The sequence below is a fragment of the Choloepus didactylus genome, chromosome 4, assembly GCF_015220235.1.
Source record: "Choloepus didactylus isolate mChoDid1 chromosome 4, mChoDid1.pri, whole genome shotgun sequence".
NCBI lineage: Eukaryota > Metazoa > Chordata > Mammalia > Pilosa > Megalonychidae > Choloepus > Choloepus didactylus.
This window is the reverse complement of record NC_051310.1, coordinates 152,309,464-152,381,552: the sequence shown is the minus strand read 5'-3', so window position 1 is coordinate 152,381,552 and position 72,089 is coordinate 152,309,464. Positions and strand designations below refer to the sequence as shown.

Below are 72,089 nucleotides of genomic sequence, written 5' to 3'. Positions count from 1 at the left end.
TTTGGTTATGAAACTGTTACAATGAAGCCTATCTTAATCTTCAATATCACTCACTACATGATGGGTTACACTTATTTAAGAAATAAAATTGTCTTAAGCAAATTGAACTCTTCATACATAATCCAATTTCTAAAAGTCCCCACAACTCTCTCTTATATTTCAGAGCTGGAGCCTCCTATAAGAATGTAACATAGGTCATAGACTTCTCTGAGGAATAACACTGTAAGCAAATTCTCCTCCAGTGGAAGTTACTTATTAAAAGAGAGGATTTCCATTTGAAATAAGTTCAGCCTTGCAAGTAGGATCTTATACTTTATCTCAAAGGACAATACATGTTTTAATTCTAAGGATCATAAAGAAACAGAATAATAGCCTTAGCTGGACATTAAGTAATAGGTCAGATAGCAACGAAAATAGTAATTAGAAATGTAATGGCTACTGCTCAGCAAGAGTAAATTTAAGATAGAAACTAAATGTAAATGACTGGGCATTAGTCAGGACTTAACTCCCTTTGCTGCAAATCAGTCTCAAATGACAGGTTTTAGTACCGTAATTTGTTTCAGTATTTGGTCTCTGTGATATATTTAAGTATTCTCAAAAATCTCTTATAAAGATCCTTTTTTCTTTAAAATATGTAATCACAACTGTTACTTTAGTTATACAAGTTATTTGAATCTTTGGCCATTTATTTTTCCAAGGTTGATTCTAAAATGGAATGAAAAGCAATAAGATGCAATTTAGAGAACATCAATTAACAGCCTCTAGAAAGACATCTATACCACAAAGTCAAGTGTACCTGCAACTGGACTGCCTTTCAGAAAGAACCAAGGATGCAAGATTGTACTTTTCAAGGCAGGGCTTCTTGGAGTTCCAGAGCAAAAAAGAGTTTTATTTTGTTCTGCTTCACAGAAGGCAAGTGAATTAATTGGTTGAACAATTGTCTGGACAAATTATTTAAGTAAAAAAAAAAACACTTTAAAAATTAATAACTTCATTCAAAATCTCTTCACTGTAGGTTTAAAATGTTGGTGTTTTTCCAATTAATTTTTATTTCCCTCTGGGTGTTTAGATTTTTTCATTCTACAGGCAGTTATCTTTCTTAGCAGAATGGGAAAGGAGATGAAAATGAGTGGTGTTTAATAAAATGTGCTGTTAGTTGTTTGTGAAAGTGTGTGGTTTCTACAACTGGAATTTTTTTAAGCAATAATTAACTAGGATTTTCATATCTCAATCTTTCCACATCCCACGAAGACCTTTACCTCATATTTCAGATTGCTGACACTGAATTGAACAAATCCAAAATATTTGGTAACTTTGGCTTACTTTAGGACTTTATAAATTTGGAATATAGTGACAACAAAATTTGAATTTCCAATGTTTCAATTTAAAAGCTGAACTATTTAAAAGGATATCAACAAATTCTTAATAATTTCCTTCACATACTCCCCTCAACTACTATCAAAAAGTTACATTCTGCTGAAGAAACATAAATCTGTGAGCATTTATCAGCTACTAGTCACTGAGACAAACCACATACATAAACTATCTCCAAGTTTCCCAAGGTGTATTTCTAGGAGTACTCCATGTAAAATTAATAAGAAAGGAAAAAATGTTCCATATTTTAATAAAGCAAGTATTGTGCTACCCCAAATTAAGCCAATTCTTGTAAGCCTTCAATAGCATCATATGCATTATTAATGTCAAATATAAACATATTAGAAGTGGAGCTTTAATTTTTTATTTGACAGGATAACTTCCTTTTCCCCATACAACCTCATGGATCTACTATTTCACTGAAAACAATTTAAAGATATTAACTCATTTATTATATACAAAATGCTCTGGAGCAGATTATTAGCAATGCCATGTTACTAGATTGGAAAACTAATCTAGCAGTTTTAGTAAGCTTCAGAAATTTCCTTAATCTCATACAATTAGTAAATGATAATGGAACCAGAAGGTTATTGTAATAGATGTCTTTGGAGAACTTCTATTTTCAGCTGCAGCTGTACTGAACAGTTCCGTGTGAATTTTAACACCTGCTGACCGTGTCTCATGGAGAAAGTATGCACATCTTTCACATTTCTGCCTCAGTGTTTCTCAGAAGCCTCCAGAGCCCCCTCAACCTATACATAAATGCAGCCGTGAAGTGTGATAGGAGTCAGTATAGGTGGATAAGTGCTTCAGACATTTATCTTTCCAGAAGACATTCCCTGTGCTTTACAGAGGCCCTGGAATCTAGTCTCCTTTTCCTACAGTGGATATTCCTCCTTCCCGTCTCACTTTCCTTCCTCATTCTTGCTTTCTGCAATTATTTCTCATATATAACATCTACATACAAGTCCTTGTTTCAGACTCTGCTTTCAAGGGAGCCAATATGAACACAAATTATCAATGTAAGTGGCTCTAGAAAGCAAACCCTCTATTTGATCCTGGAAATAGATCAATTGATGATCAGAGGGCTAAAAAGATCCCAATGCAAGGTCTAGTACATAAGGGCATTACACTTTCTAAGACTCTCAGCTGTGATGAATTGAGAGGAAGCGCAAGCAGAAGGGAAAGCATTGGCTATGCAATAGTTCTAGCAGTTAAATGGAATGGAGACATTGTTAATTATAAAATCCAGGAAGTCAACTAGCTTTTTATATCCTTGACATCATGAAGAGAGAACGACAAAGTTAGGTCAACCAATTATCAAGTCAGGGTATATCCATCTCAGATAAATGACCAGTTATTGCATTGTACAATCCCTTCTACTAAGAAAGAGGCACTAGATTTGGTGGGACTCTTTGGATCTGAGAGGCAGATAAAATCACACTCCTTGAATATTGATCTAACCCATTTATTAAGTGGTTGACTTGGAAGACTGCTGATTTTGATTGGGACCCATAGCAAAAGAAACCACTACAGCAGGTTTATGTTGCCCTGCTGCTCAGGCTATATGACCTAGCAGATTGAATGATTATAGGAGTGTACCATGTGGCAAACATCATTGGGAGACTTCTAGAATACATAACTAAACTTCCAGAAAAAGGTCACATTTTTACTGCATAAGATTACTCATTGTTTGAAAAGGAGATTTGATATTCTTTGGTGGGGTGGGTAATAAAACTGAGCATCTGACCATGGGAAATCAAGTGTGACTATGCAAGCAGAGCTCCACATCATGAATTGAGTGTTGTCAATCCACCAAGTCATAAACCCAGTCAAGGACAGCAGCAAGTCATGATGCACTGGAAATGGGTACATTAGTAGACATGTCCAGGTAGGATTGGAGGACACATCACCTACAACTTCTGCACCAACACCTCTCCCTCAGTTTATACCTATGGCCTCCTTAAGGAGTACCAACAACAAGATGATAAAGGAGGAAAAAAACATAGCCTTGAGTCACAGATGAGTTGGATCACTATATTAATGTGAGCCAAACATGGATGGCTACTGCACTTAGTCCCACTAAGAGAATGGCCATAAAGCATAATGGTGAGGGTATGTTCCTCCAGACAGTAGAAATGAAAGCAGTAAATTTGGTTGTCCACTAATACAATCAGAAAATAAGTCTGAGATAAAGATACACATGGAATCTTGGGCTGTAACAAATGGATTTTTTAATTTGTCAGGAACCTGGAAGAAGCAAGATTAGAAAATCAGTCAAAAATATCTGGTGATACAAAGCTTTAAGATGGAATAAAGTCATGACACATGCAACAATGTGGATGAAACTTGAAGACATTATGCTGAGTGAAACAGGCTAGAACCAAAAGGACAAATACTATACAGTCTCACTAATATGAAGTAACTATAATGAGAAAACTCTGAGAGTTAAAGCTGAGAACACAAGAGAGAGAAAGAGGGTAGAGATTGGGCATTTGATGCAGGAGTATTGAATGTTCAAAATATTAATTGTAAAGATCCAATCACACTGCTTGAATATTGATCTAACCCATTTATTAAGTGGTTGACTTGGAAGACTGCTGATTTTGATCCAGAACTGGATAGGAAAATGCTATCTGATGGTAGCACAATATTGTAAGTACAATGAACAAAGCTGAGTGTGAGTATGGTTGAAAGAGTTAGGCTAGGGGTATGTATGACATCAGAAGGAAAGATAGAGGATAAACACTGGGACTGTACAACATAGAAAAACCTAGAGTGGACAAGAATGGCATTAAATACAGAAATATAAGAAAGTTTTTACATAAGGAAGGAAAAGTGAATGTCGACATTGCAAGGTGTTAAAAATGGGATGGTACATGAGAAAAATATGATCAATGCAAACTAAGGTCTATAGAATAGTAATATTCTTCCATTAATTGTAACAAAGGCATTATACCAAAGCAAAATGTCAATAGAGGGTGACACAATGGAGGGATACCAGATTCTTGTTGTTACTCCATTTTTTTAAATTTTTTATTATGTTATGTTTTTCCTCTTCTTTCTTTGTGGAGTAAATGCAAATGTTCTCATATAGATCGTGGTGGTGAATGCATCACCATGTGATTATAACAGAAGCTACTGATTATTCAATTAAGATGGATTGTATGGTGTGTGAATAAAACTGAGTAAAAAAATATAAAGAAAGATACAAGTGCTGGAGAAGATGTGGAGAGAGAGATATACCTGTACACTGTTGGAAGGGAATTAGAATAGTGCAGCCCCTCTGGAGGGCAAAGTGGTGTTTCCACAGAAGGTTAAGTATAGGGTTGCCCGGATCCTGCAACCCCACAATTTATTTACTTTGAAGAATGGAAAGCAGGGACATCAATATGAATTTGTGCAATGATGTTTATGGTGGCAGTATTCACAATTTGCAATGGATGGAGGTGGCCTAAGGGTACATTGATGAGTGAACAGAAGTGCAAACTGTGGTGTATACATACAATGGAATATTGAGTAGCTGCAAGGAGAAATTAAGTTGTGAGGTATACAACTAGGTGCATGAAACTTGAGGACATGATGTTGAGAGAAAGAAGCCAGAAAGGAAAGGACAAATATTGTAAGGCCTCATTAATATAAACTAACTCTAATGAGCATATGCTGAGGACTGAAGTTGAGGGCATAGTTTATTAGGGGATAGAATGTGGACAGAAATTGGGCAATTGATGATGCAGGAAAACAGAATGTACAATAAGGTTTATTGTAAACGTTGCTAGATTGTAAGCTCACACAGCAGTCACATCTATTCCTGAGTTCAAATTGTCATTTAAGAGATGTTTATTTGGTACAAAATTTATATTCTTTGTAGCACACTATCTAATTTACCCTGTATGGTCAGTTTATTTAAATGACATAATTACATGGAACCTAAAATAGGGAATGGACTCATTATTCTGTATAGCTTAATATAATACCCTAATAAATCCCTCAGTATTTGAGGCAGAAAATTTAAAAGTATTTGCAAAGTCCCCTTGAGGGACTTGGGAAAATTGTGGAAATATTAAACCTCCCCACCTGAGGAATTCCTGATATTCTTGCAAGCATTAGAGACTCACAATTTCATAAGTCAAGCACTCGATCTTGGGGCTTGCACTTATGAATTTTATTTCTGCAAAGGAGAAGCTAACCCTACTAACAATTATGCCTAGGGTCACCCCTAAGGAACCTCTTTTGTTGCTAAGATGTGGCCTCTCTCTCTCTCAGCCAACTCTGCAAATAAACTCACCCCTCCCCCTGCTTGAGACATGACTCCAAGGGGTGTAAGTCTCCCAGGCAATGTAGGACATGACTCCCAGGGATGACCCTGGCCCTTTCATCATGTGTTTAAGAATGCCTTCTTAACAAAAGGGGGAAAAGAAATGAACCAAAATTTAGCTTAAGTGGATAGAGATTTCAAATAGAGTCCAGGGGTCATTCTGGAGGTTATTCTTATGCATTATACAGATATTCCATTTTAGTTTCTAGTGTATTAGAATAGCCAGAAGGTAACACCTGAATCTGTGGAATTGTAATCCAGTAGCCTTGATTCTCGATGATCATTGTATGATTATTTAACATTTATCATGTGACTGTGTGATTATGAAAACCTTGTGACTGACACTCCCTTTATCCAGTGTATGGACAGATTAGTAATAAAATAAAGGCAAAAATATATAAAAATAATAGGATCATTAAATGGCATGGGGCATTTTGGTTGTTATTTTTTGTTTTTATTTCTATGTATTTATTTATTTTGGAGTGATGAAAATGTTCTAAAATTGCTTGTGGCAATGAATGCAAAACTATACGATGATAACTGTGAGCCATTAATTGTATATTTTGGATGGATTATATGGTGGGTGAATATATATCAATGAAATTGCACAAAGGTATCTGGGGATATGCAGCTGTAAGATGGAATAAAGTCATTACACAGGCAAAAAAGTGGATGAAACTTAAGGACATTATTTTAAGCAAAATAAACCAGAAACAAAAGGACAAATACTGTATGGTCTTACTAATAAGAACTAGCTATAATGAGCAAACTCTGAGAGTTGAAGCTGAGAACACAGGTTATCAGTAGATAGAAGGAGGGTAGAGACTGGGCACATATGACACCAGAAAGAAAGACAGAGGATAAAAACTGGGAATATATAACTTAGCAAAGCCTGGAGTGGATAAGGATGGTGATTAAATATAGAAATATAAGAAACTTTTTAAATGAGGAAGAACAAGTGAATGTCAACATTGCAAAGTGTTAAAAATGAGATGGTATATGGGTAAAATACAATAAATCCAAACTAGGATCTATACTCAAAAGTAACATTGTGACATTCTTCCATTAACTGTAATAAAAGCAATATACTAGAGCTAAATGTCAACAGAGGGAGACATAAGGGAGAGGTATGAGGTTCTCCTTGTTTTTGTTTCTCCTTTCTTTTCTTTCTCTTCTTTCTTTGCAGCATAAATGGAAATGTTCACATATAGATTGGGTGATGAATGCATAACTATGTGATTACACAAGGTGCCATTGATTAGAATGGACTGTATTGAGTGTGAATGAAACTGTTTAAAAAATAAATGGAAAGATACAACTGCTGGAGAAGATATGGAGAGAGAGATACACCATTCACTCTTGGTAGGGAAAGTAGAATATGCAGCCCATCTGGTGGGCTATGTGGTGGTTCTACAAGAGGCTAAGATAGGATTGCCATATTATACTGGAACCCCACTATTTGGTATACACTTGGAAGAACTGAAAGCAGGGACAAGAATAGACATTTGCACACTGGTGTTTATGGCAGGATTATTCATCATGGCCAAAGGATGGATGAGGCCTAAGGATATATCAACTAATTAATGGAGGTGAGCTGTTGCGTATACATACAACAGAATATTTTGCAGCTCTGGAAAGGAAGTCATGATGCAAGCAAGTAGGTGAATGAACCTTGAGGACATTATGTTGAGTGAAACAAGAGAGAAACAAAAGGACAAATATTGTATGGTATCACTTACATAAACTAACTATAATGAGCAAACGAATTGAAATTAAGAGAATAGGTTAACAGGAGATAGAAAGTGGGCAGGTATCGTTCAATTGATGATTAAGGAGTACAGAATGTTGTATAAGCTCATTGTAAAGGTTCCTAGATTGTAAGTTCTTACAGCAGCCACTTTTATTCCTGAGTTTTAACTGTTATTTCTAAATTCTGAGAAGCTGAGTTCTTTGTATATAACCTGATAGTTTCCTGGCATTAGTTATCTGTTTGACACCTAACACTCAGAGTTAAGAGTTCTGCAGCTCTGAAAGTCAGCATTACTCCACGCAGCAACTGTTAAAGAAGCTGAGAAAGGGATCAGACTTCAATTAAAGATATGAATGAAATGGATCTGGTTTAGACTAAGGTAAATGAGAATACAGGGTAAAGGATGATACTGACTGAATTTTAAAAGTCCAACTTCTCTGTGAGACCAAAAGGAGGAGACATTTATTGTGTCCAAAATTTAAATTTTCTGTAGCACACTATCAAATCTAACTTCTCAGGTAAGTGTACTGAAACAACCTGATTATATGGAACCTGGAATGAGGAATGAGATCTGGTTACTCTGTACAGCATAATCCAATACCCTGATATATTCCTATATTTTGGGCAGAAAATTTAAAAGTATTCACAAACTCTCCTTAAGGGACTGGAGAAAAAAAATGTGTGCCTGTTTAACTTCCCTACCTGAATTCTTGATATTTTCTCAAGCCCTAGGGACTCCCAATTTAATAAGCCAGGCCCTTGATCTTGAGGCTAGCCCTAATGATAATTATTTCTTCAATAACAAAGCTAAGCCTCCTTATAATTATGCCTGTCACCAACAAAGAACCTCTTTTGTTGCTCAGTTTTGGTCTCTCTCTCTCTAAGTCAAGTGTGCAAATAAACTCATTACCCTCCCCCTATGTGGGACATCACCCTCAGAAGTATAATTCTCCTTGATAATGCGGGATGTGATTTCCAGGGATGAGCCTGGCCCTGGCACCATGGGATTGAGAATGCCTTCTTGACCAAAATAGGGAAAAGAAAAGAAACAAAATAAAGTTTCATTTTCTAAGAGATTTCATACAGACTGGAGAGGTCATTATGGAGGTTACTTTTATGCAAGTTTCAATAAGACATTGCATATTGCTACAGTATGCCAAACCCCAACCAACAGTATTCCTGAAAATCCTAAAGAATACTCTGAGCAACATCTAAGATTCTATACTTAGCAAGTTTATTTTTTTCAGAAGTGTAAGGCCTCCAGATTTTTCCTATGCCAGATAAGCCTTGAAACCCACAAGCACCAGTCTCTCCAAGAATAGCAACCAGTTCCATTCCTCCATCCTATAAGATTGGCACACCTCTCCCGCACAAAGAACTTAAAATGGTCATTGCTCAGATATTCCTGAAGCTTGACAGAATGATCAAATGGGAGAGAATATGTATAAGAAATTAGGATTTGAGAAATGATTATGGCTACTGACTCATTATATAGATATTTCTTATTAGTTTCTTGTGTATTAGAATAGCCAGAAGGAAATACCTGAAACTGCTGAACTGTAATCCAGTAGAATTGATCTTTGTTAATGATTGTATAACTATATAGCTTTTATCATGTGACCAAGTGATTGTAAAAACCTTAGACTGACATTCCCTTTATCCAGTTCATGGGTAGATAAGTAATAAAATGAAGACATGAATGGAAAAAAGTAGCAATAATAGGTCAGGAATATGGGGGGGGGGGTACCTCTACATAAACTGGACAATAATAATAGTACTACTTTAATAATCTTTCATCAATTGTAACAAGTGTAACTACTGCTAAAAAAATAGGATTTCCTAAAAAGATGTTATTATCAATTGAAACAAATTTTCCACACCAATGCAAGTGTTTGTGGTGGGGTGGTGTATGGGATTCCTGTACTTTTTGCATTATTGTTCTGTAAACATGCATCTTCTCTAATAAAAAAAGAAAAAGTTTACCACACTAAATATATATGTGATATGTATACCTATGTATCTGGGAAGAGGCATATAGTTTGAACTATGGGAGTGAGAACAAAGCATGAAAATTTTGGTGTGCCATAACAAGGTCAACCACAGTGGACCTTGAAAACCAGATAAATACAATGATTTAATACAGCACTTATCAGGAAGCCTCTATCTTCTATCATCTCACTGCTTGCAGAACATACCCACAAATGGAGGAACCAAAGTAGCAAAACTGAGGCTATCTGTGAGACAAAAATCCATAGGCTTCCTGCTACAGCTGATATAGCTATTGCCAGTAATGAATGACCATTTTGAAACCTGCAGAGTCTGATGCTGACCACTCTATAAGATACCATTCATTGAGGAAACCAGCAAGCCACCTGTTGGCAAGTTGCTTACATCAAACCCTCTGCCACTATGGATAAAGAATGATTTATCCTTTCTGAAACTGCCACTTATTCTAGATTTAAGTTGTTGTGCTTCTGCATTGCCCCTAAGTAATTCAGTAAGCATCACTTCAGTAAACACTTAGTAAGCATCACTAAGTGCCTGAATTACTTATGTGAGACCCTGTGTATCATTTACTCAGACCAGTGACCCATTACAGTGGGGGATATAAAAATGGGCACATGATAATGGGAGTCACTGGTTCTACTATATACCATGTGCCAGTTTGAGTGTATTGTGTCCCCCAAATGCCATTATCTTTGTAGTCTTGTGTGGGGCAGAAGTTTTGTTGTTGGTTAGATTTGCTTGGAGTGTGCCCCACCCAGCTGTCGGTGATAATTTTGATGAGATGTTCCCATGGGTGCGTGGCCCCACCCATTCAGGGTGGGCCTTGATCGGTGGAGCTATATAAATGAGCTGACTCAAAGAGGAAAGAGAGTGCAGCTGGGAGTGATGTTTTGAAGAGAAGCAAGCTTGCTAGAAAGGAACGTCCTGGGAGAAAGCCGTTTTGAGGCCGGAGCTTTGGAGCAGACGCTAGCTGACTTCCTAGCTAACAGAGGTTTTCTGGACACCACTGGCTGTCCTCCGGTGAAGGTACCCGATTGCTGAGGTGTTACCTTGGATGCTTTGTGGCCTTAAGACTGTAACTGTGTAGTGAAATAAACCCCCGTTTTATAAAGGCCTGTCCATCTCTGGTGTTTTGCATTCTGCAGCATTAGCAAACTAAAACAACCACATCATTAGGAATGTGCCAGACCAATAAAACACTGGAATGAGTCTATTAAAAACTTACCTAGGAGAAACCAAGATGGCGCCTAGGTGAGACAGGGCTAAGGAACACCTCAGTGGAAAACACTAGATAAGGACCAGAGAGTGATCCAGAATACCGGTTACACCGATGTGCCAGCTGGACGAGATCTGCTAGTTCCCAGGGGCTGTATACTTGGTGAAACTGAGAGTCTGCATTCTGAAATGAATGAGTAAGCTGGCTGGAAGTCCCACAGCTGTGAGGCGATCCGGGGAAGCCAGGGTTTGGCGTCTGGAGACCAATGGGCTCTTTAAAAAAAAAAAAAAAAGAAAAAAGGGGAAAAGCCAGGAGCGGCTGCAGGTGCGATCGGCTGCAGGTGCGATCATGGGAAACACGCAGTAAAACACAGCAAGAGGGGGCGGGGCTGGCCTCTCGGTGTCTGGCCTGGAAGATAGCCTGCTGCAGATATCCCTGGGGTCAGGGGAATGGAGTGGAGAGGCAGAAGCCGAAAGAATCCCCACAGCTAGCAGCTCGCTCCTGGGAGGGCTGGATAAACTCCTGCCTGGGGCTGTGCCCACAGCCCAGAGCCCCACCAATTGTCCCAGAGCTGGGAAGGAGGAACTGTGTGAGGAGGGGGGTCTGGAGATGCCCCGTTTGGGCATTTTTGCATAAGGCTGAAAGCTAGCCGGCTCGGCCCCGCGGCCCAGGCCTTCCCTTGAGGGACGGTGCGTGCTGATGACGTAGCACAGCATTACCTCAGCAGAGGTCCTGGAGGATCACAGCTGGGTGGGGGAACCTGCTCGGAGATCCCAGAGACACTACGCCAAGTCCAGTGGTTTGTGGGACATCGAGAGAGAGGGGTGGAGGCTGAAATGAAATGAAGGCTTGGACTCTTGCGGCGGCCTTGAATCTCCGGGAACTGGGGTCATTTGAATATTGAGGCTGTCCTTCCTCCCTGACCACCCGTACAAGCGCCCCGCATTCAGGGCGGACAGCTCCAGCAACACACCCAGGCTGAGTTCTCCTGCTGGACCCCACAAGAATTGTTTCCCCATATAATGCGGGGACAAGGTGGAGAACTGACTTGAGAGGTATAGGTGACTCACAGATGCCATCTGCTGATTAGAGAAAGTGTATGTCACCAAACAGTGTTTCTGAAAAATTAGATAGGTTTTTTTTTTTTTTTGCAAATTAAAAGAACCTTGTCAAGCAGAGCAAATGCCAAGGGGCCAAAAACAACAGAAAATCTCAATGCATATGATAAAACCAGACGATATGGAGAATCCAACTCCAAACACACAAATCAAGTTATCAGAAGGAATGAAGTTCCTCGCAGAATTAATCAAAGAAACACAATCAAGGAACAAAAGCATGGCAAAGGATTTAAAGGACATCAAGAAGACCATGGCCCAGGATATAAGCTACATAAAGAAGACCCTAGAAGAGCATAAAGAAGACATTGCAAGGCTAAGTAAAAAAAATAGAAGATCTTATGGAAATAAAAGAAACTGTTGGCCAAATGAAAAAGACTCTGGATATTCACAATACAAGACTGGAGGAAGCTGAACAATATCTCAGTGTCCTAGAAGTCCACAGAACAGAAAATGAAAGAACAAAAGAAAGAATGGAGAAAAAAATCAAAAAAATTGAAATGGATATCAGGGGAATGATAGATGAAATAAAATGTCCAAACTTAAGACTCATTGGTGTCCCAGAAGGGAAAGAGAAGGGTAAAGGTCTAGAAAGAGTATTCAAAGAAATTGTTGGGGAAAACTTCCCCAACTCTACACAATATAAATACACAAAGCATAAATGCCCAGTGAACTCCAAATAGAATAAATCCAAATAAACCCACTCTGAGACATATTCTGATCAGACTCTCAAATACTGAAGAGAAGGAGCAAATTCTGAAAGCAGCAAGAGAAAAGCCATTCACCACATACAAAGGAAACAACATAAGACGAAGTTGTGACTACTCAGTGGCCACTATGGAGGCGAGGAGGCAGTGGCATGACATATTTAAAATACTGAGAGAGAAAAATTTCCAACCAAGAATACTTCATCCAGCAAAACTCTCCTTCAAATTTGAGGGAGAGCTTAAATTTTTCACAGACAGACAAATGCTGAGAGACTTTGCCAATAAAAGACCTGCCCTACTTTAGATTCTAAAGGGAAACCTACCAACAGAGAAACAACAGAAAGAAGAAAGAGATATAGAGAATTTTAACAGAAATATATAGTACCTTACATCTCAAAGTACCAGGACACTCATTTTTCTCTAGTGATCACGGATCTTTCTTCAGAAGGGACCATAAGCTGGGACATAAAACAAGCCTCAAGAAATTAAAAAAAAAAAAAATTGAACATACTCAAAGCATATTCTCCAACCACAATGGAATACAAATAGAAGTCAATAATTTTTGAACTGTAACTCCATTATTTACTTCCTACATGATATAAATTACACAAACCCTAATGACAAATCAGTGGTTTTGAACTCAATCTAAAATATGTAATTTTAGACAAATATATAAAGGTAGGGGAATGGAGGAGTATAGGAACATAGTTTATGTGTCCTATTGAAGTGGAGGTGGTATCAAAGAACAACAAGATTGTTATGGATATAAGAGGTTAATTTTAACCCCCACAGCAAACACAAAGAAACTATCAGAGAATGTAACCATAGACATGAATTGTAGAGTTTGGGTTAAGAGAAATGGGGGACGGTGCAATGGGGAGTTAAGAAACGAGGGTGGAGTTGCTGTGCGAGGTGAAGGGAAATTTCTAGTAATGGATGGTGGGAAAGGACATTACAACATTCTAAAGGTGATTAATCCCACTAATGGAAGGCTAGGGAGGGGGTGGAATGGGAAGATTTAGTCTGTATATATGTTCCCACAACTAAAAAAAAAAAAAAAAAAAAAGACATTCTAAATAGATGATTGAATGCCAAGGATGAACTTGGATGGAATTAGAGGATAGAGGACAGATGGCTCAAACGGACACAGTTGAGACATAAGGTAAAGGAAATATAGAATGTAAGCTTTGTATCATTGTTGAGCCTGTTGTACTTCTTAGCTGAGCTTAATGGGATTGCATAAGAGAATGTTCTTGTTCATGGGAAGTGTATACGTGAATTATAGCATATGTTCAAGGATGTGTGCAGCTAGCTCCTATATGTTCAGAAGACAGAGCAATAGATGATGGATGATAGATAGGGAGGGAGGGAAAGAAATAACAATGTGACAGCATGTTAAGGTTGGTGGATTGAGCTATCGGGGGAGGGGGGTCAGAGTATGATGGAATGCTTTGTATGGGGTTAGTATTGTTTTTGAAACTGTTCCTATAACTTTGAATTTATTTCAAAATAAAAAAAAAAACTTACCTAAGGCATCAGTGTAAGTATAGCACTTTGTAAAAATGGGAATCTGTCCTAAAGGAAGTGATATGTACATAGCAGCTATGTTTCCAAGGGCTAAAACACACCAGTCAGTAAGATTGGTCCTTATCATCATCACTTTCAGTGGCCCGCTTGCAGAATTTGTAGAATTTGTACCTACTTCCTCCACAACTTTATTTCTAATGGATTAGAAGCCATTGTTACCAATGACGGTGAGGTTTCTACAAAGGGATCCAATAGATTTCTATTGAACACAATGCTGTAACTGCCACCTACTGATTGGCCTTCTGTTGCTGATGAAGCAGCAAAGAAAGATTTAATTATGCTGGTATACCAGAGCAATCGATCCTGAAAATTATGAGGCACAAGAGTTTCTGCTATATGGAAGGATCATGTCTTGGACTTCAGGGATTTAATATTCTGTCTCCATAAAATTTTGTTCCATGCCAAATTTAATGATAAACAGGTGCTTACAGCAATTATACTATAAAAAAGTAAAGGCAACCAAGGACACAGCTTCAAGGATGAAGGTCCAGGAAACAACATCAGGCAAACAACCTAGACCATCTGAAGATCTGGCCAAATGTTAGAGAAATCTAGAATGGATTCTGGAGGCAAAATATGATGAATTTTTATTATATCTCCATGAGCATATTCAGCTATAGAAGCTGTAACTTGTTTCACTAACCCTCTGCTAAAAACTGCTATAAATCCCTGCAATTCACTTTCTTGAAAACATAGCAAAAAAAAAAAAAATGGGCATAATATGGACCATAGACAGATATAAGAAATGAAGAAGGTGGGCTGCAGAAAAAGATTTTGTTGTCCAACATCACATCAACTGAAGCATCTGTAACATCATGCTGTCTTGGACAATTATACAAGCTTGAATCACGATGTGAGTGCCCCACTTCAAATGTACCATATGTTTCATCACTTTTTGCCTATGGCTTTCTCCTTAGCATCAGGAACCTTCTCATATCTAGTTAAAATATAGCCAGAATAAAGGGTGGTTAATGCTCCAGGGGGGTTACTATCACAAAAATGGAAGACAGGATCCAGTGGATAAATAACAGCCTCCTGTGCTGTGGATAGATGGACAATTCCGGGACACATGTGCAGGATTCTCAGAAATCCTGAAAAATCAAGTCACCAATGCCTATGGCAGTGGCCATGAATAAAGCAAACTCATATTGACTTTCTCCCTGTATATACACCCCCCACTTTCTCTCTCTCTCTCTCTCTCTCTCTCTCTCTCTCTCTCTCTCTCCATCTCTCAGGATAGATTTCCAGCAACTTTATAGACTTTGTCAAAAGATCCAGTAGAAAAGAAATGGGCAGAAGTTGTGTGAATGGCTGGGGTCAGAGGAAAAGGTGGAGAGCTTAGCCATTAATAGGATGATGAAAACCTAAAATAAGAGTGCAAAAATGGGGAAAATATGTTGTGGAAGTAAGTTTACATGATCAGTAGACAGGAATAGATCTATTACAATTGATAATTATTTTAGTTTAGTTTCTTCCTAAATTACAGCATGAGGTACAACCTTGGGAACAAGTAGTTTGTGGTTATCCCAGACCTGAGGGAGAAAAGGAGAGACAAGGTGAAGTGAGAAGAGGTAAGGAAAGGAGAGCAATATGTATGGTATAATCTTTTTTTTTTTAACATGACTATATATAGGATAAGCTCCAAGTGTTAATGTTATGTAATTTTTTCTTTCTACTTAAGCTTTAAAGTGTTTCTAAAATGACATGTAGTCATAACAACATAATTAAAAACACATTTTATTGAAAGGATTGTGGGAAGATGGAGGAGTAGGAAGCTCCAGGGATTAATACCTTCATCAGAACAACCACTAAACAGGCAGGAACTGTCTGAACCAACTATTTCAAAACCCCAGAGTCCAGTAGAACACTGGGCAGCATCCAGAAAAGAGCAGGAGGAAGAAGCTGGTAAATTGTGGTAACTGAATTGCACTCTCTGAGGCAGCAACTCTTGCCCATCCTCCAATCTCACATCAGGCAACAGTGAGGTACTGGCACAGCTTGTTGTTAAAATAGCCTAAGAGACTTGTGGGGCACCATCAAGTGTATCAATATACACATTGTGGGAGTCCCAGAAACAGAAGATAGAGAGAAAGGGGCAGAAAAAATATTCAAAGAAATAAATACAGGAAACTTCCCAAACTTAGCAAAAGAAATGAATATGCACATCCAATAAACCCAAAGAACACCAAACAGGATAAACTTGAACAGAAACATACCCCACATGCTGGTCAAACTGTTGAATGCAAAGAACAAGGAGAACATAAGGACGAATATTGCATGGTCTCACTGATATGGACTAATTATAATATGTAAACACATAGATATGAAATATAAGTTAACAGGATATATTCTGAGGCTAAAGAATGGTGAGCAATTGCTTATTTTGAGCAGAATGTTCAACTAGGTCAAACCTAAGTGTTTGGAAGCGGACAGAGGAGACAATAGTAACTTATTGTGAGAATAACTAACAATGCTGAATGGTGTGTGAATGTGGTGGAAAGAGGAAGCTTAGAGTCACATGTCACCAGAAGGAAAGTTGCAGGTTAAAAGATGGGAATGAATAAAACAGTGAATCTTGTAGTGGACAATGTCTGTGATTAATTGTACAAATATTAGAAATCTCTTTCATGAATTAGAATGAATGTATGACACTATAACTAGAAGCTAATAATAGAGGGTTATTTAGGGAAAAATATATACCTATTGCAAACTAGGTACTAGAGTTAGTAGTATCTTAGCATTCTTTCATCAATAGTAACACATGTACTAAAGCAATACCATGATTCAATAATGGAGGGGGGGTGATTAGGTGTATGGGAGGAACTGAGTTTTCTTTTTGTCTTTATTTATTTTCTGGAGTAATGAAAATGTTCTAAAAATTGGGAAAAAATTAACTGTGGTGATGATGCAAAGCTGTATGATGGCACCATGGGCAATTGATTGTGCACTTTGGATATTTGGATAATTGTATGGTATGTGAACAATCTCATTAAAATAAAAAAAAAAAAAAAAACAAGGAGAGAGTTCTGAAAGCTGCAATAGAAAAGCAACATGTTATGTACAAAGGAATCCCAATTAGACTGAGTGTCAATTTCTCATCAGAAACCATGAATCAAAAAGACAGGGGGTTGAAATACTTCAAGTGCTGAAACAAAATAACTGCCAACCAAGAATTTTATATCCAGTGAGATTCTCTTTCAAAAATGAGGGAGAGATTAGCACATTCCTAGATAAACAAAAATTGAGGGAATTCATCACCACAAGACCTGCCTACAAGCAATCCTAAATGGGGTTCTTTAAATTGAAAGAAAAGTTACTAGGCAATGGATCAAAGCAGCATAAAGAAATAAAGACCAACTTGATTGGAAATCTGAAAGAAGACAGATACTGGACAAGGACTCTACTATTGCTGAATCAAGGGTAAAGGGAAAAATACCAAAAAGAAAGCATAGGAAACCTATGACTTGGACCTGCCAGTCTGGACCACATCCCCTCACTCAGTCCCATGCAGCTTAAGAGTCACACAGTGGCAGCATGGCCCAGGTACCTCCTGCCATGGGTGCAGACTACAGAGTCACTCACAGCAACATGAGAGCACCATGCATATTCAAGGCCTCAGAGACTTAGGGCAGAAACCAAGTGTCTAGCAAGCACATGTATCCAAAAGGGCACCCAGGATACAAAAGAGACCTGTGGTAGAACAGTTGTCAAGAGATGCACATACCCAACCCAATCTCTGGTTGTGGACCACCTAAATGAAAATACGGACCTTTCTGAACATTGAATCAATCTGGCTCCCTGGTGTGGGATATCCTAACAGGGAAGTTATCACAGGCAAAAAAAGCATCACACACAAAAAGGGAAAACTGAACTGCTGTAAGGACAGGACCAAGGAATGAGAAGTATAATGAAAAGGGGGTGCTGAATAAGGGAGAACAGTTGAGCAAATCACACACACTGAGGAGAAAATTCTGCAAAAAAAAAGAAAAAAGAGAAAAGAAGGAAGGAAGGAAGGAAGGAAGGAAGGAAGGAAGGAAAAGAAAGAAAGAAAGAAAGAGAGAGAGAAAGAAAGGAAGAAAGAAAGAAAGAAAGAAAGAGAAAGAAGGAAAGAAAGAACACATCAGGATACTGGGTGAAGGAACAGAGGAAAGGAAACTTTCTCCAGGAGTTGAAACAATGCCACATAAAAGTACAACTTAAAAAACATACCATAGGTCCAGGGCAAGAACCAGGTTCAGAAAACCTCAGAAAATCTAGACAGTTAATCATGGGCTACTCTAAAGGTCCAGTATAAGTTGAATCAAACATATAAAAAGAGCCTTACCACATAGCAAAAATAAAATTAAACCTTAGACAGGAGAGGGAAACTGACCTTCAGAATTAGCACATCAAAGTAAACAGATGCCCAGTTATCAGCAAAAAAAAAAAAAAAAAAAAAAAAATACAAGCCAAACTAAGAAATAGAAAAATATGGCTCAATCAAAGGAAGAAATTGAAATGTTAGAGGAGACACAGACTTTGGAAAAACTAATCAAGAAGCTCAAACAAATTTCCTAAATCAATTAAAGGAGATGAAGGAAAATATGGATAGAAATTAACTACGGATATAGACCTAAAGGATGTTAAGAAGACAGTGTGTGAGCAAAAAGAAGAAACAGAAAGTCTAAAAAGAAATATTACAAAAATTATGAGGATGAAAGGCACAATAATGGAGATCAAAAATAGAGACATAAGGCAGCATATTTGAATAGGCAGAAAAAGAATCACTGAAATAGAAGACAGTACAGAGGAAGCCATTCAGTCAGAAGAACAGAGAAAAAGAACAGAAAAAAATTGAGCAGTAACCAAGGGACATATGTGACAGTATGAAGAGTACCAATATACTCATCCTGAGAGTCCCAGAAGGAGAAGAGAAGAGAAGGGAAAGGCACAGAATGATAATTTGAGGAAATAAAGCCTGAACATTTCTTAACTCTTATGAAAGACATAAATATACATGTCCAAAAAAAAAAAAAATGCAGCATACACCAAACAGGATAAACCCTAATCAACCTATTCCAAGACACATAGTAATCAGGATATCAGATATCAAAGATGAAGAGCAGATTCTGAAAGTAGTAAGAGAAAAGTAATATGTCATGTATAATTGATCCTCAAGAAGAGTAAGTGCTAATCTCTGGTCAGAAACCATGGAAGCATGAAGTCTGTGGCATGATATATTTAAGGTTCTGAAAGAGAAAAATTGTGAGCTAAAATTTTTTTATTCCAGCCCACTGTCCTTCAAAAATGTAGGCGAGTTTGAAACATTCACAAATAAAGAGAAACTGAGAGAATCATCAACAAAAACCTGTCCTACAAAGATTCTTAAGTTTGAAAGGAAAAAAAAAAAAAAAAAAAAAAAAAAAGGAAAAAAACATGAGTTCTTCAGTTTGAAAGGAAAAGGCAAGAGATAGTGGCTTAGTGCAGTGTGAAGAAGTGAAGATCTTTAGTAAAAGTAACCAAATGGGCAAATGCAAAACCCAGTAGTGGGGTGAGGAGCTAAGATGGCAGAATAGAGAGGTGCAGAATTTAGTGGAACAATTAATAGACAACCAGGAACAACTATAAATAATTTGGAACAACTGCTGGGGGAAAACCATGTCTGTTCACACATCGTACACCAACCTGCATTGGGTGGAATGGCTGAGATCACAGCATAAAATCTGTAAGTAAAACTGTGGAACCACACCAGGAGCCCCCTGCCCCAAGGCAGCAAAGCTTCAGGACCTCACTGTGGGAGAAATCAGCATTCTTGGAATGAGCGAATATAGTTCAGTCCACCCCCAACTGGGGTTTAAATTAACAAATGTGGACTGCTGAATACAGGCTACAAACATAGACAAGCAAAAAAGTACCCAGTGGAGAGGAGGTGGAGCTGATGGAGAGGAAAAAATTAAGTAATAAAATAAAAAAATACAGAGATTCTAGAGACTGAACTTAGAGAGCTGGAAAACACCTGTGTCCCAGAAGACCTGGTGCTCTGTCTGACCGACAGGCAAAATTGGGAGGCCAAGAGCTGGCTCTGAAAGGGGTCTTTCTTTACCTTTTTCTCTCTCTCAACCTAAATGGTTCAGTGGAGCCTCAGCCATTTCCAGTTCACAGCATTCTGGCCCAGACAGGGGTGGCATTGACAAATCAGAGAGACAAAAAAACTATGGAAATGCAGAAGATAGCTGCCTAGGGGGTGTATCTTCCCTAAGAGGAAGGAGGTAGGGCCCAGCACAAGGGCTTGCCCTCCTCTCATAACTCCTGACCCCAGGGCCTGGGGGAAAACAGTCAAAACAGAAACAATCTAAGTTAAGAATTAAAGGGGCCATGCCTCTTCACACAAGACAGGAGCAACAGGCTGACAGGTGCCACATGCTGGGCAGATTAAGAAAAGCACAGTGTCTAGAGACTTCACAGGAAAGTCTGCCAATTTCTAAGACACACCCTCAGGGAGACTGGAAACTAAATATAACCCAATTCTGAGACCTGAACCCATTCTGGTCCAGGAAAATCTGATTGGGGTGACTGGGGAAGCCAGATGCCTAAACAACAGAGGACTACAATCTACACTGGGAAGGGCAGAGTTACGGCCCAGTCAAAGGAACAAACTTACCCCTCAGTCAAGATACAGTTGAGATATTGTCTCATTTTAATGTAACTGTAAATTAAGGATTTTCAAAGAAATACACTAAATCAAATCAAAAACCAAATCAATGAGTTCAGAGAAGATATGGCAAAAGAGATGAAGGATATAAAGAAAACACTGGGCAAACATAAAGTAGAGATCAAAAGTTTGAAAAAACTACTGGCAGAATCTATGGAAATGAAAGGTACAACAAAAGAGATGAAAACCACAATGGAGACATACAACAGCAGATCTCAAGCGGCAAAAGAAAACACTCAGGAACTGGAGAACAAGACATCTGAAATTCTACACACAAAAGAACAGATGGGGAAAAGAATGGAAAAATATGAGCCACATCTCAGGGAATTGAATAACGTGAAAATGCATGAATGTATGTGTCATGGGTGTCCCAGAAGGAGAAGAGAAGGGAAAAGGGGCAGAAGTAACAACAAAGGAAATAATCAATGAAAATTTCCCATCTCTTATGAAAGACATAAAATTACAGATCCAAGAAGTGCAGCATATCCCAAACAGAATAGATCTGAATAGACCTATGCCAAGAGACTTAATAATCAGATTATCAAACATTAAAAAGAGAGAATCCTGAAATCAGCAAAAGAAAAGCAATCAATCACATAAAAAGGAAGCTTGGAAAGACCATGTGCAGATTTCTTGGTAGAAGCCATGGAGGCAAGAAGGAAATGGTCTGATATATTTAAGATACTGAAAGAGAAAAATTGCCAACTGAGAATCCTGTATCCAGCAAGACTGTCCTTCAAATATGAGAGTTTAAAATATTCTCTGACAAATAGACAATGAGAGAATTTGTGAACAAGAAACCTGCTCTACAAGAAATACTAAAAGAAGCACTACAGACATACAGGAAAAGACAGGAGTGAGAGGTTTGGAACACAGTTTTGGGTGACAGTAGCACAGGAATGTAAGTACACTGAACAAAGTTGACTGTGACTATGGTTAAAAGAGGAAAGTTAGGAGCATGTGGGGCACCAGAAGGAAAGAGGAAAGATAAAGACTGAGACTATATAACTCAATGGAACCTAAAGTTCTCAACAATTGTAATAAAATGTACAAAATATTTTTACATGAAGGAGAACAAATGAATGTCAACCTTGCAAGGTGTTAAAAATGGGATGGTATTGGGGAAGAAATACAATCAATGCAAACTACAGACTATAGTCAACAGAAACATGGTATTAGCCTTTAATGTAATACAGGCAATATACCAAAGCTAACTGCCTATAAGAGGGGGACATAAGGGAGTGTTATGGGACTCTTGGCATTGGTGATGTTGTCTGACTCTTTTATAAGTTTAATTCTCTTTCCTTTTGTTGCTTTTTAGCTGTCATTCTTTCTTTTTTCTTGTTCTTTTGTCTCTCTACCTTCTTTGACTCTTCCTCCTTCTTTTTGGAAGAAATGGAGATGTCCTTATATAGATAATGGTGATAGTGGTAAATGCATAAATACATGATTAAACAGGGAACCATCAATTGTTTTCTTAGGACAGAATGTACGGTGAGTGAAAAAACCTGTACTAAAAAAATCAAAAAATGTGATGATGAAGAAACCTTAAGGGCAGTATATTGAGTGAAGTAAGTCAGACACAAAAGGGCAAATACTGTATGGACTTCCTGACATGAACTAATTATAATATGTAAATTAATAGACAGGAAATATAAGTTACCAAGACATAGAAGGAGGCTAAATAATGGAAAGCAATTGCATATTATGAACAGAATGCTTAACTAGATTGAACTTAAGTGTTTGGAAATGGACAGAGGTGATGGTAGCACGTTAATGTGATAATAACTAACAGTGATGTATGGTGCATGAATGTGGTGGAAAGGGGAAGCTTAGAGTCACATATGTCACCAGAAAGTTGGAGTTTAAAAAAATGGGAACATACAAAACAGTGAATTTTGTGATGGACAATGTCTGTGATTAACTGTAAAAATATTAGAAATGTCTTTCATGAACTAGAGCAAATGTATGACACTATAACTAGAAGCTAATAATAGCAGAGTATGTAGGGGGAAAATATACCTTTTGCAAACTAAGTACTACAGTTAGTTGTATTTTAACGTTCTTTCATCAAAGTAACAAATGTACTATGCCAACAACATGAGTCAATAATGGAGGGTGTAAGGTTATGGATTTGAATTTTCTTTGTTTTTATTTATTTATGGAATGGATGCACAGCTGTATGTTGATGTCAAGGGCAATTCATTGTGCACATTGAATGACTATGGTATGTGAAAAACCTCAATAAAATTGAATAAAAATTTTTGAAAATGCAATGTATCCTCAATACATAACTCTCCAGTTTAATTTCTATAGGAGTCAGAATACAACTGAATAAGAAATAATCATATTACCTGATAATGGCCATGGAGAATACATGGAGGTAATATGGGAGAAAAAATAAAGAGGGGAAACAGAGGGATATGGGAGCAGAGAATGTGTATTCTATTGAACTTTCCAAATTAGAAGATTACAGATTTAGGTAGCTTATAGACTATACAAAGAAAGTATATTACAAATATGCAGAAATGTAACTGAGAAAGGGATCATTCAGATATATCCCAAAACATCTATACAGAAAAGGAGACTGCAATAAAGGAAATAAGAGACCAAAAAAAAAAAAAAATGATACATCACATAACAACCAAAGGGCAAAATGGGTGAAATAAGTACTGCCTTTACACTAATAACACTGAATGTTAATGGATTAAACTTCCCAATCAAAAGACACAGATTTGTAGAATGGATAAAAAGCATGATCCAACTATTTGTTGTTTACAATAGACTTAGACTTGAAGACACAAATAGGTTGAAAGTAAAAACATGGAAAAAGATAACCCATGAAAATAGTAACCAAAACGGACCAAAATAGACTTTAAGGCAAAAGCTTTTACAAGAGACAAAGAAGGACACAGCATATTAATAAAAGGGTGAATGCACCAAGAAAAAATAACATTCATACACATTTTTTCACCTAACCACAGTGCCCTGAAATGCATGAGATAAACACTGCCAACCCTAAAGGAAGAAATAGATATGTCTATATTAATAGTTGAAGATTTCAATACACACAATTTCATGAATAGATGGACACCTAGAAAGAAGATCAATATGGAAATAGGGAACTTAATTGTATGATAAATAAACTAAACTTAATAGATATATACAAAACATTGCACCCTAAGCAGCAGGATATACATTCTTCTCAACTGCACATGAATGGTTCCCCAGGATAGACCACATGTCGGGTCACAAAACAAGTCTCAAAGGACTTGACAAAAGAATGAAGCCAGAAATCCAAAAATGTAGAGAATTAGAAAATCCAAAATTTGGAAGTTATGTAACACATTTTAAACAATCAGCAGGTTAAAGAAGAAATCACAGGAAAAATCAATAATTATCTTGGGACAAATGAAAATGAAAATATCACATGCCAAAAATTATGGGATGCAACAAAGGTAGTGCTCAGAGGAATATTTATAGTCTTAAATACTTACATTAAAAAAGAACAAACAGCTAAAATCAAAGACCTAACTGCACATCTGAAGAAACTAGAAAAAGAACAGCAAACTGAACCCAAAGTAAGCAGAAGAAAAGAAATAAAATGGGAAAAGAAATAAATGAAATAGAGAATAAAAAAGAGAGGATTAACAACCAAAAGTTTGTTCTTTGAAAAGATCAATAAAATTGACAAATCTTTAGTTAGACTGACAAAAAAAGAGATAGAACGCAAATTTGAAAAAATAAGAAATGAGGAGACATTACTATTAACCCCACAGAAATGTATAGAATCATAAGAAGATACTATGATCAACTATATGCCACCAAATTTGGCAACCTAGATGAAATGAGAAAATTCCTAGAAACACACAAACAACTTACACTGACTCTAGAAGAAATATAAGATCTCACCAGATAACTACAAGGAAAAAGATTGATTCAGCCATCAAAAGCCTCCCAGCAAAGAAAAGCCAAAGACCAGATGACTTAACAGATTAAGTCTACCAATCAGTCCAAGAATAATTAACACCAATCCAGCTCAAACTCTTCCAAAAAAATTGAAGAGGAGGAAACACTACCTATCTCATTCTATGAGGTCAACATCACTCTAATACCAAAGCCAGATAAAGACACTAAAAGAAAAAAAAATTACAAACCAATATCTCTTATAAATATAGATGCAAATACCCTAAACAATATACTTGCATAGCAAATCCAGTATCATATTAAAAGCGTTATAGACCAAGATCAAGTGGGATTTATCCCATGTATACAAGGATGATTCAATACAAGAAAATCAAGTAAAGTAATACATCACATTAACAAAGCAAAGGAGGAAAAAAAACACACATGAACATTTTAGTTGCTGCAGAAAAGGCATTTGAAATAATCCAGCATCCTTTCTTGATAAAAACACATATAATAATAGGAATAGAAGTAAACTTCCTCAACATGATAAAGGGTATATATGAAAAAAAAAAAAAAAAAAACCCTGCTAACACAATATTCAGTGGTGAAAGACTGAAAGCCTTCCTTCTAAGATCTGGAAGAAGACAAGGATGCCCATTGTCACCACTGTTATTCAACATTGTACTGGAAGTTCTAGCCAGAGCAATTAGGTAAGAAAAAGAAATAAAAGGCATCAAAATTGAAAAGGGAGAAATAAAACTTTCACTTTTTGCAGATCACATGATCCTATATATATAGAAAAAACTGAAAAATCTACAACAAAGCTACTAAAATTAATAAACAAATTCAGCAAAATGGTGGAGTAGAATAATACAAGCAAAATTCAGTAGTGTTTCTATACACATGTATGAACAATCTGAGAAGGAAAACAAAAAAAAATCAATTTACAATTGCAATGAAAATAATCAAATATCTAGGAATAAACATAACCAAGAATATAAAGGCTTATACACAGAAAACTACAAAACTTTATTAAAAGAAATCAACAAAGATCTAAGTAAATGGAAGGACATTCCATGCTTATGGATTGAAAGATAGCAACATGTCAATTCTACCCAAAATGATTTACAGTTTCAACACAATCCCAATCAAAATTTCAACAACCTTCTTTGCAGAAATTTAAAAGCTGATCATCAAACTTATTTGGTAGAGTAAGAGTCCCTGAATATCTAAGAGGAAGAATTACACTTCCTGAGTTTAAAGCATATTGCAAAACTACAGTGATCAAAGCACCAGGGTACTGGCTTAAGGCTAGATATATAGAAAAACAGAATTGAACTGAGAGTTCAGAAACAGACCCTCACATCTATGGCCAATTGATTTTGGACAAAGGTGTTAAGTCTACTCATTCAGGAAGAAATGCCTTCAACAAATGGTGGTGGGAGAACTGAATATCCATATGCAAAAGAATGAAGGAGGACCCTATCATGCAACATATACAAAAATTAACCTGGATCAAAAATCTAACTACAAGAATGAGGACTATAAAAATCCTAAACAAAAGCATAGGGAAGCATCTTCAGGACCTTATGGTAGGCTATTTTAGTTTGCTAAGCTGCTCAAAGCAGATACCATTAACTATGGGAATTTATGAGTTTACAAGCTTACAGTTTTGAAGCTGAGAAAAATGTCTAATTCGAGGCATCATCAGGTAATGCTTTCTTCCCAAAGACCAACTGTCAGCACTCATCAGATCCTCTGCCACATGGCAAGTGACATGGTGGCATCTGCTGGTTCCCCCTTCTCTTCTGGGATTCATTGATTTCAGCTTCTTGCTTCCATAGCTTTCTCTCTCTTTGTATGAATTACATTCTCTTATAAAGGACTCCAGTAAGAGGTTTAAGACCCACCCAGGGCCACACCTTAACTGAGGTAACCTCCTCAAAAGGCCCTATCTACAATAGGTTTACACACACGGGAATGGATTCACTTTAGCAACATGATTTTCTGGGATACATACAGTTTTAAACCACAACAGAGGCAATGGTTTCTTAGACTTCATACCTAAAGTGCAAGCAACAAATGAAAAAATAGATAAATTTGAGCATATCAAAATTAAAAACTTTTGCACATCAAAGGACATTATCACTAAGGTAAAAAGACAACCTACTCAATGGGAGAAAATATTTGGAAACTGCACATCCAATAAGGGTTTAATATCCAGAATATATTTAAAAATCCTACAACTCAACAATAAAAAGACAAACAATCTATCTAAGATATAAGCAAAAGATTTAAATAGACAGCTCTCCAAAGAAGATATACAAATGGCAATAAAGCACATGAAAAGATGCTCAACATCATTAGCTATTAGGGAAATGCAAATCAAAACCACAGTGAGATATCATTTCACACCCACTAGAATAGCTACTATTTAAAAAGTTGAAAATTACAAGTGTTGGACAGGATGTAGAGAAATAGGAACACTCATTCATTGTTGGTGGGAATGTAAAATGGTACAGACACTGAAAAACAGTTTGGCAGTTCCTCATAAAGTTAAGTGTAGAATTACCATATAATCTGGCAATTCCCCTTCTACCCAAAAGATTTGAAAGCAGGAATTCAAACAAATATTTGTACACCAATATTCATAGTGGTATTATTCAGAATTCCCAGAAGTTGAAAGCAACCCATGTGCCCATCAACTGATGAATGAATAAATAAATGTGGACCATAACGTACAATGGAATACTATTCAGTCAAAAAAAAGAAAGTTCTGATTCATGCCACTTCATGGATGAACCTTGAAAACTTCACGTTGAATGAAATAAGCCAGACACAAAGGGGAAAATAATGTATGATCTCACTGATATGAAATAATTAGAATAAGCAACCTCATAGAGTCAGAATCTAGAATATAGGTTACTAGGGGCTGGGGTAGGGGAAGAGGGAACAGGGAGTTAATGTTTAAATTGGACAGATTTTCTATCTGGGTTTATTTTAAAGTTTTGGTAATGGATGGTAGTGATGGGAGAACAACATTGTGAACATAATTAACAGCACTGAGTTACATATTTGAATATGGCTAAAAGGGGATATTTGAGATTGCATATATGTTAGTAGAACAAAAATTTAAAAACAAACATAGAAACATAAAACCCATACAGTGAACCCTATTGTAAATGATGGACTATAGTTAAAAGTATAAGTATAAAAATTTCTTTCATGAATTGTAACAAATATACCACTATAATGCAAAGCAATTATAATAAGGTGGTATATGGGAAGTCTATATTTTATGCATGATTTTTCTATAAGCCTACAACTTCTCTAAGGAAAAAAATAGAGCAAAAAGAAGTGATATTTAAAAATTTAAGCCTGGTCTCATCCCTCCTCTGCTCAATCCCTCCCCTGATTCCTAATTTACTCAGACAAAAAGTCAACCATGAAAATGACTTCTATGTCCCTATCCAACCCAGTAACCTTGTTACTTCTCTGATGGCGCTTTTCCTCTCCCCCTTACTCACTCTGGCTCCAGCCACATTGACTTTCAGTCTTTTCTTCATAAACACCAGCATATTCCCACCTTAAGGTCTTTGCTCTAATAGTTTCCTTTACCTGGAATGCTCTTCTAAAAAATATTTTCTTATCTAACTCTTTCACCTCTTTCAAGTCTTTGTCCAGTTGTCCCCTACACACACACACACACACACACACACACACACACACACACACACCACCTGGAAATCCCAATTTTCCTCTTCAACTCTACTTTTTCTTTTTTCCATAGCACTTATAGTCTAAATAATTCTAAACTTACATATCTATTTTTATTGTTTATTTTTTTGTCTCCTTGGTAGAAAAGAAGCTCTAGGGGTTCAACCATTAAAAAATCTATGAACTATCTGTAAACTAAATTAAAAGTCAAACAAATGAAAATAAAAACATTTGCAACAGATATGAAAAAGGTTAACATTAGTATATACAGAATTCATAATAAGTTGAAGAAAATACGGGACACTACATATATTATGGACAAAAACATAGACAATCAACAATTCATTAAACAGAAAATACAAATGGCTAAGTTTTGTTAATGGGTGGTGGCAATAGTGTCAAAACATTGTAAACATAATTAACCCAATGAATTGTATATCTGAAAATGGATAAAGTGGGAAATTTTAGGTTTCATTTATGCTACCACAATAAACATTTTTTAAAACTGCAAATGGTTAAGTTTAAAAAAGCTTGATATAACTAGCAATCAAAGGATTGCAACTTTAAAAAATGAGTGTGCCAGTTTGAGTGTATTGTGTCCCCCAAATGCCATTATCTTTGTAGTCTTGTGTGGGGCAGAAGTTTTGGTGTTGGTTGGATTTTCTTGGAATGTGCCCCACCCAGCTGTGGGCAATGATTCTGATGAGATGTTCTCATGGAGGTGTGGCCCCGCCCATTCAGGGTGGGCCTTGATCGGTAGAGCTACATAAATGAGCTAACTTGGGGGAAGAAAAGGGAGTGCAGCTATGAGTGATGTTTTTAAGAGGAGCAAGCTTGCTAGAGAGGAACATCCCGGGAGAAAGCCATTTTGAAACCAGAACTTTGGAGCAGACGCCAGCCATGTGCCTTCCCAGCTAAGAGAGGTTTTCCGGACGCCATTGGCCATCTCCAGTGAAGGTACCCGATTACTGATGTGTTACCTTGGACGTTTTGTGGCCTTAAGACTGTAACTGTGTAGTGAAATAAACCCCCATTTTATAAAAGCCTATCCATCTCTGGTGTTTTGCATTCTGCAGCATTAGCAAACTAGAACAATGAGTTAGGAAGGCTTTCTCCTATCAATGTAAAGATAAATTTTTAAAGTAATATCCAACATGCTGTAAGATGGCATCCTCTTAAGCACATCTTTTGAGAATATACTTTGGAAAATAATTTGGAAATATATATTGAAAACATCAAATTGCATATATCATTTACCTTATAATTTTTTTCAAATAATCTGTTCCAAGGAAATATTCTAAAATTTAAGATTAACAATTGAAATTAGCCTAAATCCATTAGAAGAATGAAATAAAAATAAGAATTCACTATTATGCAGCTTCAAAAATAGTTATAGTTTTAATTATATGAAAAAAATGCTTATGTAAGCAGAATACTAAATTGTAATGCAGTGTAATCTCAATTTATAAAGAAAAATGATTAGAACCAAAAGACCAGAATAAATACGCCAAGTTTTACCTGAATTTATGTCTGCTTGGTAAAATTGTCAGTAATTTTTTGGTATCCCTTAACTTCTCTGAATCTTCCAGTTTTTTGTGATGAACATTTATTTCTTTGATCAAAAAACAAAACAAAATAAAACAAAAATGATATTTTTTACATTACAACAGTGATACCTGGCACATGGGGTGTTTCAAGGATTAAACAAAATTACTTATATGTAAAAGTTTGTTAGTGTCATGCATGAGATGACATCAATAGGTATTTTCCTTCCCTGACAATTCAAGATGCAGGATAAATAATTTAAAATTTAAGAACTCAGACTCTGCTCTCAGAGAGATCTGTATTCAGATTACTGTTTATTAGATGGGAGACCTTGAGCAAGTTAAGTAATTCATGTCTTTAAGCTTCAATGAACTCACCTATAAAATAATAATAATAATAATATCTATCTTTATTGGGTTATTATGGGATGAGATAATATTATTCATAAAAATTACACATCTCAGTGCCCAGCACATAATAAGCTTTCAGTAAATATTAAATTTAACATTTGTATGGCAAAGTTAAAAGTACCTACAGATACGGATAGACTTGTGGATTAATATAACGAATTTTAAGATGAAGACACTAAATAGGTGTTCCATTAATCAGAGAAAGAAGCTCAGATTTGCATGCCAAATGGACAGTGTGACCAACCCAGTGGAATCCTGGCTCGAGTGAAAAAAGGAACAATAGATGTTTAAAATGAACTCATGGATGGGTAGGTCTTGGGGTGAGGGCCCTCCAGCTATTGAATCTCAGCAAAGATCCTTTTTAGGGAAGCTGGCTCTGTCCCAGAGATAATTTCACCAGGGACAAGAGGAAAATATGAGCTTTCATTCTTATCACTGCATGGGTGGGGGTTGAGGGGGGTTGGCAGTATGGCATCCAAAAATAAAATGTTAATTGTCATGCAAAAAGAAAAAAGAAAACTTTTCCCAACTGTGCTCAAAGTGAAAGCACCAGGAACAGAATTCTGAGATCCAGGGGACATAAAGTGCAGGAGAAAAGTCCATCTGCCATCACTGTTCCCCTCTCCCAGTCAGTACTGGAATCAACTCCTTCAACAAAGGGCAGATACCCATATTTGATAAATATGGTACAGAGAATAATATGTGTTCTATTTTGCATTTGGCAAGATGAGCTTGAAAAAGTACCTTTCCATCATACAGTCTCTGGCTGAAAAAAGACTTAGTTTCAAATTTATTCAGTTTGAAAGACAAAAGAAAAATTGTAAGATAAAGACTTATATTGCTTTCACTTAATCATTTTTACTATTGCCACAATTTTTGTGAAATTTATTACAAATTACAGCATTATCCTTAAAATAAAATTTATTGAAGAATAGTGAAATCCAAAATTCAAAGGAATTTTACTTTTCTTTTGGTTTCTTTTTGGGGAGAAAACTAGACTGAGGATAAGCTAAGACTCTGCAGATGAGAGTGGAGTAACAATGCAAATCCTCTCCAGAAGCTGATGGTTATCTTTCCTCACAACACTGCATTCAATTTTCTAAACTTCACTTCTAATCCCAGCCCTGGGTTTATGAAATGGTACAGGCCACCAAAAGTAAACTACAGCCTTCAGGATGCCCTCTGGGAATTTTCCCTTTTCTCGCAACCCTGGCACAGAAGCTGACTTTTTGACATTAAACCTAATTAGCAAATGAAGTGAAGATGAGATCCTACAAGGTAAGTCAAACATGGCACAAATAGGGTGCCTCCTACTACCCTGGAATATTCTTACTGAAAGAAGTCTAAGAATAGCAAAAGTCACCAAAAGGGCCTAGGGAGGATAGACTTGAGAAATAATATTTTACAATGATTTTTTTTTTTCAGATTGGAAAAGTAATATATGTTGCTCATAAGAAATTTTGAGGAATATAGATTTATATAAAGAAGAAGTTTATATAACCCATAATCTGATCTAGTAATACCAGCAACTATTAATTTTTTGTTTTATTTCTAAGATTTTTTTTATACTTTTGTATGTATTTTCTTTTTCTACAGAAATATATATAAAGAATTATATAAACTCTTTTTATAAAAAGAACTCTGTAAAGTATAAAGAACTGTAAAAGTCTGCTATTCAAGGAATCAACAATATCTGGTTGCTTAATAAAAATGTATAATCTCAGGCCCCGTTCCATTCCTTTTGAAGCAGAATCTGCATTTTCATATGAACCCCACGAAATTCTTATGCACTGCTCTGATGAATATCATTATTATTATTTCTCCCATTACTCTAATTCTTATTTATGGATATAAACATTTTAAAGGGTCTGAATATTTCTAAATTGCCTGCCAGAGAAAAAATACATATATACAAGTTTTTCTGAGTGTCATTGTATTGCACCTTTACCAACAGTTACTATGATTTTTTTATCTTTACAAATTTGAAAAACAAAAGAAAAATCATCTTCCATATTTAAATTAACAACCTGCAAGTAGAAATGTAGAGATTATAGATTTAATTTACACATTATAGTAGAATTTTATATTCACTCCTGAAATCCCTCTTAATTTATTGAAAATAATATTCCTAATTTTAAGAAATTTCACCCTACAGGGATATAAATAAATGTTCCAAAACATCTATTACATCGAAAAGTATGCAAGAATACAGTAGGCCTCAGTAAACTTTTACAGAATTTTTAAAATACTTTAGACCAGTGATCAGATATAAAACAGAATGAAGTTTAAAAGATAGGCATGAAAAAAAATTTTACCTAGAACATAATTAATTGTTCAACAAATGGTAATGAGATAGTTAATAAAAAATGATCTAAAGTTCTTGATGGAGACCAATCAAAAAATTAATGCTACTTTTAAAATATTTTATTAAAAATGTTATAAAACACTTCTCTTTAATTATGCAAGTACTGAAACTATACAAATTATTTTTCAGTGTGAAAATCCAACATCATATTGTCATCTTAGAAGTAACCCTACTGAAAAAAAATACATGGAGGCAAACAATGAGGGAGCGAGAGAGAGGGAAAGATTGATTAGTGGAATAACAAAAGTATTATAAAAAAAGAATAAGTTTCTCTAAGGAATTTAGTTAGCTTTTCACAGGACTATGAATTGAATGAGGAGGCAAATTTTCAAACTTCAGCTGATAGCCCTGTGGTGAGAGGGCCTCCTTACTTGCAAGTTTTATAAGATGAAAAAGACCGGGCATCTCCTGCTCTCTGAAGAGAGAAAGGCAATGGGCACATCTGTTACAGTTGGGGAGCTCCAAAGAATGATCTACATTCCAAAGATATATTACTGATATTTTTAAAGAATTCTGGAGAATGAAAAAGGAATTTTATAAAAACTGAAGTTGAGCAAGTTTTTTAATGGCAAAAAGGTAAAATCCAGAAATTGCTTCTAAAATTTTTTAATAAAACCAGGTGTTTAGGAATATATTCTACAATGTTTTCCAGAGATACAATGACATTTTTCACTACCTTTGTACCATTTTTGTATATTTAGCTTAGCTATCTGTCTACAATTGTTGATAATAATAGATATTAACCTAGGAAGAGTTTTAAGTGACCTGACAGAGCATTCTGTCATATTCTATCTAATATTTAAACCAAAGACTTAGATGGAACATGCAGTGTTAAATTGATGTTTATAAAACTTGTGGTCAATAAAAACAGAAAGGATAGCTAATATTTGAAGGTCAGTCAAAAGCCTAAAAGATCTTAATAGACTGAAACACTTGGTGAAATTAAATAAGTAATTTCCTGCCATTCAAAAACAACTACACAATATCAGATGGGTACGATCTGTTTTAAAGAAGGTCTCACAACCAAACTCTAAGGCCTTTGGTAAAAGGCAAACTCAGCAAAAGCCAAAAATGTAAAGTTACTGTCCAGAAAAGCTAATGTCAACTACAGTCCCTATGAGTTTCTAGAGGAAAAGATATTATAGTACCACTGCATTCTGTGTCAGTCATGTAGCATCAGGGGCATCACATCACTTAGTAACATCACATTTTCAGAGAGACATGAACCATCAAAGCAAGACAACCAGGATAGTGAGCAGCCTGAAAATCATGAATGCTCATAAACCAAGAATGCTCAGTTTAAACAGAGAAGATTCAAGGAGGATATTAGCATTTTATAGGCTGCTGTGCACACTTATTCTGAGCATCAGTATGTGATAGAAAGAACACAGCACAGCCACTTACTGTATTTGTGAGTCTGCACTGTCTACTTAACCTCAATTATCACTTCCATAATTGTTGGAAAATTAAAAAGTATAATGCATATTCAAAATCCTAACAGAATGTCTGCATGTGATAGCCACATGCTAAGTGTTAACTTTTCTTCCCTGAGGCAGAAGTAAGAGCACAACAATAAATCAAGATGAGAAACTGACTCAGGAGTCAAGAGAGAACAAGGAAGTTTATTACAACTTCTAAAATGAAAACTGTTCTGAAGGTGATGCCCTGCCTTCCTGTATGATGAGCTCCTTGTCGTTGATATTCCAGCAGAAGCTATCTAACCACTAAGTAAGCTGGTGGCACAGAGGGATCTCAGAGCTGGTGGAAGGACAGCTTAGATAAAGTCTCTTCCAGCTCCAAGATTCAATGAGTACAGATTACAATAAAAATGTGATTTTCAAAGTCCTATTCAAATTATCATTTCTCTAAGGCCAGTGAATGTCAGCAAACACTATTGGAGGAAATGAGAGACCAGATGACAGTTTCTTTATCTCCTCCAGAGAACAGGAAAAACAGGTGAATAAGGGACAAAATTAAACTATTCCCTTAAGTATGTCCCTACAACATAGAACACTGTCCTATGGGCTACAAAAACAGGTAGAGAACTCAGGCATGCAGTGGGAGAAAGGGGCATAATATATCAAATTGGGAAAAAATGAAAAACAATTAAAGTAATGATATATCAAAGGCTCCAACCACTAGAATTATAACACCCAAAAATGCAAATAATCAGTTGCCTGCAACCCCCTTCTCTGTCTTCTCAGTGTCTATCATATTACTACTCTTTTTTCTTTCCTTTTTTTCTCTTTCTTTTCAAGAATATTCTTTGTTGGTCATTTATCCTGATTTTGTATGAAAGGGTGTGGAGTGATTTGCCTCAAGTTATGATGACTACATGAGGAGCTGAATATCACATATGGCAAAGGTCAGCTAAAAGTAAAATACTCTGCACTGCTCTCCTCAATTCAGTTTAACTAATTTGAGAGATAGGACCTCTTATTTTTATTAGAGATGTTGTGGGTTTAGAGAACAATCATGTAAAAAATACAGGATTTCCGTATACCAACCTATGATTAACAACTTGCCTTGTTGTGGTATATTTGTTAAAACTCATGAAATCATATTTTTATAATTATACTACTAACTGTAGTCCATGGTTCAATTTATGGTTCACTGTCTGTGTTGTGCAATTCAATGTTGTTGTTGTTGTTTTCATTTTTATTCTAGGAATCACCTTTTTAAACTATTGCCATAAAAAAATATCTGCAGCCAATCTTATTTTTGATGGCTGGTGACTACATCTGAAGATAGATTAAGACCAGCTCTTGAAGCTGAACTAACTTGGGTAATATTTGCATGCTTTTTAACTATTCTTATTACAAAAATAAGATAGCATGCAAAAAATGAAAAATAAAGTGGTAAACCCATAATTCTTCATATGTGCAGTGATTTGAGGGATACTGGAAGACACTGCCTTTTACCCCTCAGGTGATGTGGTGATATCTACAGTAATGATTCATTTCATAAGTTCAATGTGCTTTTTCCCTGAGAGGTGTGACATGGTAGAAACATTTTGACGAAGGATCACCTAACGTAGTGAGAAAACAGTAACCTCACAGCCCAAACAGCATAGATTCTTGTTGTGACCATGTCACTGACTGGTTTGGGGCTTCAGACATTTAACCTCTTTGAGCCTTCATCTCCTCATTTATGAAATAGAGATAATAATCCTTGCTATGACTCCCATATGGAGCAATTGAGAAAGTAAAAAAAGATAATATATATCAGATAGAGGAGTTAACTTGTCCTAAAAGTGACCCCTTTATGCTGCCCTGCCAAAAGGAAGCTGCCCTCCTGCAAGGCTCCATGGAAATGCAATCAGCTATTGCCCAGTACTCAAGACAATCACCTCCTGTGTCACGTTGGCTGATGTGGAGAATCTTGCTATTAGCCTGCCCTAAGCTGAAACTGCAAAGCTTAGACCTCAGACCCCTGATCACACCAGAAGAGCTGATGCCTAACTCCCCCCAGCCACAAACACTGAACCTGGATATAGGACTGGAGTCAAGTTTTCATCATCATTTTGATATTATATCCTGGCTCCAGAGACATCAGGGAAGAATAAGTGCTCCCTAAATCATGCAACTAAAAATTCCACCACAGTCCAAAGTTGGGATGCCCCTCTTGGAATCTGATGTCTTGTTTGCCAGATTGCTGTGTGCTGCTGTGATAACAATAAGCAAAGGAAGCCTCTGACTGGGCCTGGGTCCATGAATCTCCACAGTAAACGCTGCTCCAAAAGATGTGGTTTCCAGGCCATGGGGTCATGTGCCCTTGTGTACATGATAGCATGGAAAAACATGTTCAGAAACTGCTCAAGTCTTCACGGATGTTGAAGGTTAAGATTATGCATGAGTTTATTGGATTTTTTTTTTCCAGAGAAGTGATGTTGTTATGATGGGAAGAAAGAATTTGAGCTCTGAGCTTCTGAGTTGAGAAAGGAGAAAAAAAAGATAAGTGAAAAAGTATGATAGACTTCTACATTAAGCTTTAATCTAAGTCAAGGCCTAAAATTAAGATAAGATTCTCTCTATTCTTTGTATTCAAAGGAATAGTAATGATTTCTCCTAGGTTGTATAAACCACAAAAGCAAAGAACACCAGAAAGAAAAGAAGACAGCATTTTTTTCCACAAGGAAACATGTTTTGAAATCGTGTTTGTTGATGCTGCTGTATCCTGACTTCCACAGGATCTCCCACAGGGGACAAGGGTGAGAAAGGGGCAGGGCAGGAAGAGATCTCCCAGGAAGCTTTGCAGACTCAGTACTAGGAGGCCTTAATGCAAACCACATTGAAGCCATTGGGCAAATGATCCTGTCATTTAAGACTGTAATATCATCCATGCCAGGGAAGACAGTCTGTAAGGAGCAAACGTGAGCTCTGGTGACTTTGGTGGGCTAAAACAAGCTTAAAAGGAAGCTTATTGGAGAGTTCCATCTTTGGTATGGACTTAAGGGACTGGGGAGCCATCTCCAAAATACTATCCCCTATTCATACATTTATAGACACATACATTCACATGCACACATGTATGCATGTGTATTTGGCCTGTTACATAGCTAAAATTCCTTGGACAAAAAAATATTTTGCATTTGAATCAGTTTAATTTCTAAGACTAAAAAGGGAGTATGATATCTAGCATAATAAATCCATAATAATTTAAAATAGCTTATATTTCTATACCATTTTACAACTTATAAACTGCTTTTGCCTATATGATTTTATGTAATTGTCATGTCAGCCTTGCAATGTATGAATTATGATTCACATTTTATAGAGAAAGTAATGCCCTCTCTGAGGTTGAGATCTTTCCTGAGGAAATCCTGCTCAGGAAGTGACAGAGACCAGATCTATAAAGCTGCGAAAGCCTGAGCTTTGCCTCACCCATAGTTCCCAAAGGCAGGCTAAAGCCCAGAAACCACATCTTTCAAAGGCTTCCCTATATGATTCTAATATCAATAGCCCACATGCTACACATCTTACCTTTAAAAATAGATAATAGATACTGCTAATGGTCTAGAAATGATTGCTCAAGGTGGCTAAGTTGTAACTTACTTAAAGTCACTGTTACCCTGTATTTATTTTTATATCTAGCTTCTTAAGCCTCATTTCCTCTTCCATGTGACACTTAGGTGTTATGTAGTAAATTATGTTTTGTTCAGTAAATCTGCCATTCTTAATTTTTTTATATTTGAATTAATCTTTGTCAAAGATTACATCTCAATCTAGCTTTTGCCAATCACCTATCTGTATTGTCTAGACCAGTGTTATCCAAAGTGGGGTGCACCAGAAAACCCACTAAGGATGCAGAAAAGAAATATTCAAATTTCTATTTTTATTTTAATTCAAAGAGAACATTTTTTTTCAAAAAGCTTTGCCAATATTTATAGTCCTAGTTGACAGTTGTTTACAATAGCCATATATAAAGGAATACACTCAACAACTGCATTGCTGGATATCCAATCAAATTATGGAAACCACTGGTCTAGATTCCCTCCCCATGTTCAGGAAAGTATGTCCCCTCTCCTGGGGAAGAATTGAGAGGCAATTCTTAGTATGTAATTTCTGCTGCAATCTTCACAGGACAGGAGGACATGAGCTCAGAGGCCAGAAATATCTCTCACACTGTGAGTGAGTTTATCCTCTTGGGTTTCCCTTGCCGCTGGGAAATACAGATCTTCCTCTTTGCCATATTCTTTTTGACCTACACCCTGACCCTCCTGGGAAACATGGCCATCATGTGTGCAGTGCGCTGGGATCGTCGGCTCCACACCCCCATGTACATTCTGCTGGCCAACTTCTCCTTCCTGGAGATCTGCTATGTCAATTCTGATGTGCCAAACATGCTGGCCAACTTTCTCTCCAAGACCAAAACCATCACCTTCACTCGATGCATCTTGCAGCTGTACTTCTTCTTCTCACTAGGCACGACCGAATGCTTATTTCTCTCTGCGGTCGCAGTTAACTCGTCTGGGGGGGGGGTGGCGGCCGGTTGCTAAATCCTAGGCTCTCAGGACTGCTCGGAGGGTACCGGCGGCGGGGGCTCTTTCCCGGAGGCGAGGGCGAGGCGGGGGACTTGGCCAGGTCCCCGGCGGTGGCGTGCAAAGTATGGAGGGCGGCGAAAAAGGAACAGGCGGGACACGTTTCTTTTAGGGTGAAGAAGCCAAGAGAGTTTATTAGGGGAGAGTACAAGCTTATATCGGGCGGTTTAGAGGGCGGGGTAGCTATAGAGGTTAAAGGCTTGGATTGGTTCTGAGAGGGCGCGGAGGTTGTTTGAAAAGGGGCGGGAGTTGCTCCGGTAACGGGGAGTGGGCGGGCGAGGTAAAGGGGGCGGTTTTTTCCTGCAAGCTTCCCCTGACGGTTTTACTTTGGGGTGAGGAAATGGGGCCTGCATTCGGCTCCACTTTCTCAGGCCCGGGGGGCCGTGGAGGGCACTACCACCCGTGCCCCACTACCTTTCCTAGGGGCTGATCAGTTCCCCTGGCCCAGGCCCGCCAAGTTGGAACTCGATAACAGTGTCCCGCATCTCTCCATCATGGCCTATGACCGATTCCTGGCAATCTGTCGCCCCCTGTAATACCCCACCATCATGACAACTAAGTTCTGCAGCAGCCTCATCATCCTTTGCTGGGTGTATGGTTTCCCCTGGTTTCTGTTCCCAGTGACACTTGTTACCCGGCTGCCATTTTGTGGCCCTAATGTGACTGATGACTTTCTGTGTGACCTGGGTCCCCTGCTAGCCCTGGCTTCAGCCTGTGTCCCAATCCCAGGGACTGTTCTCATATGTGGCACCATGAGCTCCCTCCTCATCTTTGCCACCTTTTTCTACATCATTGGTTCGTATACTCTGGTTTTGAGGGCTGTGATGCAATTGCCATCAGCTGCTGGCCGGAAGAAGGCCTTCTCCACCTGCTCCTCACACGTGGCTGTGGTGTTTCTATTCTATGGTTCTGTCATGTTGACATATGTGAGTCCTGGATCAGGACAAACAGAGGGCATGCAGAAGTTCACTACATTGTTCTACTCTGTTTTGACCCACTTTTTCAACTTCATGTTCTATAGCCTCTGGAATAAAGGGATGAACAAATTTCTGGGAAGTTTCTAAAAATGGTCTGTGATATTAGTGAGTTGCAGATAAGTTCAGACTGTGAGTGTCCTGTCCTTGAAGACTTAAGAAACTGGTAAATGGATGTGAAGGAGGCAGACTCTGAAAATAAAAGAATTGAAATCCCATTGACCTCTCCTCACATATTGTGTGATTTGACCTACTGGTAATCAATAAAAAAAATTTGGGAGATTTCAAGATCTTAATAAATGATCTGTCCAATGCCTGCCTTCATAATTCCTTGACTTCCTTTACTCTGATTACCTTTATCTCCTCTACATTTGAGCAAACTGACATGTTTTTCACTAACACTTGGCATATGCTCCCTCAGTCCTGCCCCTTAAAAATCCCTCATTCTTACCAATGAAAGACCCTGAGGTATTCCAACATAGATAATACCAATTCCGCCCCCCTCCTTTATCTTGTCCTGTGTGTCATATTCCATGTCCTCCTTTTCAGTGTTAATGGTTCCACATAAACTCCTCATCCTTTCTACATGTTCTAGGAAGGGAGAAGAGGGTGGAATAGAGCAAGTTAAAACACGACAAATTTACCTTTCTCACTGAGATTCAGCCATTTTATTGAATAAATGCTCCTCGGATTGCTGCAAGCATTTGGTTAATTGCTAGAGTTCTGGTAAAGTTTATTTTGACCAATTTTGCCAGTGTTTGTGCTGCTTTTACAAAGGAGTGGATTTTTGGAGGTCCATATGCTCCCATTCCAGAAGCCCCACCAATAAACTTTTTATCCTTACAATGCAATGACATGAGTTCTAAATAACTTGAGCATTATAGTAGAATTGTATGCACAGTGTTATAGAATAAAAGTAATAGCTAATTTGTCCTGGTAAGATGAACTATACAAAGTAATACATGGAAGTGGCAGTTCAGTTGGAACTTGAAAGATGAATAGAAGATCTGAAGAGATGGAGACAATGAAAGCAGCCTGTAAAAACTCAAGAAAAATATAACCAAACCCACAGCAATAGTGGCTAAAAATAAATTTAGAGCAGTTGGAATTAAAAGGCAGAACAGAAAGGATAAGCAACTAAAAATAAGTAAGAATACAAGTGGCCACATGCATCCAAGATGAACCAGTAAAAGAGATCATTTACCTTAGTCCACTAGGACCATGAACAGTAAGTTGAGATAAGTGGCCAGAGCTGTTCTAACTCTCCCTCCTTATCTTTGGTCCCAGCCACTTTTACTCTGTAAAAAGTATCAGGAACCACTGAAGAAAGTATTTATGAAAGAACAATGCTGAGAGTTAGAGGTTGTAGCAGCCCCAAAAGTGCTCTAAAGGGCCAGAAGTTAACTTAGGCCTTATATCCACTACCATTCTCAAGCAAGCTGTTATTTACAACATGTTTATTTCCTTTTCACTGAACTTCTCCTCTAGGTGGGTATATCACTGGTGTCATCCAACTCTCCTTACTCTCTCCCCAAACTATTATTGTATGTCTTGGTTTTGAAAGTTTGCCTAATCCTAAAAGGCACCTGAAGAATTACTGACATACAGATGCTGTGTGCCATCTCAAACTTCCTAAAGCAGAATCTCAGAAAACGGCATGGAAATTTATATTTATTCCATCAACTTTTGCCTTTTAATTCACAAAGTCTTGAACAATTACTTCACCTCTTGAGCATCAGGTTTTTCATCTGTAAAATGGAGTTAATACTGATGTCACAGTATTGCTGTGTGGATGGAATGAGATAAAACATGTAAAGCACATAGTAAGTACTCAATGAATTGAAGGTGTTTCACTATTATTCATCTTCACCCAAAGAAATTATAACAGTGGCATTTTGACATCATGACTATTGGGTATAAGCCAGATATTTTGGAGAAAAATGCTTTTACAAAAAAGGAAGGAAGAATAGAAAGGGCACCTCCCAAATCTGGGTTTGTCACCCAGCGTGGCCAATAGAAGTCACACTGAACCAGGCTGAGGAGGAAAAGAGAGTGTATTTACACCAGCAGGAGAGCAGGGAAGATTTCCCAGATCAGCCTTTCTCAAGTGATTTTTCAATTGGCTTTTATAACCATCAGACACAAAGAGAGATAATCATCTTAGTTAACAGGTAATCGAGGTTTGGAAAACTTCAGTAATTTAGTTATTTCCTACTACCTTCAGGAATTAGGTGCCTCCATGTGTCTAGGGAGATAGATGAAAAGGCTTTATTCATTTCTGGGAGATTTATTCATTTCTGGGAGATTTATTCATTTCTGGGAGATTTGAATCTTTGAAAGCTTCTTCAAATCTGGATGCAGACTTTAGATTTACATATTGCTGCACGCTTTATATTTATATTTTGTTCCTTTGTAAGACCAAGAGTTCTCACCCCCTGGCTACTTCCCATTTTAAAGTTGCATTTAAGAGCTGTTTTAAAGGTTACATTTTAAGGCTCCTTTACAATTTTCTGCTTGCTTACAGTTTTGAGATTATATTTAAAAAGTCACTGTTACAGAAGGATGGACGAGTGAGGGGACAGTGGTGTAAGGGAGGGAGAAAAGAAAAGAAAGTAGCCTTACCAAGCCATTGAGTGAATCAACAAGAAAGAAAATGAGAACTCTGGTGTCATAGCTCTAAAACTGACAGATAAGAAAGTCCAAAATTTGCAGATAGACTCAAAACATGTATAATATTGAATGTGTGGGATTAGGAAGAATAACAAAAATCTACTGATCCAGCCGAACTAGTGTTGCCGTAGTGTTTACAACATCAAAAAATTATGCTTTTAATAGAACCAAATTACAATCTGCTCTAAGAATAGCATGAGATGATGTGATCATCGTGGGACAGCCTGGGTCCCAAGAGCCAATTAGTGGGCTCCTAAGGAAGGAAACATTTGGGATACAACTGGCAATCTTCCCTTATAATGTCCCAATTTTAGAACCCATTGGAGACTATATCCCTTCAGATGACTAGGAAATAAGTTTCAGAACAAGATAGATACATCTTTGCCATGTAGCAAATATGCTAATTTCTCTCCAGACCAATACCGTGTACCCAGCAACGTAAGCCCCTCTCTGGCTGGTGGCTGCCGAGGATGTCACCCCCTCCATCCTGCCTGCCTTTGCTGCAGTGGGAACAGAAGATTACAAATTAGACCTGTCAGTTCTATGAGGATATGGGTTCAAAAGAGATGTAAGGAGAGGACATCTCTCAGGCATGCCTTTTAGCTCTGCATTCTATTGTGTGGCTCTAGAAACAACAGCACCTCAAGTCACATGAATGAATATAAAAGGAAATCCAGCTTTACAAGGAAGAGGGCCAGGGAAATTTGGGGAAGTGAGAGAGATGAGGATGCAGAAAAAGCTTTGGTAGTATATAAAGGCTATCTTTATGAAGCAGAAGTTATGCCTAGTCTGAAACGGCACTTTACTGGAACAGAGACATTGGCAAACTGACATCTAGAAAGACTAGGTAAGGGGCTTTGAGGAGCAGGGCTGGAAAAAACCACCTCTCTCCATGTTTAGCCATGTTTGCTCTGGTGCAGAACAGATGATCCAGTGCTGAGAGAAGGGACATCTACAAGATGGTTGAATTTGCCAGATTGGTGAGTTCTTTCCCACTTAGTTTGCAAAATCATTGGAATTGTCACATTCACTTGTCCCAAATATTTCTTCTTGCTTTTTTTTTTTTACTCTTTCCTCATGGTTTCTTTGACTGCTGGAGTACACTGAATTCCTGCTACAGAGAAAACACCCAGAGCTTTGTTGCACCAGAGACAATCAATTCACAAGACTTAATAGAAACCTTATAGTCAGGTGTGATATAAAAATTTGATTCTTTCCCATACCATTGTGTCTCTAGTTGCAGCAATTAAGATCACACTTAAAGGTATGGCATTCTTTGATCTGCAAAGTGACACATTTTATAATGAATAACATTAACAAATATTCTTATCTAGTATATTTCAAATGTAAAAGTGTTTAGGGCTATATTCTGGACTTATATGTTCCCGAATAGATATTGTCACCTAATCATGTTACTTTGGGTCACTTAGGCACAAATAATGACTACCCCTGACTAACTAAGGTCATCCAGAACATAAAATGAGACCCGATTACTGAGTACAGAATCTTAGGAGATTTCATTGGCTTTGTCCTGCCCATCTCACAATGTAAATCAATGTACCAGAGTAAGTCTAACTCAGAGAAAATTTTATATGCTCCAAAATTACAATGACCTGCTAGTTTTCCCTCCACTTCCCCTGCTCCAAAATTACAATGACCTGCTAGTTTTCCCTCCACTTCCCCAAACACCTTCAGCATCTACACCTATAATGGGATGGGAGCAACACAGGAGATATGGAAGTAGGAGAGGGATCATTATATGGAGAGAGAGTTTGTGACTCTCACCTTTGTCTTTGGTCCCCAGAAGTCACTGGTGGGAATTGCTGACATTTGTGATCCTCTGCATTCATCCATAAACCAGAAGAGTAGGAGACTTTCTGGAAATCCTGGTATCATAGGCAAAAATCTCAACAGTCCTAAAAGAATATACAGGGTCCATTGTTTATCTTTTCTACTTACAGGGAGAGTTTTAATTTAGTCCAAGATTTAAAAGAGGTATTTTAATTTGACTGGTAAAAAACGGAAACAAATTGAAAGCCATTATGTAGATGGATGGACATTCAAGACTTTCCTGCATTAACAAGAGCTGATGAACACAGAAGAAAGGAGGGCACATTTGACATTTTTTGCCCTGGTTACAAGAACACCTTAAACTTAATAATATTACTAAAACATGTTTGATAATGGATGGTGGTGACGGCAGCACAATATCTGAACATAAGTAACAGCATGAAATTGATAAAACTGAATGTGGTTGAAAGGGAAATGTTAGGTTGTGTATATGGTACTAGAATAAAAAAAAATTTAAATCCATGGAACCATACAAAACAGTGAACCTATGTTGAACCATGGGCTACAGTTATTAGTATAAAAAAGATTAATAATATTGTAACTCCAACATTTATCCAGAATAAAAGTGAAGTGCATGAAGATTTCATGGTAGTATCTGTTATATATTTATTTCTCCCTCTTCTCCTTCTCTGATTCATAGCATTTTTGTCTCTGATTCCAAAGATACAAGTAATTGAAATTATATATTTTTCATATCTTATTCCATAGACATGAGTCAATGACTTTCATACTTCCTTACACATGTTTCTGAGTACTGTCATTAACCTTCTCCAACCTGCTTATTGCATAAAATCTTTTATTGTCAGAAAATTCCTAAAGAGGAATGAGGGACACTCCAAGGATTCAGAAGGTGTGATTAAATTAAGTACTCTGAAAGTATGACAGTCTTCAGCAGTGTAGCTCGATTATTACTTATTTATTAGAATAATAGAATCTCAGAAGTGAATGAGCATTTAGGACTCTATAAAGGAAGTGCCCATGAGGACTGGAGAATAAGATCATCTGTGTCATTGTCACATTTTCTTTTCCTCATGTAGGAAGACATGAACGTGTCCAGAGTCAACACAGTGACTGAATTCATACTCCTGAGCTTCCCCTGTTTCCGTGAGGTTCAGGTTCTCCTCTTCATGCTGTTCTCTGTGATGTACATCCTGACACTGATGGGGAATGGAGCCATCACCTGTGCAGTGACGCTGGATCACAGGCTCCACACCCCCATGTACATTCTGCTGGCCAACTTCTCATTCCTGGAGATTTGTTACATCAACACCACTGTACCCATCATGTTACAGAACTTCCTGTCTGAGACAAAAACCATCTCTTTCACTGCCTGCTTCCTCCAGTTCTACTTCTTCTTCTCCATGGGCACCGCTGAGACCTTCTTACTGCCACTCATGGCATTTGATCGATACCTGGCCATCTGCCAGCCTCTCCACTATCCTGCCATCATGACCAATCATCTTTGCATGAACTTGGTGGCCCTCTGCTGGGTAATAGCCTTCCTCTGCTATCCACTTCCTATCTATTTTATAACACAACTCCCCTTTTGTGGCCCCAATATCATTGACCATTTTGTCTGTGACCCAGGTCCCCTTCTAGCCCTGTCTTGCATTCCTGCCCCTGGAATTGAGCTTTCCTGCTCTATATTGAGCTCCCTTATTCTCTTCATCACCTTCTTCTTAATCCTTGGATCCTACACACTAGTCCTCAGAGCAGTGTTACGGGTTCCCTCAGCAGCTGGCAGACATAAGGCCTTCTCCACCTGTGGGTCCCACCTGGGTGTAGTGTCTTTGTTTTATGGAACAATCATGGTGATGTACGTCAGTCCAAGCTCTGGAAACCCAGCTGGGATACAGAAGATTGTAACCCTGTTCTACTCATCAGTGACTCCACTTGTAAATCCTCTGATCTACAGTCTCCGGAACAAGGACATGAAGGCTGCCCTAAGAAAAATTCAGATGTGCACAAAAAGTAGTCAAAGCAGATGAGAGCTCATAAGTGGACCAAGATCAGGATATTTCTCTTTTTTCCCATATATACTCCTGGTTTTTTAAATAATATTCAATTGCACCTATAGACTCAGACCCAAATTCGTCAATTTCTGCCTAATCATATAATGGGTAAGAGTATTTCAAGTAAACCAGAGCTTGCCTTCAAATTAGGATTTGATAGATATTAAGTTGAATTAAATAACCTGGATATCTGGATTTTAGAGCATGACCTCTCCAACAACTTCTTGCACTTTTTTCTGTGATCACTTTCCTGGTCCCTGACCTCATGTTCTTTTTGACCTCTCATAAGTGTACATCCAATTATTACACTTGGTTTTTCTGGTCTGATGATATCTGCTCCACTCCTAGCAGAAAAGTAGAGAATTCAAATCATTTTAGCTAAGACTAAAGAAAATTAGTATCAATCAGTAAATCATAACTGAGCCAAAATTTTTACTTATTTGACACCCATGCTTCTAACAATGATCTAAAGCACTGGTTCCCAAATATGTGTTTAATAATTACTTGGGGGAACTTTTTAAAAGAATAAATTACCAGGCCTTTCTCCAATTCCCTTAAAACAGAATCTTTGAGATAAACTCTGTAAATCTTTATTTTAATGCTACCCAGGTGATTCTGATTCACCTAAATCAGCACCAGTCTACAGACTGTCTTTCAGAGTCTCTATTTTTTAATAAATATATGACATAATCAGGGACAAATTGTATACTGGTTCTGACTCTTAGCTTGGAAAAGGGAAATAAATAATATTGAATACAGTAGGTGAATCAAACACTCATGACAGCAGCAGCAGTTTCTTTTCCTGACTTGATTTTCAAGTCCTTCATTTATCAGATATTTCCTTCTTTCCTATTCCTATCTGTGCAGTATAGTTAAGATACCTAGAAATAAGGTTACATTTAAAAATAAGATTAGTTTGCAATGGCATTCCAATGGAATTCTAAAAAGAGGCTACTAGAACTAATGAATAAGATACAAGCTCCATATATAAAAATCAATGGCATTACTATTATACTAGCAATAATCATAAATTTAAATTCTAAAAATTAATGCCATTTATAATACCATCAAAAAATAAGTAATACTTAGGGATAAATCTGACAAAAATTGTGAAAGTCCTATGCAATAAAAACTACATAGCTGAGACAAATCAAAGAAGACCAAAATTAATGTAGATAAATGTAAAGATATAACTGGTTTATGGGTTGAAAAACTCAATATTGTCAAGATTTCAAGTCTTCCCAAAATGATCTATAGATTCAACAGAACCCCAATCAAAATCCTAACAGGCATTTTTGTTGAAATTAGCAAGCTAATTTTTAAATGCATATGGAAATGCAAAGGACCTAGAATAAATAAAGCAAAATTGGAGGACTAACACTACCATATTTCAAAACTTACTTAAAATCTGCAATAATCAAATCAGTGTGTGACTGGGATGAGATCAGACAAATAGATCAATGGAACTGAATAGAGAGTCCAGAAGTAGACCTATACATACATGGAAAAAGGATTTCAACAAAGGTGCAATGACAGCCCAATGGAGAAAATAAATCTTTTTAATAAATGGTGCTAGAATAATTGGATATCCATATGCAAAAAAAAATTGAACTTCAATATTACAAATAACAAAATATACAAAAATTAACTCAAATGGTACTGGAATGTAAGCATAAATCTATAAAACTTATTGAAGAAGACATAGGAGAAAACTCTTCAGACCTTGGTTTAGGAAAAGATTTCTTATATGCTGCACAAAAAGCATGATCAATAAAAGAACAAATTTAAAACTTGGACTAAACCCAAATTTAAAAACATCTGCTTTTTGAAAGATATTTCGAGAATGAAAAGAGAAGCCACAGACAGAAAAAATATTCACAAAGCATCCAGAATCTATAAAGACCACTCAAAACTCAATAAGAAAACAAACAACCCAATAAAAAATAGGCAAAAGATTTAAATGAGCTTTTCATCTAAAGACAAATAAGCAAATGAAACCACACTTATCATCATTAGTCATTAGGGAAATACACATTAATACCTCATTGGAATACCACCAGATATACCACAATGACTGAAATTTTAAAACTGACCATACCAAGTGTTGGTGAGTATATAAATGAACCAGAACTCTCATCCACTACTATTGGGAGTGTAAAATTCTCTAAGCACTTTGGAAAATAGTTTGGCAGTTTTCTAAAAAATTAAATATGTACCTACCATGTAATATAGCCATTCAACACCAGATATTTACCCAAAAGAAAAAATGCATATGCCATACATAGGCTTGTACACAAATATTCCTAGCAGATTTAATTATAATAGCTAAAAACTGGAACAACCCAAATGTCCATGAACAGATGAATGGATAAGCAAAGTTTCGTATAACCATACAATGGAAGATTATTCAGCAATAAAAAAGAATGAACTATTGATACATGAAATAACGTGGATGAATCTCAAAATAAACATGCTCAGTTAACAGAAGTGGAGAACAGGAAGGGGTAAGAGGGAGCAGTTACAAAGGAGCACAAGGAAATTTTGGGGGCTGATGATTATGTTCACTATCTGGTTTATGATGATGGTTTCACAGATGTATCCACATGTTAAAATGTATCAAATTATACATTTTAAATGCATACTGCTTGCTGTATATCAATTATACTTCCATAAAACTGTTTAAAAAATAAAACGTATTCTCAAATGAATCCCAGAGATAGTGACGTGGTATAAAAAGGACAGAAAAGAAAAAAAGAATAGTACAAATACTCCTGAACACTAACTTTCCTACCCTCCACACCTACTTTTCCAGGTCACTTTCTCCACAGGGCTTCACATTCCCATTTAATTCATACCAAGTGCTCTTTCACATTTTTAAGAGTAAAATTTCCTTCAACATATATTTTTGGAACTCCCACTGTGCACCTGAGTGGTTTGGTGTTACCAAGACATGGAGACATCTGCAAGAGACTCTGGGAAGTGGGACAGGAAAGTGCATGAGGCTGCACTTTAGAGTGCCTCACTCACCAGGATCTGACTTTGAATTTTATGCACTAGACATATATACTAATGTTGCCCAAAGAGGGAAGTGAGCTGAACTAATCAGTGTTTTAGCCAAAAACTTCTGCCACAATAGGGAGGATGAAGAGACAGGAGATAAGTTGTGTTAAAAGATCTGCCCCTTTGAAGAGCCCGCCAGCAAGCAAGAGGGAGCTTGGTGGTGGATAGTCGGGGTGTAGGAGGGTGCCCCTGCTCTGGCATGGCCCTTTTGAGGAAGAGGTCTTATGATCGGTCCCAGTTCAACACTCTGTATCCCTGGGGGGTAGGGGTGGGATGGCAAGGGCAGTGGGTTGGCTGGCCTTAGGTGGTGAATATCAGGGAGGATGCAGATATAATCAAGTGGAAGAATCAGATGACCAGTTACTTCATGTTTGCCTATGGGAGTCCCTTTTAGCTGGTCAAGATTCCCTTCTCCAAGTTTTTCTTCTCTAATTAAGGAAGAATCTGGGGTGCCCAGTTCCACCTCCTTGACAAGGTCTCTTCTATCAGGTTCACCCTGGCTTGTAAAGTAATGGTCCATTCTTCTTGGATGTAGATTTTATTGGAGTGTATACTGATGCAGACCACACAGAAGAATTTGCTTAGACCTTAACCCAAGACATTTTAAATAGAGATCACGTGGTAGTTTTGTGTTACTAAATTAAGGATAGTAACATCGATAATGACTCAGACAAAATAACATATTGTCTTAACAGCAAAAATAAAAGGCCTGACCCTCTGTTGAGGATGAGTAACCATGGAGCCCACCTCCCAGGAGCAGAGCAGCTGCAGAACGACCCTGCTCTGATGGACCTTAGCCAGGAACATCCTGGAAAGTGTCCCCTAAATGTGTCTGTCTTCTTGGTGACATCTAAATGAAGTTTCATTGAAATACTTCCTGCTTCACAGAAACCTTATTCTGTGTCAGGTTTGTTTATGCCTTGTAGCCAAAGGCCACAGGAACACTTGTAAATGAAAAACTTGGGCTTATTACTCTTTACAGCAAGGGAGAACACATACCATGGGAGATCCATGGGATATCTCAGTGAGACAGTGTTAGAACCTATTATAGGATTTGGGCTTCGGTTAGGTGGTTTGGGGGAGGCTCTAAGAGAAGCAGGGCTTCAATTAAGATTTGATGTTGTCAGAAAGTAGGGGCAATTCTATGGGTAACTCAACAAATCTTATCTATAGAGAGGTTACTCTAGAAGGAGAAAAAAAGCTATAAAAATTGGTTTAAAAAAGTAGCAGCAGCTCATGTCAGCAAAGATAGGGGGTGTTTGGTATTTTATGGGTGACACTGTGGCATTGTTTTTGTCTGTGCTTAGACAAAATTCTGAAGTGGACTTGTTTTGTCTCATTTTATCATGGTCTCGGAAACACTTTGACTGAGGTTGTATTCTGTGAAATTGCTTTTGTCCAAGAAGAGTATAACATGGCCTATCAGTTAGATAGAGTCAGACCAGCTTGTAATAACATTGAGGTCTAGTTATGAATATCAGATCATTTATGGACTTCTGGGGCTGTTTTTTTTCCCTTCAGGTTTATAAAAAGTTTCACTGTAGATGATCTGTGAGAAGGGGGATGGGTACATAGTGTTAAAGATTGAATTATTGCCTTATTAATTATTAATCAAACAACCCACTGATATATAAATATTAAATGGCCTCTATGAGAGGTTTGAAGGCAGAAAAAGATATTATTTCAACATGCATAGGAAAAAAACAACAGAAATGATGGCAGGTCCCAAGGGAAGTGAATAACAAGCACAGAGCTGTCTCCTGACACTGTTCTCCCTTTACAAACAATAAGTAGTTCTTCAGGATCAGGAAAAATAGGCTTGACTTTCTGGCAACCTCTGCTTGTAACTCTCCATCATCCAGCAAACACAATTGAGGATCTACATCACAACCCCTTCCACCTCTCTTCTACCTCCTCTCTCCTGTCTTGTTACTGCCAAGAAGAGTGTTGCTTCTCTTTAAGCAAATAGACAGGTAATTTTCTGAGAAGCTACACTTTGGGATTACTTTTTCTGTCCGGGTAATAAGGTGGTATAACGTTTAGAAGAGGAAAAAAAGTCATAGCATAGTTCAGGATCTGCTAGGCTGTACCCAAGCTCTTTTTGAATTTACTATGGTCTCCTACAAAGAACCAATATTTATTAAGCTGTTATTGGTCATACATTGGTCAAGGAACTTCCACAAACATGATTTCATATAGCAGCAATCAATAATTAGAAATCAATAACCATCAAATATTTAGAACATTCACAAAGGTCTGGAGGTTAAACAACACACTCCTAAACAATCAGTGGGTTAAAGATATAGCAAGAGAAATTGCTAAATATCTAGTGATGAATGAAAATGAGAGCACAACATATTAAGATTTATGGGATGCAGCAAAGACAGTATTGAAGGGGAAATTTGTAGCTCCAAATGCATACATTAAAAAGGAAGAAAGAGCTAAAACCAAAGAACTAATGGAACAGTTGGAGAAGTTAGAAAATAAATAGCAAACTATTCCTAAACCAAGTAAAAGAAAAGAAATAACAAGGTTTAAAGCAGAAATAAATAACATAGACAACAACAACAAAACAATAGAATAAATAAAACCAAGAGTCGGTTCTTTAAGAAGATCAACAAGATTGACAAGCCCCTAGCTAACATGACAAAATCAAAAGAGAGATGACACAAATAAACAAAATAATAATGAGAAAGGTGACATTACTGTGGATCCTGAAGAAATTTTAAAAATTAAAAGAGGATACTATGAACAACTGTATGCCAACAAACTCGGTTATGTAGAGGAAATGGACAATTTCCTGGAAACACATGAACAACCTAGACTCATCAGAGAAGAAATCGAAAACTTCTAAAAACCAATCACAAGCAAAAAGATCCAATCTGTCACCAAAAAGCTTCCCACAAATAAATGCCCAGGGCCACATGGCTTCACAAGGGAATTCTACCAAACTTTCCAAAAAGAACTGACACCAATCTTTTTTTTTAATAATTCAATTTTATTGAAATATATTCACATACCATGAAGTCATACAAAACATACAATCAATTGTTCACAGTACCACCATATAGTTTTGCATCCATCATCAAAATTAATTTTTGAACATTTTCATTACCACACACACAAAAGTAATAAGAATAAAAATTAAAGTGAAAAAGAACAATTAAAGTAAAAAAGAACACTGGGTGTTTTTGTTTTGTTTTGTTTTGTTTTTGTTTTTGTTTTTGTTTTTGCCCACATTTTTCTACTCATCCATCCATACACTGGACAAAGGGCGTGTGATCCACATGGCTTTCCCAATCACACTGTCACCCCTCATAAGCTACATTTTTATACAATCGTCATCAAGATTCAAGGGTCCTGGGTTGTAGTTTGATAGTTTCAGGTATTTACTGCTAGCTATTCCAATTCATTAGAACCTAAAACGGGTTATCTATATTGTGCATAAGAGTTCCCACCAGAGTGACCTCTCAGCTCCTTTTGGAATCTCTCAGCCACTGAAACTTATTTCATTTCATTTCACAACCCCCTTTTGGTCAAGGATATGTTCTCCACCCTATGTTGCCAGGTCTAGATTCTTCCCCGGAAGTCATATTCCACATTGCCAGGGGTATTTACACCCTTGGGTGTCAGATCCCACATACGGGGAGGGCAATGATTTCATCTGCCAAGTTGGCTTAGCTAGAGAGAGACGGCCACATCTGAGCAACAAAGAGGCATTCATGAGGAGACACTTAGTCTTCCCAAGGGCAAGTCCCATGACTGAGGGCTCAGTCCCTCAAACCACCAGTCCCCAAAGTCTGTGAGCACATCAGCAACCAGTGAGGTGGGGAAGCCCAACACCCCTGCATTCTCCCCCAGCAATGTTCACATTAATGGTAGCATATAATATTTCCCTTTTTGTGTGTGGCTTATTTCACTCAGCATTATGTCTTCAAGGTTCATCCAAGTTGCCATATGTTTCATGACATCGTTCCTTCTTACTGCTGCATAGTATTCCATTGTGTGTACATATCACATTTTATTCATCCTCTCATCTGCTGAAGGACATTTGGGTTGTTTCCATCTCTTGGCAATTATGAATAATGCTGCTATGAACATTGGCACGAAGATATCCATTCGCATCACTGCTTTCAGATCTTTCAGGTGTATACTGAGAAGTGCAATTGCTGGATTGAAGGGTAACTTTATAATTAGTTTTCTAAGGAACTGCCAGACTGTCTTCCAGAGTGGTTGAACCATTATACAGTTCCACCAACAATGAATAAGAGTTCCAATTTCTCTATACCCTCTCCAGCATTTGTAGTTTCCTGTTTGCTTAATGGCAGCCATTCTAATTGTTGTGAGATGGTATCTCTTTGTAGCCTTAATTTACATCTCTCTAATAGCTAGGGAAGCTGAACATTTTTTCATGTGTTTCTTGGCCATTTGTATTTCTCCTTCAGAGAAGTGTCTCTTCATACCTTTTACCCATTTTATAATTGGGCTGACTGTACTATTGTCATTGAGTTGTAGGATTTCTTTATATATGCAAGATATCAGTCTTTTATCACATACATGTTTTCCAAAAATTTTTCCCATTGAGTTGGCTGCCTTTTCACCTTTTTGACAAATTCCTTTGAGGTACAGGAACTTCTAAGCCAATCTTACTTAAACTCTTTCAAAAACTTGAAGAAAATGAAAGACTACATAACTCATTTTATTAAGCTATCATCACTCTAATACCAAAATGACTTAAAGATGCTACAAGAAAGGAAAACTACAGGTCAATCTTACTCATGAATATAGATGGAAAAATTTTCAACAAAATATTACAGATCAAATCCAAAGACACATTAGAAAAATCATACACTGTAACCGAGTGGGATTCATTCCAGGCATGCAAAGATGGTCCAACGTAAGAAAATCAGTCAATGTAATACAACACATTAACAAATCAAAAGGGAAAAATCAAATGACCATCTCAAAAGATGCTGAAAAAGCATTCAACAAAATCCAGCATCCTTTTTTTGATAAAAACACTTCAAAAGGTAAGAATCAAAGGAACTGCCTCAGTATGATAAAGGGCATATATGAAAAACCCACAGCCAGCATAGTACTCAATGGTAAGAAACCCAAAGCCTTCCCTCTAAGATCAGGAATAAGACAAGGAGGCCTGCTATCACCACTGTTATTCAACATTGTACTAGAAATGCTAGCCAGAGCAATCTGACAAAACAAAGAAATAAAAGGCATCCAAACTAGAAAGGATGAAGTAAAACTGTCATTATTTGCAGATGATATGATCTTATATCTGGAAAACCCTGAGAAATCAATAACAAAGCTAATGGAGCTAATAAACAAATTTAGCAAAGTAGCAGGATACAAGATTAATGTATGTAAGTCAGTAATGTTCCCATACACTAGAAATGACCTAACTGAAAAGATATTCAAGAAAAAGATGCCATTCTCAATAGCAACTAAAAAAATCAAGTACCTGGGAATAAAAATAACTAAGGAAGTAAAAGACCTATAAATAGAAAATTAGAAAACTTCATTAAAAAAATAGAAGGGGACCTAAAAAGACAGAAAAATATTCCATGATCATGGATAGGAAGGCTAAATGTTTTGAGTCAATTCTACCCAACTCTTCAACAGAATCAATGCAATTCCAGTCAAAATTCCAACAACCTACTTTGCAGACTTAGAAAAGCTAGTAATCAAATTTATTTGGAAGGGAAAGATGGCTTGAATTGGCAAAAACATTCTGAAAAAGAAAAATGAAGTGGGAGGACTTGTAATTCCTGACTTTGATGCTTACTATGAAGCCACAGTAGTCAAAACAGCATGGTAATGGCAAAAATATAGACATAGTGATCAAGGGAATCAAGTGGAGAATTCAGAAATAGATCCCCATATCTATGGTCAACTGATCCTTGACAAGGCCCCCAAACCTACTGAACTGGGACATAAGAGTCTCTTCAACAAAAGGGGCTGGTAGAACTGGATATCCATATCTAAAAGAATGAAAAAGGATCCCAACTTCACACTCTACATAAAAATTAACTCAACATGGATCAAAGACCTTAGTATCAGAGACAGTACCATTAAACTCCTAGAAGATAGTGTAGGGAAACATCGTCAAGACCTTGTATTAGGAGGCCACTTCTTAAACCTTACACCCAAAGCACAGGCAATGAAAGAAAAAATAGATAAATGGGAACTCCTCAATATTAAAAGCTTCTGTACCTGAAAGGAATTTGACAAAAAGGTGAAGATGCAGCCAACTCAAAAATATTTGGAAAATCATGTATCTGATAAAAGACTGATAACTTGCATATATAAAATATCCTACAACTCAATAACAATAGTACAAACAACCCAATTATAAAATGAGCAAAAGATATGAAAAGGCATTTCTCTGAAGAGGAAATACAAATGGCTAAAAAACACATGAAAATATGTTCATCTTCACTAGCTATTAGGGAGATGCAAATTAAGACCACAATGAAATATCATCTCACATCAATTAGAATGGCTGCCATTAAACAAACAGGAAACTAAAAGTGCTGGAGAAGATGTGGAGTAATTGGAACTCTTATTCATTGTTGGTGGGACTGTATAATGGTACAGTCACTCTGAAAGACAGTCTGGCTGTTCCTCAGAAATCTAGATATCGAGTTCCCCTTTGATCCAGCAATTTCACTTCTCAGTATATACCTGGAAGATCTGAAAGCAGTGACACAAAGAGATATTTGCACATCAATGTTCATAGAGGCATTATCCACAATTGCCAATAGATGGTAAGAATCCAAATATCCTTCAACAGTGGAGTGGGTAAACAAAATGTGGTATAGACACATGATGGAATACTACATGTCAGTAAGAAAGAATGAGGTCATGAAACATATGACAACATGGATGAACCTTGAAAACATAATGCTGACTGAAATAAGCCAGGCACAAAATAAAGATGTTATGTTACTAGTCATGTGAACTCGATGACAATGGGCAAAAATAAGGAAGAATGCAAGAGTTTGAAAAAATGATTGGCAGAAATTGTGGGAATGAAAGGCACAATATAAGAGATGAAAAACACAATGGAGACATACAATAGCAGATTTGAAGAGGCAGAAGAAAGGATTCGTGAACTAGGGGACAGGATATCTGAATTCCTACACACAAAAGAGCAGATAGGGATAAGAATGGAAAAATATGAGCAGGGTATCAGGTAATTGAATGACAAGAAGTCCACAAATATATATGTCATGGTTCCCCAGAAGGAGAAAAGAAGGAAAAAGGGGCAGAAAGAATAACAAGGAAATGATCAATGAACATTTCCCATCTCTTATGAAAGAAAAAATTACAGATCCAAGAATCACAGCATACCACAGACAGAATAGATCCAGGTAGACCTACTCCAAAACACTTAAAATCATATTACAAAATATCAAAAGACAAAGAAAGAATTCTGAAAGCAGCAAGAAAAAAGCAATCCATCACATACAAGGGAAACTCGATAAGACCATGTGCGGTTTTCACAGTAGACACCATGGAGGTGAAAGGCACTGCTACAATATATTTAAGATACTGAAAGAGCAAAACTGCCCCTCAAAAATGAGGGAGAGCTTTCAGCCCAAGAGAAGCAGGAGGAGGGAGCAACAGGGCCAAGAGAGGACAGGGGCTGGAGCCCAGAAGTAAGTCTGCCAATTGGTGTCCCTACAGGAAGGGAAGAGCATGCACAGACATAGAGGGGAAGGCCACATGATGACTGAGGCAGAGGACACTGTGGATTGTCAGCAAGCCACCACTAGAAACCAGGAGAGAGGCGTAGAACAGATGTTTCCCTGCAGACTTCAGAGGGAGCATGGTGCTGCCAACACCTTGACTTCAGATCTCTGGCCTCCACAACTCATCCTGGCATTGAATTCACTTATGTTATCCACTCACTAGAATTAAGCAAGATGATGGATTTGAGGCACACAAACTCCTCTCCCTGGAAATTCATCATATGGAACTGAGATGACGTAGCTAGCAACATTATCGAAGATCTCCACCATGCCTTGTACACACTTCCCCTGATTTCTATGAAAACACAACAACAAATTTTAGTAAAGGAGAGAAAAGCTCCCACAAAACATGATAAGGTTCACAATCATAAAAATCTACTGGCTCCAAATCTGTAATACAAATGGGGCATGAATATTCATCTGAATTCTAGAATACAAAACCAAAAAAAAAAAAGATTTTCCATCAATAAAATATTTTCATTTTGAATTCTTAGAAGAGTTGTATCATCCAATCCTAAAATCTGCCATGATAAGTATAGAGTTCTTTGACATATGGGTAATTGAAAGTGATTAAGATTTGTGTAAATGAGTGTTCTAATAAATGTTTATCAATCTGCTGCTATATTCGAGATTCTGATGTAGTTAGCACCTACTGTCAAGATGCTCATGGCCTTTAGGAAGAGACCAAAGAAAATACTATAACCAGTTCTAATGGATATGTATAAAGTGCTTTAGAAGTATAGGAGAAACCACAATTAATTAAGGACTGTGGCTTGGGTAAAACCATCAGTGCTGCAGAGGATCATAAGTATGGATAATAGGTGGCATATGAGTTGACACTTTAAAGAAATGCACAATTTCATCAAGCAGAGGTATGTACACGTCACTGGAAGAGGGTCCTACATGAGGGCAGGAGAAGTAATGAATGAGCATGGAGGCAAAGGGGTGACAGGAGATTATTCTAGGGCAGCAGGAAAATGATAGATAAGTTAGAATGTCCTGCATCTTCATTAGAATTATAGGCTTTTTTCTGTATAACACCACCTTGACACCAAGGATTAACCATTGCGAGTTGAAATTATTAACTAAGCAGAGCCAACGATTCATAACATGTAATATTTTTCAATGAAAAGGCATTAGCATAAATAGTTTCCATAGGGTTATTGTGGAAACTGAGATTATACATATGAAAGGAATTCATTCATTTCTTTGTTCATAAGTTGAATTTAGGGTGTGATGTGTTTAAGGGAGTCAGGAAGGAGTTAAAATATTCTATATCTATACAAACATATATTGTGAAATGTATAAATATTTAAAGCCTGAACACTATACACATGATTTAACACCTTGATTTTTTCTGACTAATGTATCTTGGAACTCTTCATCAGCTGTTGTTTTAAATAGCTACATAGTTTTTCATTTAATGAAATACAGTATTTTATTTAACCACTCACAATGGTTGATTTCATGTGTCAACTTGGCTAGGCTATGGTGTCCAGTTGTTTGGTCAAACACTGACCCACTTATTGCTGTGAAGGTATTTTGTAGATGGGCTTTGCATCTACAATCAACAAAGGAGACGTGAATACCCTCAGCAATGTGGGTAGTATCCTTATCCAATCAGTTAGAGGTCTCAAAATCCAGAGCTCAGGGTTTCAGAGGTCAGAAGAATTTCTGCCTCAGCTTCAGCATTGGTTCTTGCAGGAATTTCCAGCCAGCCAGCTTCCCCTAGGGGATTCCGACTAAGGGCTTCAACATCACTTTTATCAGATTCCAGTCTCCCTATAGAGTTTGGAATTGCCAACTCACATGGTCATGTGGGCCAATACCTTCTAAGAAATTGCTTAATATATACCTTGCTAGTTCTCTTTCTATGGAAAACCTTGAGTAAGACACCACTAGTTTGCATCTAAGTATTTTGCTGTTGCAAACATTCATGCAATGACTACCTCTTATTTTTTATGTCACTGGGCACAAGTATAGATATGTAAGGAATAATTTCCTAGAAGTGGAATTGCAAGATGAGAGAATTTATACATTTTTAATTTTGATAGATAGTTCAGATATGGCTTCCAGAAATCTTTACTAACAGAAGAATGCATTGGTATAAACTCTTCCTCTGAGCTGCCTGTCCTTTGTCCATTGTTTACTTTTGAGTTATTGGTCATTTTCATATTGATTCTTAAGATCTTATATTTTATAGTAACCAGCCCTTTGTCATATGTGTTTTTAATGTTTTCCTCATGGTTTGTCAGCTTTACTTTTGATTTTTGTTTATGGTATTTTCTTTTGCAAATACATTTAATTTTTATGTAAACAAATTAATCAGGTCTTTAATTATGGCTTTTGAATAGTATGTCCCGTTTGTAAGTTCATTCCCATTACAATAACATATTTTTATATGTTTCCTCCTAAAAAAAAAAAAGAGGGAGAGTCAAAAATATTTCCAGAAAAACAGACACTGAGAGAGTTTGTGAACAGGATATCTTCTCTACAAGAAATACTAAAGGGAGCACTACACATGGATAGAAAAAGACAGGAGAGAGATGTTTGGAGAAGTGTGTAGAAATAAAGACCATCAGTAAGGGTAAAAAGAGAGAAAAACATAAAAATAAAATAAGATATGACATATAAAATCCAAAAGACAAAATGGTAGCCAGTAGACATTTATGTTGAGTGAAATTAGCCAGAAAAAAAAGATGGATACTATATGGACTCACTAATATGAACTAACATTGATGAGCAAAATTTGAGAGACAAAGTTGAGAACACAGTTTATCAAAATATTGAAAGAGGTTAGAGATTGGGCATTTTATGCTGAAAGAATACAGAAGGTTCAACAGGATTAATTGTATAGATCCAGAAATGGATAGCATAACAGTGTGTGATGGTAGGACATTATTGTAAGGACTCTGAACAAAGAAGAGTGTGAGTACAGATGAAAGAGGAAGGCTAGGGGCATGTATGACACCAGAAGGAAAGGTAGAAGATAAAGACTGGAATTGTATAAATTAGCGAAACCTAAAGTAGACAATTGTGGTGACTAAATGTACAAATATAAGAATGTTTTTAAATGAGGGAGAACAAATCAATGACAACATTGCAACGTGTTGAAATTGAATGGTATAGGGGAAAAATACAATCAAGGAAAACTAGAGTCTATAGTTAATGGTAACATAGGAAGATGCTTCCATTAATTGTAACAAAAGCAATGTAACAAAGCTAAATGTCTATAAGAGGGGGATGTAAGGGAGAGATATGGGATCCTTGGTGGTGTTTCTATTTTATCATTGTGTGTTATTTCAATTGCTCTTCTACTTTTTATATTTTTATTCTTTATTTCTTTTCTCCTCTTCATCTTTCTTTGCAGAAGAAAGGGAAGTGTGCTCATGTAGATTGTGGTAGTGAATGCATAATTATGTGATTATACTAGGAATCATTGATTGTTTACTTACGACGGATTTTACTTAGGTGTGTGAATAAAACTGTTTAAAAAATAAACAGAGGGATACTAGTGCTAGAGAAAATGTGGAGCAAGGGATACACCTATTCACTGTTGGTAGGGAAGTAGAATGGTTCAGCCCATCTGCAGGGCAGTGTGGTGGTTCTACAGGAAGCATATTATGGGCTTGCCATATGGTCCTGAAAACCCACTATTGGATATATACTTGGAAGAACTGAGAGCAGGGACAGGAATGGATACTGTGCACTGGTGTTTATGATGGCAGTATTCACAATCCACAATGGATGGAGGTTGCCTAAGGGCACAACAAATGATAAGTGGGATGGTGAACTGTGGTGTATGCATACAACAGAATACTAAGCAGTGGCAAGAAGGAATGAAGTTGTGAGGTATGCAACTAGGTGAATGGACAGTATGTTGAGTGAAATAATCCAGAATTGAAAAGATAAACATTATAATGCCTCCCTAATATGGACTAACTATAATGTGCAGTATCTGAGAATTGAATCTGAGAACAAACATTATCAGGGGAAGGCTTACTGTAAAGGTTACTAGACCGTAAGCTCTTACAGCAGTCACATCTATTCATGAGTTGTAACAGTTATTTCTGAATTCTGAGACACTGAGCTGTCTGTGTATAACCTGCTCAGCCATTGTAACTCCAGGTATCTGTGTGACACATGAGACTCAAAGCCAGAGTTTGGCAGCTATGAATGTCAGTATTACCCCATACAGCAACTGTTAAAGAAGATGAAAAAGAGATCAGAGTTCAATTGGAGACATAAAAGAAATGGAATTGGTTAGGACTAAGGTAAACTAGAGAAAAAGGAAAAAGATGTTATTGACTGTGTTTTAAAACTTCAAGTTCTGTGTGAGACCAAATGAAGAGACATCTATATGGTAGGAAATCTATATTTTCTGTAGCATGCTATATAATTTAACTTGTATGGTCAGTTGATTCAAACATTATAATTACACGGAACCATGTATAGTGGGTGAGATCTGATTGGTTTGTTCATGTTATTGTGAAACCCCGATACATCCCAGAGTAATCTGGATGGAGAATAAAAAGTATTTGCAAATCGCCATTGAGGGACTGGGGAAAAATAGGGAAATATTAAACGTCCCCACCTGGGGAATTTCTGATATTCTCACAAGCACTGGTGTCTACCAAGTTTAGTAGGCCAAGCCCCCGATTTTGGGGTTTGCCTTTATGAAGCTTGTTACTACAAAGAAGAGGCTAAGCCTACTTATAATTGTGCTTAAGAGGTACCTACAGAAAACCTCTTTCGTTGCTCAGATGTGGCTTCTTACCTTAAGCCAACACTGAAAGTAAACTCACTGCCCTCCCCACTACGTAGGACATGACACCCAGGGGTATAAATCTCCCTGGCAACGTGGGATGTGACTACTGGGGATGAGCCTGGACAGGGTATTGTAGAATTGAGAAAGCCTTCTTGACCAAAAGTGAGAAGAGTAATGAAACAAAATAAAGTTTCAGTGGCTGAGAGATTTCAAATGGAGTCAAGAAGTCATTCTGAAGGTTATTCTTATGCATTTTGAAGATATCCCTTTTTGGTTTTTAGTGTATTAGAATAGCTAGAAGGAAATATCTGAAACTGTTGAACTGCAATCCAGTATCCTTGATTCTTTAAGACAGTAGCATAGCTATGTAGCTTATATGGTGTGACTGACTGATTGTGAAAACCTGGTGGATCACATTCCATTTATCTAGCATATGGACAGATGAGTAGAAAAAAGGGGACAAAAAATAAGTGAATAATAGGGGGGAAAAGGAGTGTGTGATGTTTCGGGTGTTCTTTTTTACTTTCATTTTTATTCTTATTCTTATTTGATTTTTTGGAGTAATGAAAATGTTAAAAAAATTGTGGTGATGAATGCACAACTGTATAATACTATGAGCAATTCATTGTACACTTTGGATGATTGCTTGGTATGTGAATATACCTAAATAAAATTGCATTAAAAAATATACCTAATGGAAAAATCATGGGAAGGGGAAAGCTACTACCACCAGGGAACCCAGAATGGGCTCTACTGAACTTGAAGACATGGCTGCATCTATTTGGAATTCTCTTGCTGGCAGAAAAATAGACAAGGAAGGCATTATGCTGGTCAGTGTGATCTATACTAATTATCAATGGTTGCTGTTACATAATATGGACAAGGAGGAGCTTGGCTGCAACTCAGAGTACTCAGAAGGTTTCTTTTGGTGTTTTCATTCCCAATGATAGCAGTGAACAAGAAAATGCAGTATGCACAGCCTCACAAGAGTAAGGCAATCCAGGGCTCAGAATCTTCAGAGATGATGGTCTAGGTGCCCCAGTTGGCAGCCCCTTATACCATCTGAATTGCTGATAGAAGATGAGATACATCTAGAAGCAGTGGTGGAGAAATGAAGCGCTGAATATCTATGATGGCTATTTATTAAATCATTCTTATAGATTGCAAGCTTCCAATAACTTGAGGGACTTGGAACATATGGGGAACAAGTGTAATTGAGTAGTGCAGATAGGGTATTATAGCAAAAGCTTTTGGCATCCTGCATTACATGCATGCAGCTTACCTCTACTTCCAGCTGCAGCTTCCTGAATAGTGGCAAGCTTGGATTCACTGTGGTAGTGTTCAACCTACAGAACAACATCTGTCTTTTTCATTTCTGCCTTGGTTACTTACCCAAAGCCTATGGGGTGAAGTTGGCTAGACAAATGCAGCCAAAATATAAAATAATCAATGTTCCCAGTGACAAACATCAACTAACAGTTGAGGGAGTCACTGGATAACTGTTCCAGCTTCTCAGATTCCCTGCAGAATCAAGCCCGAATTCACTAGTCTAGAGACTTGAGTAATACAAACTGACTTGACTGAACCTTTTTACAAGTTTCACTCTCCCTGCTCTCTCTCTTCCTAGGGAGCCCCAAATAAACTATGCACCTAAGAACTCGTATCAGGTTATGATGTGGAAAACCTAAACTAAAACAAGCTTTAACTGTGATTTTCCTCAGTTATACCTTTCACAATCACAACCCATGAATGTTCCCTCTCCCACATATACATTTACTTTCAGTTTTAGACTTTCCAGCTTGGAAAACTGGGTGTTCCTCATCCTTTTCGTGGCCAACCTCTCCAATACTGCCTAGTTATCCTCACAAATATATTCTGTGACTTCACACCAATGATTATTTTTTGTTTCTCCAGAATCTTGAACTTTAGTCTTTTACCTCCCCCGATGCATTATCCAGTGGGAGAAAGAGAGAGTTGGAGGGATTTAAAGGGGAAGACTGTGATGATATAACATCTCCCTGGAATAAATGCCCCACTTTGGAGTTTCACATTTTTCATCCAAATCTAGATGACATGATAGAATAAATTCAACAACTACCTCATCTTTCATTCACCCCTCAATTCCCTACTTCCCAGTTTCCCACATCCTCTCCTCTGCTAAAACTGATTTTCTGAGGCCACCAGTGATCTTCATATTTCTGTAGAGAAGTACATTAATAATCATACAGAGATTTTCTCTTAGGCATGAGAAAACTTCCAGATCTTCATCACTTACATGAGTCATCATTATCTTCACCAGAATGCACGTGAATGGACATCTCTACATTCTTATGAATTCCCATTAACGGGATTTGGAAACCTGTGTGGCAGTATGGACTTAAGTTTTCTTGGGATCAGTTGTAGTCCCTTATGAAAGTGTGGATGTGAAAGAAGTAAAAAATGTGCTTTTCCTTACAAGTACATCTCAAAGTGATTTATGATATTTGATATTTGACATGGAATAGATAGAAATCTAGCATTTTCCAAAGTTTAATATACATATAAATAACCTATGGATCTTTTACAGCACAGATTCTGAGTCAGTAGGTATAGATTGAGGCATTTTTAAGTTCCCAGGTGACACTGAAGTGGAGAACACTTTGAGTACAAGGTCTAGTCATAGCTTATTTAAAATGTCAGGGGAGACAAGTTCCTAAAAATGAAAGCCTCAGAAATATCTCTAATTAACACATATAATAAAAGGGACTGAATGGGAATAGATTATTGTAAATAGTCTTTGTGAATGTTTGTTACTCAAAGCAAGACTAGAGGTAGACCTTGCTTGATTTCCACATAAACCTCATAAAATTCTTCCAGCTAAATAATATTTTTATTAAGTTATCTCCTGAAGTACTATGATTATGGAGATTGGAGATGGTGGGCCATAAAATTCCCAATGTAGTAATAGATAATGTGTGGCACTGTTATGGATTGAATCACGTCCCCAACAAAGGTATGTTCAAGCCCTAACCCCTAGTCCTGTAGGTGGGAACTCAATTGTAAATAGGAAATTCAAAGGCCAAATTAAGGCAGAATAGGCTTAATCAAAGATTGATGAACTCCTTATAAGCAGAGGAAATTTGGATGCAGTCAGGAGAATCCAGAGAAGGAATCAGAGATTTCCATGTGGCAGAGGCACAGATGCATCTACAAACCAAGTAACCCCAAGGATTGCCTGCAAGCCAGCAACCAAATGCATAGGTTCCTGGAGAAAGCATGGCCTAGCAATACCTTTATGGTGGACTTCTAGACTCCACACTGTGGGATAATAAATGTCTCTTGTTCAAGCCATCCACTTTGTGGTATTTATCATATCACCCTGGCAAACTAAGACAGACCATTACATTAAAAAAAAAAAAAGAAAACCAGACAACATAATACTTTCTATTCCTAATTTCTATGTGCATTATGTTTTAATATTAAACACATGCATATGAAAGATATTATACACTTGCATGTTCTCAACAATATATTTTTGAAATTAGCTATGCTTGTACATGTAGTTCTGATTCATCTAACTACTGATTTTTGTCATATGAATGTACCACAACTTCTTCATCAATTTTTAATTGTTGAATATTCAGATCATTCCCAGTTGCTCTTGTTGCTGTTTGTTGGTTGCTGTTGTTGTTACTGGGTTCTTAGTTTTGTGTCTTTTTAATACTGCTACAAACAATACTGCAATGAATTTTGTATCGTATTTCCATTTGCACATAAGCAAGAGTTTCCTGTTATATTTATCAAGAGATGGAATTATTGGGCTAGAGGACAAGCCAATCATCAAATTTACTAGATATTTCCAAATTGGTATGCATTGTGATTGAACCTATTAGCTCCTAGCCAATTTTATTTGTCCCCATTTACAATACCCCCTCAAATACTCAATATTTGAGACAAAACAGAAAACACTGTAAATGCAAATTAGTTAACTTCTTTATCACTTTCATTTATTCAACGTGTATTGGTTGAGTGCCTGCTGTGTTCCATGCCCTGTGCTATACATTGGTCTACAGTGGTGAGCTCAGCTGGGTCCCACATACTCTTGTGGACATTACATTCTAGTATAAGTCCTAAATCATAAGTAAAATAGCTAGATAAATAAAAGTGTTGTAAAGGAAAAGAACATAAAGCTTTAACTTGGTCCTAGTCTTCATATTGAGGAAGCCTTCTTGAGAAAGTGATGCTTAAGTTAAGAGCTGAAGAATGAGTAAAATCACTTAGGGAAAGGGAAGGGGGCATATACATGGATGATATTACAACTTAATGAAGAATTAACAAGGCTATATTTCCACTAGGTAGGACCATTTCTAGAAAGCAAACAGCCTTGTCCTATGATTTCAACTAAACTTTTCAAGTCACGATGTTAAAAATCACTGCAAGGGCTTAAAGATATTATAGATTAGAAAAATCACATTGACAGCCCAAGATTTTTCTCTTTTTATTTAATGGATGTACTGGTTATATTAAAAATATTTAAAAATCATTACGGCACAAGTACTGTCCAATGACAGTGGGCCCCATTCATAGGGTTGAGCAGGATCCTAGTGCCCCATGTTCCAGGTATTAATCCTTAATCCTTTAGTTGCTGGGTTGGGGGAGGCCCAGGGGCTCCCGAGGGAAGGTGAGGCATGAAGGCAGGGATGAGCTCTCAGGAGACAGTCACCAACTGCTATGGAGTCACTTCAGTATTTTCAACAGCCAGCACAGCTGACCAGAGTCTTGAATAGAAAGAAAAAAAGGGATCCAATTACTGAGGGGACAGGACAGGTCCTAGGGATATTTAGTATTTAACCCTTGGTTCAGGTTGAATAACCACTGTTCCTAATTAGGTTTCCATTTCCTTATTACCTCTAGGTCTTTTTGCAACTCACCATTTGAGTAAGCAGAATACCCACGGTCCTAAGGAGACAGCTTCTTTTCTGTATAGTATTCTTCTTTATCTTACAGGTTTTAACAAAATCTAGGCAAAAGTAAATGTTTTCTCTTCACAAAACAGAGGTGGAGAAAACACCCTTGGCAAAGTATGTAGCCATGGATGTTGATAATTTCCTAAAATGAAATCAATGGAAAGAAAGGAAAATATAATTGAGAGAAAAGATTCATAAATATGACCAAGTAACACTAATACCTATGTGTTAAAAATTACACAAATGAAGTGAATGCATAGATGTCACATACAAGATAGCTGAAGGCTAATATCAATAAATTATAAATCATTACTTCTACCCCACAAGAAAAAATACTGAGAAAGAGAAAAATGAGCTAAAAATTTGCAATGAGCCATCCATAAAAAAAAGAAGTGAAATGACCAATAAAATACTAATGTTTTTAAGTTCAAGCTAATTGTTAAAAGATCAATAATCAAACAAACAATGAGAAACTGAGGTGGGCAAGTTTCTGGTCAGAATGGGAGGCATACAACATTTCAGTGGGTCAATTTGAATATACATATTTAAAAGGGGCCTAAAAATCACATATTTTATCTGACAATTCTACCTCTAATAATTTAATCTAAGAAAACATCCCAATGTTGTTCGCAGTAGAAAAAATGCAAACTATTTAAATGGCCAACAATAGATAATTGCTTAAATAGATTATCCTCTATTTAAACAGTGATAATTTAATGCAGCTATTGACAATTATGTAGTATTATATTTAATAACATGAGAAATGCTCATAGAGGTTTGTGCAAAAAACTTAGACTCCAAATATACCTACCTTATATATATGTATGAGGATATATATACACATACATACACATGCATAGATATCCATTTTTAAATATAAGAAATCTAAATATAAACACATATAGTAAGTTTCACATTTTAAATAAGATTATTACTCTGACTGTAAATATAAACAGAAGGGAAAACCTCAAATGTTGCATGGCTTTATCATTTTCTTTTTGCTGATATGTTTTCCCAAGTTCTTGTATAATGAACATGCAGTTACACATGTATAATGAAAAAAACTTGTGTTAAAGAAAAATAACCTTTATAGAGATCTCAACAAGGGAAGGAATTCAAAAATACTGTTCTAAAGTCTACCTGTGAAGAAGGGGTAGAAGAGTTGGAAGGAGTGGAGACAGCTATGCACTTGAGACTATTTCACCATAAAGTTCCACCAACATAGGAAACCTTATGGTCTGACCCCCATACACTTAGCATACAAAATTGCCTTAATTTATCAAACTATCTGTGCCCAAAATATGGTGACATGATACCACTCTGACATGAGAAAAACCTAAAATATGAACAGTTACATCAAAGGTGGGTGTGAGACTCTCAAAAGGATTCTGAAAGATTGAATAAATTCAGTCTCATTGAAAATTAATTGTATAAGGTACAAATACATTGAGTGGGAGCAGAGAGGGACAAGAGTAGAGTAGTAAAATCAAACTATAAGGTACATCAACTTCAAAGATTGTAAATTAATTGTCTAAGATTAATTTTTAATGACAATGTGTTCAGCGTGCCTCTTCTTTCCCTCCTCCAAAATTACAGAAGGGAACATGAAAAACTTCAGAGTCTTACATATTACTCCCAAGAAGGCAGGATGAGAGGCAGGTCCCAGCTGCTCTGAGCTGTGCTGCTCAGAGAGGAGACCAGACCCAGACAGAGCCTGAGATGCTCCCAGACTGTTCTGACCTGACAAGAAGTGAACTGAAGAAGATGGGCTCACTTCAAATGGACCACTTCATTCCAGTGGTTTCTGCACAGTGGCCAAATTCACACTAAACTGCTACAGGTCGTCTTAGCTTAACTCATTTTTCTCTTTACTAACATTTTTGTTTTTTAATTACACAGGTGGTTTTACAGAAAGTTCATGCAGAAAATAGAGAGTCCCCATATACCATCCGCTGTTGGTAACACCTTGCATTAATGGGGTGCATTTGTTACAACTGATGAAAGAATATTACTATAATTGTCCTTTTAATGATAGTCCATAGTTTATATTAAATAATTGCTTCTTGATCCAAAGGGAGGGATGTTTTCTATTTGCTTGTCTTTCCTTCACACTAAAAGAAATTGTCTTATCTGACAGTGAATGAGCTTAGCATTATCCTGGCACATTCTGGCTTACGAAGTTGGACCATTCCCCAAGCTTTACTCTCTGAAGCCAGATACCTACTAAAGTCACATGGAGCTGAAATCAGACAAATGAACTCACAGGAAATGTCACAAAGCCTCGGTTGCCATGGCAATGTTAGAAGAGTACACAGAGAAGGATAGAAGAGAAAGGAAAGAGAAGAGAGAAAAATGCAGGAAGAGTTGAAGACTAATAGAAAAAAAAAATATGGTACCTAAACATGTAGTTGAGAAATGTGTTCAGAACCTGTGGGGAAAACAACTTTTTCATAAAGGGTGTCTTTCCAATAGCTTCCTGGAGAGAGGTGGTTCCATGGAGGAATGATTTCAGAGGCACGTATCTGCTTACACTATATGTAAAGGAATTGGGACAAATTTGAAACTACACAGACTATTGTAATAACAAGAAGTTCAAGTTAAGGAAGCTAGATAGTCACCAAGGTGGCAGATAATCAACAGTTGTGCTCGTAAGTAAATTATTGAGTTGAGGTTTTAAAATGTAGAACAAATTCCCATATACTCCAGGGGCTCCTCCAAAGTACAAAAATTGAAGTGTCCATGAGTTAGCACTCAGTGTGCAGCAGAATTGGTAGATGAAGCCTAGTTACTCTAGATATTATCTCTAAATTACTTCCAGTATCAGTTTGTGGAGCATGGGCAGAGTGAATGTGCTACACACAAATCCAAGGCTTCATTCAACTTGAATAACATGAGGAGGCTTATCCCGTCACCTTGTGGCTCTGGACCAAATTGCACAAAGCTTGGAGAGCAGAGTGTGGTCCTGAAGGGAATCAAAGAAAGCCTAACTGAAGAAGGAAAGTTCTGAAACACATCCTTCTCGCTTCTCCCTGTGGAAATCGACTGCCCATGTCTTTACATCACTATCAGCATAGGATGACAATGCATTTACTTAATTAGCTAAAAAGAATTGGGTCTAAATTTCTGCAACTGGGTGGTCTTTCTCCAAAATAGACTTCCAAGGACTTTTGTCCTATCAAAGTGACTTACTGACTAGACTGTGAACTCTTTAAGGGCAAAGCTTAATTAATCTTGTATCTCCAGAATCCAAAACTCAAATGCTTCTTCATGAAGTTATACTACACCAAAAGACCAACTCTAGAGTAAAGTTTATCAAAGTGCTTGAAGTGACAAGGTAATTTCCATAAAGAAATCCTACCATAAAGAATAAAGAACCAATATGTGTGCTAGGCCAACCTCAAAGTATACCTAGTCCAATAATAAATGTAGGTACATGGAAATAATCATCAGTTGGTCCATGGACCCAGTGGACATCCTCTGAGCCGAATCTAGGCCAAGACTCAACTTACCACCAGGTCCCTTCAATGTCTTCTCAGACAGTGTCCAAGAGTTCTCAACAGGACCTCCTGGAATGTATCCCTCTGGAAAGTTTTCTGACCTTACATAGGATACCCAGTCTAGTGTGCCTATTTTCTGAGTTGTAATCCCTTCTTCCTTCGCAGCAATTTTGACATTCTTACCTCACTTAGTGAGAGCAATCACCTTTTCCATGTTTCTAGGAACCATCCCTGAAGTGTGTTCTCATCAACTGGCATCCTTGCCACAGTGCTGTACCTTCTTTCCCAGAAGAGTACTCCCAAATAGATAAACTCTCCCTTAACCAACCTTGTATTTCTCCCTTTGACCTGTACCTTTAGAATACAATTTCATTGAACTCTCTTGGCATCTGCTGGTACATGCTCTCTAGGTCTTGCAGCCTCTTTCCTCCCTTGTATCAAGCCTCTCTCTTGCTGGTTGTCCTCCCTTATGACCAACAAGTCTCTTGTTGGTATGGAGTTACAACAGTAGTTGATGACTTAGTGGCCAAAAAGCAGGTGAAGCACAAGCTTCAGTGTCAGCCCACGTTTTAATGTAGGAAAGGCCTCTGTATTGACTTAAAACAAAGAAAGATTCAGCCTTTAATGAGGGGGGAGGGTTACTTCTGTAGACTCAGTTGATCGAGAAAAATCTAAATATGCAAGATTTGGGGGTACGTCTACCCAGAAGTTTCCATCTTATGTGTCAGTGTCCCATTCTTTCCCAACCAGCAGCCTGACTTTGACATAATCTCCCTTGTTTGGGAGTTTAACCTTTTTTCGGAGCTTGGCTACTATAACATTGAATCACGAACCTGGTTCTCAGCTTTTATTGTCCTCCCACTGAAGAAGAAAGAGAATCTATAGCCTACCAAGAAGGACTTCCAGCTGTCACATTAGCTTTTTTTTTTAATCTTCATTTTATTGAGATATATTCACATACCATGCAGTCATACAAAACGAATCGTACATTCGATTGTTCACAGTACCATTACATAGTTGTACATTCATCACCTAAATCAATCCCTGACACCTTCATTACCACACACACACAAATAACAAGAATAATAATTAAAGTGAAAAAGAGCAATTAAAGTAAAAAAGAACACTGGGTGCCTTTGTCTGTTTGTTTGTTTGTTTCCTTCCCCTATTTTTCTACTCATCCATCCATAAACTAGACAAAGGGGAGTGTGGTCCTTATGGCTTTCCCAATCCCATTGTCACCCCTCATAAGCTACATTTTTATACAATTGTCTTCGAGATTCATGGGTTCTGGGTTGTAGTTTGATAGTTTCAGGTATCCACCACCAGCTTCCCCAATTCATTAGAACCTAAAAAGGGTTGTCTATATTGTGCATAAGAGTGCCCACCAGAGTGACCTCTCAGCTTCTTTTGGAATCTCTCTGCCACTGAAGCTTATTTCATTTCCTTTCACATCCCCCTTTTGGTCAAGAAGATGTTCTCCATCCCACGATGCTGGGTCTACATTCCTCCCCGGGAGTCATATTCCACGTTGCCAGGGAGAGTCACTCCCCTGAGTGTCTGATCCCATGTAGAGGGGAGGGCAGTGATTTCACCTTTCAAGTTGGCTTAGCTAGAGAGAGAGGGCCACATCTGAGCAACAAAGAGGCATTCAGGAGGAGGCTCTTAGGCACAATTATAGGGAGGCCTGGCTTCTCCTTTGCAGCAACAGTCTTCCCAAGGGTAAATCCTGTGGTAGAGGGCACAACTCATCAAACCACCAGTCCCCTATGTCTGTGGTCATGTTAGCAA

The 72,089-nt window shown here is 37.3% G+C and overlaps 1 protein-coding gene and 1 pseudogene across 1 annotated transcript; both read left to right on the top strand.

The window, feature by feature from the left end:
- The first annotated feature begins 38,304 nt into the window (after positions 1-38,304).
- LOC119532907 lies at positions 38,305-39,815 on the top strand (annotated as a pseudogene).
- Positions 39,816-45,289: 5,474 nt separating this feature from the next.
- LOC119533464 (olfactory receptor 11H6-like) lies at positions 45,290-46,234 on the top strand. Its single transcript, XM_037835500.1, has one exon. It carries the CDS (start codon positions 45,290-45,292, stop codon positions 46,232-46,234), a length of 945 nt encoding a protein of 314 aa, XP_037691428.1.
- Positions 46,235-72,089: the final 25,855 nt, after the last annotated feature.

What these genes read in the sequence shown, in the direction of transcription:
- LOC119533464 (XM_037835500.1), top strand. Translation starts at nt 45,290, where the DNA reads ATGAACGTGTCCAGAGTCAACACAGTGACTGAATTCATACTCCTGAGC.